This window comes from Citrus clementina, unplaced genomic scaffold (genome assembly GCF_000493195.1).
Source record: "Citrus clementina cultivar Clemenules unplaced genomic scaffold, Citrus_clementina_v1.0 scaffold_2, whole genome shotgun sequence".
Lineage (NCBI taxonomy): Eukaryota > Viridiplantae > Streptophyta > Magnoliopsida > Sapindales > Rutaceae > Citrus > Citrus x clementina.
The window spans coordinates 22,078,987-22,147,386 of record NW_006262688.1 but is presented as its reverse complement, the minus strand read 5'-3'; the positions used below and the strand labels follow the sequence as shown (position 1 = coordinate 22,147,386).

General features: G+C 35.3%; 5 protein-coding genes across 6 annotated transcripts; 4 read left to right on the top strand and 1 right to left on the bottom strand.

The window, feature by feature from the left end:
- The first annotated feature begins 7,696 nt into the window (after positions 1-7,696).
- LOC18050404 (aconitate hydratase, cytoplasmic) lies at positions 7,697-15,794 on the top strand. Its single transcript, XM_006447492.2, has 20 exons — positions 7,697-8,303; positions 8,955-9,059; positions 9,256-9,416; positions 9,494-9,586; positions 10,070-10,255; positions 10,533-10,694; positions 10,877-11,021; positions 11,111-11,253; positions 11,333-11,389; positions 11,494-11,573; positions 11,657-11,732; positions 12,424-12,609; positions 12,774-12,841; positions 12,944-13,062; positions 13,248-13,369; positions 13,615-13,713; positions 14,021-14,500; positions 14,868-14,966; positions 15,066-15,308; positions 15,511-15,794. Exons 1-20 carry the CDS (start codon positions 7,994-7,996, stop codon positions 15,577-15,579), a joined length of 3,003 nt encoding a protein of 1,000 aa, XP_006447555.1. The 5' UTR covers positions 7,697-7,993; the 3' UTR covers positions 15,580-15,794.
- Positions 15,795-24,078: 8,284 nt separating this feature from the next.
- Positions 24,079-24,884, bottom strand: LOC18050403. The gene has a single exon (XM_006447491.2). It carries the CDS (start codon positions 24,679-24,681, stop codon positions 24,334-24,336), a length of 348 nt encoding a protein of 115 aa, XP_006447554.1. The 5' UTR covers positions 24,682-24,884; the 3' UTR covers positions 24,079-24,333.
- A 5,606-nt stretch (positions 24,885-30,490) lies between these two features.
- On the top strand, positions 30,491-36,556 carry LOC18050402 (uncharacterized GPI-anchored protein At1g61900). 2 transcript variants are annotated; one of them, XM_024190514.1, is made up of 8 exons: positions 30,491-30,781; positions 31,412-31,591; positions 32,192-32,773; positions 32,976-33,221; positions 33,343-33,354; positions 34,236-34,379; positions 34,549-34,599; positions 34,954-35,152. In XM_024190514.1, the coding sequence occupies exons 1-8, from the start codon at positions 30,715-30,717 to the stop codon at positions 35,022-35,024; spliced, it is 1,353 nt and encodes a 450-aa protein (XP_024046282.1). In that variant the 5' UTR covers positions 30,491-30,714; the 3' UTR covers positions 35,025-35,152. The 2 variants fall into 2 exon arrangements, with proteins under 2 accessions (XP_024046282.1, XP_024046281.1); XM_024190513.1 differs by lacking the exons at positions 30,491-30,781; positions 31,412-31,591 and adding an exon at positions 36,295-36,556 and having other exon boundaries at positions 32,152-32,773; positions 34,954-35,042.
- A 5,540-nt stretch (positions 36,557-42,096) lies between these two features.
- Positions 42,097-45,761, top strand: LOC18050399 (protein DETOXIFICATION 40). Its single transcript, XM_006447486.2, has 7 exons — positions 42,097-42,769; positions 42,841-43,472; positions 44,533-44,589; positions 44,683-44,921; positions 45,028-45,146; positions 45,284-45,370; positions 45,477-45,761. Exons 1-7 carry the CDS (start codon positions 42,404-42,406, stop codon positions 45,537-45,539), a joined length of 1,563 nt encoding a protein of 520 aa, XP_006447549.1. The 5' UTR covers positions 42,097-42,403; the 3' UTR covers positions 45,540-45,761.
- Positions 45,762-63,490: 17,729 nt separating this feature from the next.
- Positions 63,491-65,993, top strand: LOC112101175 (high mobility group B protein 3-like). The gene is made up of 7 exons (XM_024191765.1): positions 63,491-63,610; positions 64,233-64,340; positions 64,455-64,512; positions 65,122-65,166; positions 65,304-65,384; positions 65,471-65,587; positions 65,725-65,993. The coding sequence occupies exons 1-7, from the start codon at positions 63,561-63,563 to the stop codon at positions 65,731-65,733; spliced, it is 468 nt and encodes a 155-aa protein (XP_024047533.1). The 5' UTR covers positions 63,491-63,560; the 3' UTR covers positions 65,734-65,993.
- Positions 65,994-68,400: the final 2,407 nt, after the last annotated feature.

The following is a 68,400-nucleotide window of genomic DNA, read 5'->3' as shown; positions in this document are numbered from 1 at the left end:
TCAACTGCAGTTCATGTTATACGTTTCGAATAAAATTTTATAAAATTATAATTTTTTAATAAATAAATTCATTTATTTTTATTAAATTTTTTAAAATTATAATTTTTAATAAAAATAATTATTAAAATTTTGTAAAATCTAAATTTATTAAAAATTAGTTGAGCACCTCTATTTGGGATTTATTTTTTTATTAAATTTAAGGATATTTTTATTATTATAATTTTTAATTTTAAAAGTTTTTATAAGATAAAATAATCTTTTAATTTATTTGGGGTAAAATTGTCATTTTATTAAAATTATTTAATAATGTTAATGCAAAAGTGGCTAGTTGATACAAATGTGAAAAGAAATGTGGTGCAAAGTACATGTTAAAATTTTGTAGTGGTTGGATGAACATAAGGTAAAATAAAGGTAGTGCAATAATAATTGCCCTATTTTTTATTTTAGGTATATTTTGGGATTAAACAGAAAATAATTCGGAACATTTAGAAAGAAATATGCTTGAAAGAATCAGAAACGGAAAATAATAAACAAATCTAATTAAAACAAATGAAGGAATATGCAATTTAATTATCCATCATGCATGCATTCATGTGGAGCACTAGGAAGCAATTAGGCATACATGCATGTGGAATTCAAGCCGATCAAACCAAAGCCAATAAAATTAATTCATGCACATGCAAAAGCTTATGGCCATCACATGGAGATTATTGAAGACTTTGGGAACAAGCATGCATAAAATAGAAATTTATCTAATGTGCATGGCTTGATAAGTTGCATGCAATATTTATATAACCAATTTAAAAGATTGCATGCATAAATCTTGTGTTGCTTGAGTTGGTTTTTGAAATCATTATATAAAGGCATGGTTAGTGGCATTTGGAGCAGTGGTAAACAACCAAAAGCTGCACACAACCAAAAGCAACACAAACCCAAGAGCCTCTATTTTATAGAAACATGAATAGGAAGAGGTGTTGGTTGAAGACAAATGAGCAAGAGCTATTTGGCCGAATATAGACAAAAGTAAAACCAGCTGCTTAGATTAATTTTTATGACTGGTTTTATCAACTCTTTTACTCCTTATTCAATTATGGTAAGCTAGATTTTCTATTTGGTTGAGGGTGAATTCAAAACCCTAAACATGCTATATAATTAATATTTAATTTCTATCATTCAATTTATTTAATTAAAATTGTTGTGTTATTTTATAATTAATGTTAATGATTTTATTCTTCTCTTATTTGAGTGGTCAATTAGATAGGACTTGAATAATTCTACCACTAAATTGAAATACTTGATTCATAATTGTCTTGATATTTTAATCATTAGTAGCAAATTGGAATTCGTGATTGCAATTGGAGAACATAACTTAGGTTAAATAATCCGAGCTTTGTGTTTATTGTGTTGATCAACCTAATATCTTTCTCTACTTGATGCTTCCATTATATTACATTTAGAGACCTAGTCTTAAATTATTTAATAGTTAGAGATTGTGTGAAGAACTTATTTTGCTTAACAACATATTAAGGAAAGATAGAGATTAACAGAGGTTATTGTTATCCACAGTTGATAGTTTCAATGAAAATTTATGATAGAATTGATATATTGTTTATGTACTTGTTTGCTAGTGACGAGTAATCATTTGACCAAAGTTGTCAGTATTATTATTTCTCTAATTAGAGTTTCTATTATATTATTATCTTTATAGTTTTGGTTTCTCTATTTCTTGCCATTTACTTAAAATTTCATAATACCCTTTCTATTTATAGTTGGCATTTTCTTTAGTTAGATTAATTTATATTTTTAGTCTTTATTATTTTTGTTACTGTTATTGTATTATTTTTATTTTAAGTCTTTTTTTTAGAGTTGATAATAAATAAAACTAGTGTAGCCTTTGTGGGATCGATCCTTACTTGCTTCATACTAGTTGTTTATATCATTAGTAAGTTTTTAATTTAGTGTATCTTAACGACTTTACTAGCTAGTTCAGTTGTGCCCACCCCTAATCATCACGATTTGAATAAATATTTTTGAAAGCTCATATGGTTTCTTGTTCTAAATCATAAAGAATATTGTATGATTCAAAATGCTCTTAAAATAGCAAACTGATTATCATGCCAATTAAAATTCAGGATATTGAAAATATAACATGAAAGTAACTTAGGAATCCTTGAAGTATTAAAGAATTGTTAAAATGGTCTACATGTATCTTGAAGGATGGAAAAAAAAAAGTTATGATTCTCTTCTACTATCATATCCCTGGTAGAGTAAAATCATTTAATATCCTTTAGGGGACTATTCATTCTTTTAGAACTTGAACATGAAGTTCAAATATATTATCGTACTCTGTGTATTGTTGATCAATTATTAGATGAATTTATCGATGTGTGAAAGAGAAAAATTACATGGAGATATGATTATGGGTTGATATGATGTCTATAAATGACGAAATTATGAGACAAATAAAGCATGTGGTAGATCAAATGGTGCAAAAATTTAATTCACAGAAAATTGAAATGAAATAATTTTGTGCTCCTAAAAAGACCATGTTTGCATGTATAGCTAAATATTTGGTCTATATTAAATTATTGAATATATTATCCATGGAGATGCATAATATATTAACTAGAAAATGAATCTCAAATAACCTCAAAGAGGTAAATGGCGAGAGATAAAAAGATTTAAATTGCCTTATAAAAGACATGCATGCACATTAAGAAAAAGAGATCTCCAGTCCCTGTAGAGGCAATATGTTAAAAGCTTCAAAAGATCTCAACTAGACATATACATTGAAAATGAGAAATATTTAATTAATGTTAGTACTTGGTGCAAGAGAAAGAATTGAAATTGACATAAGATTTTTGTCAATAAACATTTAGTTATTACGATAAAATTTTCAAGATATCGAACCAGAAAAATGTGAAAGAATATCATATTATATGATTGGTCAAAATTGTAAATATTTGGACTTGTAGTCCATATGCTAGAAGACGTAAAATTTGAAAAATTATAGAGTTGTAGTTCATACGACTGAAGTCTTAAAATTTATTAATAAAATGTGAATCTAAACTATAATGTGTTAAAATTAAATTAAAGAATCTATGTATTTATCCTTAAAGGATAAAATGCTTGAACAAGTACTTGAAGTACTAAATAAAAAAGTTTACACCTTATATGTTCTTGATAAAACTATAATCATAGTTGTGTATATTATAGCAATCCAAACTTATAAAAATATAATTATTTGAGTGAAATTGTTATAAGTGGAATATGTAATTATCCACTTTACTATGAGATTTTGTTAAAAATTGGAAATTATATTTTCAATCTTTGTAATATATGTTGATGATTTTATCATGAAAAAACTCATGAAGAGTGTATGAATTTATTTCTTTTAAGAAAAAAAAATTCAAGATGAAAGATCTTGACATGAAAGAATTTCTTTCAATTTATGAACTGAAATTTGTCAAGTGAAAAGTTGATATTATAAAAATACTATAAGTATTTCATATTAAAAAATGGTTCTATTTTGAAATATAATATACATGTCTTGGTCCTCAAGTACTATACTTTATTCCAATTTGTGCATATACATGCAATGGAAAAAACTATATCATTGCAAATTAAAATACTTTTTAGCATAAAGTTGAGATGTTAAAATAAAGTCTATCATATATTTTTTCCCCTTAAAATGGATACTAAAACTTGGTTTTATTTAAGAAGATCAACAAAATATGAAGATATATATATGGCGATATTCTTCAAATTTAAGATTATGGTATTTCTAATTTATTATATATTTAAGCTTTCAAAGGATGATCTTGATCCTGCAGAATATTTCACCAAAATATTGTTAGTTACAACAAATTATAATTGATCTTTAATGCATCCATATCATTTTGAGGGAAAGCGTATTCAATGAAGGGAGTTATTGATAGAGAGAACTGCATGCACTATACTCTTTTTTCATTCATTAGGCTTCATTCCATTGGATTTTTCCTAGTATGGTTTTTAATGAGGCAATTAGCACATTTAAAACATATAAATGAATAATATACTCTTTTTTTCTTAACTAATCTTTCTTCCAGTGGGATTTTATTAGTAAGGATTTTAACAAGACATATTCTTTATAAGATGAACATCTAAAGAGAAGTGTTATGAAATAATTATAATTATGTGGATGCTCATTAAGCATACTATTTATCTCCCCACTATTAACTTTTTATCTTTCCACAACTCTCATGATCTCCCTAAATTATGGATCGTTGTCTCTTACATTATGATCTATTTCATTACTTCACTATGATTGTATCACTATAAAAAAAGGACTTTTACTTCTTATTTAGATACACATGAGATTCAGTGAAATTTCTCTTTAAACATTGTATTTCTTATTTACTTTCTCTCTTTCTCTTACTATATTATTGTGCTTCTAATCGATAAATTTAACATTTCAAAAAATATTTTATAAGACACTAAAAAAATTAGGATATTGGGCATTTGAGATAGAGCTAATCGTGAATGTGAACAAGGGGAAGGGCTACCTAGGGTCAAATGTATTAATCTGTCCACAGCTTTCCATATGGTCGTCTGCCATATATTGCCCTTCAAGTAACTTGGGTTGGACTATTGGCGGCGGCATCCTCGTTAACCTTATAATATCCTTGTTTTATTACAATTATATTTGAGTACAAATATTAATAAAATTATTCCCTCTTTATTGCACATCACACATGTCTAATTTTTTTTTCTCTCTCTTCAATCTGGACAATTTATTTGCACAAACTTAAAATTTTAAGATTAGAGCACGCGCCCACACACACACATACATAAGAGTGAGAAAATCAATAGAAGGTATTAAGTGTATAATAATTGGAGGAGTTTTAATGGAGTTTTGAGGGCACCAATAGTCCAAATTTAGGAGTACAGACATAGCCTTCTCTTTATTTTATTATTTATCTTCAAATTAATAAAGGGCATAAAAATTATTTTATTTGTGTTTTATATTTCATCGGTTATATAGCCTGATAGAAACTATTGAATTGATTTAAATTACTCTATAACTTTGTTTTACCCCGTAATTTTTAATCTCAATTGGGCTAAGGTTACTACAAATATTTCTATTTGACCAAAAAGAGAACTAAACCCTCACCCACTTGAGAGGAGAAACTATCATGCTGTATTCATGATTGTAGTCTTTTGGACATAAAAAATAAATTGGGTTGTCACAAACGGAGAATGTGGTTATAAATGGTGGTTGATTTGAATGAATTCAAATTTTGACGTATATAACTCAAATTTGTTAGGAAATTGAGTTTTCATCTAAGATCACTTCAAGCAATTTGTCAAGCAACAAATTAACAGGAAAAAATTAAATGAAGAATACATCAATCACACAATACAAGATTTACGTGGATAACTCTAAATCTTGAGAAAAATCATGGCCGTTGTCAAAAAACAACCAAAGAAAAATATTCATTATGTAAAAAATTTTTACAACTAGTTTCTCATAAAATAATTTTCTCTCACCCAAGCTCCAAATTCATAATCTCCAGAAATATCCCTTAACAAAGCAAACCTATAGTACCCATATTGAGGAACCAAATACTCCTCTTAAGAACATTTCTCTCCCATGTTGGAAGCTCTTAATGCTTCTCTTGCTTCTCAAAATTGCGATGATGAAAACTTATGAAAAGCTCATATTTATAACCAAACGGATATTACTGTTCAAACTACGTTACTGTTCAAGCTGCGTGATCAAACTGTATTACTGTTCATTGCGTGGTCAAACCATATTACTGTTTATCGTGTGGTCAAACTGTGTTACTGTTCACAATCTTTTTTTTTTAATCAATTTTCAACAAAATTCCAATTAAAAGTTACAAAACACCAAATATTAAAGAAGCTTCTGTCAATTCTACATCCATTCTTCAAACTTCCTCAACAAAAGTTCGTATTGAAATTTTCTTGCCAGAGGATAACTTTCAATTGCCCAACTCCCGTTTTCCTATTCAAACTTGGTGATCTCGTTACATATTCAATCATAAGTTTTCGAGTCAATAATTAAATGCAAATATTATTAATATTAAGCAGCTAAAAAAGGCCTGGGAACCGTCAAACCTCTACTGGGCCCCGGCAGAACCAACAAAAAGGCTGAATTTTAGAAGCTCCATTTGGTGGCCCAGCTCGCTGATCTCTTTCTTGGCGAACCGTGACCGTTGATTTGACTCTCATCGTCCATTTTGACTTTTGATTTCAGAATTCAGATTACAGAAAGATGGCAATATTTCCTCGCTTCATGGTCCCCGCACTCTCTTAAATTAATATCTTAACCCAAAAAAAAAATATCATATCTGACGGGCCATTGTGAATGCTCGACGTGGGCCAGTAGCAGTGTAGATTATTGAACTCTGTAAATGATGTAAGAAAACATAATGATTTCCTCATCCCACTATTTTATGAAACGTAGTTGAGGCCCTCGAGGGAATATTAAGGATGCCACTTGCGAAACTTCCAAAATAAATTCTTTTGAATTGAGGTTATATTCCAGTGCGATGTTTCCAGATTATTTGTATTACTGAATCAGATAATTCAGACCATACGATCCCTTTATTTGTCCCCATCAAAATTGCTTAAATCAACTTACCATACGCTTAATAGAAATCTCAATCCTCTCTCGTTCCTTGGATCTCATCCAAATATTTGGGACTGATGAAGAAAAGGAAAAAAAAACCTTAACTTGTCTAAACTTATAACTGCAGTTAAAAGTAATTAACAATAAATAGATTTCGATAATTTTTATTGAACATATCGTGCTCATATAATTAAATAATCTAATTGTTAAATGATCTTATTAGTTCTTTATTAAATCCGATGGTTGAATCCAATACAATTGAATTATTGTAAAGAGAGATTGTCAATTTTTCTCCTAATAAAACTAGTATATACCACTTATTCTTCATTATTTTTACAATATCCAAAAACTTGGCACAAAAAATTTGAAGGAAAAGAGGGATAAATTGATCATTTAGATAATTTATCTTGAAAATGTAAATTTGTTATAAGAAAAAAATGTTATTTATTCACACCAAAAATTATAGTTATTATTTTAATATTTAAATTTTTTATTTTTATTTTAATTCATATGATTTAATTAATTTATAAGAAATATAAATAAAAGCATATTTAAAAAATAGAATAATAGAGTAAAATTATGGTGCCTAAAGAGTTATTGGCTATTGTGAAAACAACAAGAGAATAATTTGTATATATCAACTTTAGTAAGAGGAAATTAATGATTTCTTCTTATAAATTAAGCTTAAGTAATAATCTAGTGGCAATTTTATAGGCACTTAATATCTGTCACGTTAGATTATTACTTTCTTTTTTAATAGACATTGAATTAACTCTTGATAATATATAAATTAATAAAATATTTATTAATTGAATTTTCATTATGTTATTTCATGGAAACCATATCTCGCAATCTGGATATGTTTAAATAGTTTGATTTTGATGATTTTTATTGATATTAGGCTAACAATTAAAAAGACATTATTAATCATGATTTTACCAACCATTTATCAAGTGTTGTTTGAATTTATCAATTTCAACTTCTAAATTATTTTGAATTTTCAGTTAATTATTTCAAATTAATTGCATACACAGAAAGCTAAAACTGGAGATCACCACAGAGAAGCATATTCCCAGCCAGTTCAATTTCAGCCAGCCGAGCTCTGAACGAGTACATTTAGTCGTAGAAACGGCACGCAGCCCTAGGCCACTTTTGCGCACCACACGCCCTCTCACCCTCTCTCTTTCATCTTAACATAACAGAACAGAAGACGCCATGAATTGAAAGAGCATTATTGCCATCAACCGACCAATAATCAAATCCATCTGAGACTCTGTACCAAATCCTTATCTCTTGTTTTTTGCCTTTCCGTTTTGTGTGAATGCGTGATCCAAGACATATACGTACCTCACCATCGTCATGTATATAACAACCTCCACCTCAGCAGCTTCTTCACTCCTCAGAGCTTCTTCTAGGTCACGATTCGTCTCTTCGCTATCTTCATTTAAGTCCTTACCTGCACGTTCTCTTTCTCCTTCTCCTTCTCCTTCTCCTTCATCGTTGGTCTCTCAGCGATCTCTCGGCTTCGCCTCGGCCGTTCGATCCTTCCGCTGCTCCGTCCCTCGCTGGAGCCACCGCGTTGACTGGCGCTCTCCGCTTAGTCTTCGCGCTCAGATCAGAACCGTTGCTCCTGCCATCGAACGGCTCGAACGCGCCTTTGCTACTATGGGTACTGTTTTTCACTTCCGACTTTTCTGGAGTTGTTTTGATCAGCTTAGTTAGAATGAAGTAATTCAAAAACTTTGTTAAATTGAATAAAGTTGTTAGATTTAACTATAAGTTAAGTCCGCGCTTTAGCTTCTTCAGGTCGCAATCAACTGGAAACTTGAGATTTAAATCTCATTTATTAATTAATACGCTACTTCTTATGGTCAGTAACAAAATTTTATATTCAAAATTTAGGCTTTCTTGTTTTTTTTGTTTCTGGATCTAGGTGGATTTATTGATGAATAAATTACTTTCATGTGATAGGATGATGCATATCAAAAACTAGGATGATGTTTCGGTACTTTTTCTTTTTTCAAAAAATGGAAATTTATACTTTCTGTGCTCAAATAGGATGCTTTGGAAATGGCATTTTGATCGTAAAAATCACTTTCGTCTCTTTAAGATTAAACACTCGAACAATGAAGATAAGCACTTTTTAGCTATTTAAAAGTGCTTTTACTGATGCCAAAGCAACTTGTATACACTGATAGTTATCTCTGAGAGGCTTGTCTTATATTAACATATGCCCTTGGGTTTTTTTTTTTCGGTTGCTATCTGAGCCTAGACGGTTGGATTGACTTAATTCTGTGTTTGTTTCTCTGTGTGGATTCAGCTGCTGAACATCCATTCAAGGAGATCTTGACCGCTCTTCCAAAGCCAGGAGGTGGCGAGTTTGGAAAGTTCTATAGCCTTCCTGCACTCAATGATCCAAGAATTGGTATATTCTCTACCACTTGTTATTGGAATTTAGCATGTGTTTCATATATGGTTGCCTTATGCTTTAAAATTACTTTTTGTCTTATAACTTAGCCTGGGAGTTAAAACTTTAGGGCAATAATCCAGTTGCTGTTTCTTTTTTCTGCCAAGCTTGTATTGATACCATTTATTTCTTGTTTCTTGTGAATGCTTGATAGAGAAGCTGCCATACTCTATCAGAATCCTGCTTGAATCTGCTATTCGTAATTGTGACAACTTTCAAGTTAAGAAGGAAGATATCGAGAAAATTATTGACTGGGAAAATTCTGCACCAAAGCAAGTTGAAATTCCCTTCAAGCCTGCTCGTGTATTGTTGCAGGTATATCACCGATCGAGTTTACAGAGTAGCTCTGATAAAAAATTCATCATCTTTAATCCATTCTTTTCTCTTGGCAGGATTTTACTGGAGTACCAGCCGTGGTTGACCTTGCCTGCATGCGTGATGCTATGAACAAGCTTGGCAGTGATTCCAACAAGATCAATCCTCTTGTACGTCTCCTTTTAATCTTCTGCGTCCACATTCGACATTAGTGAAGCATTCATCACTTAGCTTATGATTATTGCTGATGCAATTCTTATCATAATATGTTAAAATATTCAGATTTTAACTCTTTGAGCAGATGCCGTGCACGCTTCCCTTGGTTTTATATTGGATAAGTTTACCTCATGTTTTAATAAGCTTATTTTTTAATTTTCCTTGTTTAATGTTTTATTAGTGGTACTGTTTCTAGTTTTCTTTTTCCCGCTTTCTTCTCAAGGTAACCCTATTGTGCAGGATTAATCGTCTTGGAGAATCCTATGATTGATATCTTAGGAAAAACATAATAGTACAGTGAACTAAAGTACTCACTCTATTTTTCAAAATTTTCCAAATTTAGTTTTAATTCCCTCTTCATATATACCAAGCCTTTTCCACCACCTGCTTTCATTGGCTTCTTGCAATGCATTTAGAAAACAATTTCTCCTGTGCAGGTTCCTGTAGATCTTGTCATTGATCATTCGGTTCAGGTTGATGTAACAAGATCGGAAAATGCAGTTAAGGCAAATATGGAATTTGAATTTCAGAGGAACAAGGAGAGATTCGCTTTCCTCAAATGGGGATCTAGTGCTTTCCATAACATGCTTGTTGTTCCTCCTGGTTCTGGTATTGTGCATCAGGTAAGATAGCTTTTAAACTTAGTTTAATATTCAAACTGGAGATTTGAATCTTTTCATAATAACCTGTATTGGTATTACACACTTTCAATGACTTCTAGATGGTTCCCTTGCCGTGTGTTCTTTTGCCTCTGTTATTGATGATTGAATGAAATATCTGTTTTCATTGGTCAAAATACTTAACCTTTATTTGAGTTTATGTTGAAATATGAATTCTCTCATAGACTTTTTTTCATTTAAAGATTTTGCATGAAGTGAGTTGACATGGACTAAATTTCAGGTCAATCTTGAATATCTGGGACGGGTTGTTTTCAATACCAACGGCATGCTATACCCCGACAGTGTGGTTGGTACTGATTCTCATACAACCATGATTGATGGGTTGGGAGTTGCTGGCTGGGGTGTTGGAGGTATAGAAGCAGAGGCTGCAATGCTTGGTCAGGTAATTTTTTTGATAAATTGGTGGTCAATTTTTGTCTATTTCCAGTATTGATTCTGGATGATTTTGTTGATTCTATGCTACCAGGGTCATGTTGGATTTGACTGATGTGTATACAGCCGTGGCATCAGTATGTTGTATGTGTTGTTTTTTCGGTTCTAATTTCATATTTTCTAATATGTCAGCCTATGAGCATGGTGTTGCCTGGTGTTGTTGGGTTCAAGCTTTCTGGAAAGTTGCACAACGGGGTCACAGCTACTGACCTTGTTTTAACTGTAACGCAAATGCTTAGGAAACATGGTGTTGTTGGAAAATTTGTTGAGTTCCATGGTAAATTGACTTCGTGGGATTGAATTATAGTTGTTCTTATTTGTGTTCCTTCTGTACCATTGTTAAATACTTTTTGTGTGCCCTTTTAGGGGATGGTATGGGTGAACTTTCACTTGCTGACAGAGCTACCATTGCTAATATGTCTCCCGAGTATGGAGCAACCATGGGGTTCTTCCCTGTGGATCATGTTACTTTACAATATCTCAAATTGACTGGAAGGAGTGATGAGACAGTGAGTATATTAATTTTTTTGCGGGTAGTGATTGCAATTCTTCCCTTTAAAGCAGTTGATGACTTTTCCATAAATTCAGGTGGCAATGGTAGAAGGCTATCTTCGAGCAAATAAAATGTTTGTCGACTACAATGAGGTAATATCTCCCTCTCTCCTCCTCTCCTCTTCTCTGTTATATTATAATTTTATATTCAACAAAGCCAAATTTTCTTTTGACCTTTTCCCCTGCTCAACTTTCAGCCCCAACAAGAAAGGGTGTACTCATCATACCTAGAATTGAACCTTGCTGATGTTGAGCCTTGTATTTCGGGACCAAAGAGGTGTGCTTTATGCCTTGTGCAAATTTTTAGGCATTGATGCAATTGCTACTGTTTCTGCAAGATTTAACTGTTATTATTTGCAGACCTCATGATCGGGTTCCCTTGAAGGAAATGAAGGCAGATTGGCATTCATGTCTTGACAATAAAGTCGGCTTCAAGGTGAATCTTATGCTGTAAAGTTCTTGTCAAGTTGCAGCCCAATTAACATACTCGATGTTTGGTTTAATTGGTTTAATTGATTTAGTAACGTAGTTTATATTCTCTGATGATTTGGTTATAATTAAATATAGTAATGCTGTGTACCATCCACTGGTCTGAACCTCTTTATGATGGCCTTTTCCGCACTTCAAGCACCATAAACAAGATCATTACAATTACCTAGACCTGTGACATTGACCAGCAACAGCACTGCCTATTGCTGACAATTACTTTTCCACCGGTTTCACCATTGAGATTTTTGCTTATAGCTATTAGTTACATTTACTATAACCCTTATTATTAGCTGCTAATCCTTTGCACTATATTGCACCATGATCGGTACCCACTAACAGTGCTACAGGCCTGCATTGAGCCACATGCTTTCATTATGAATTATTTATAAAATCTCTCTCTCGCTCACTCTCCTCTCCGTGTGTTTATGAGTTTATGTTCACATGGTTTTCTGCATATGCTACTTGAGGATAATATGAAGCTCTTAACTTACAACAATCTTGATGAAGTGTGAATCTGGTTTATGTTTATAGCCACGGCATCTTGTGCTTAGAAATTTACTGTAGATCCCTGGTCAAAAAGCATGTTGGAGAGAGCCCTGCCCTTCTCAGCACTTCCTAAATGTTTTGATATGTTGCAGGGCTTTGCTGTACCTAAAGAGACACAGGAAAAAGTGGTCAAGTTTTCATTCCATGGACAGCCAGCAGAGCTTAAGCACGGGAGTGTCGTGATTGCTGCAATCACAAGTTGCACCAATACATCAAACCCCAGTGTTATGCTTGGTGCTGGTCTTGTTGCCAAAAAGGCTTGTGAACTTGGTTTGCAGGTATGCATGGTTAGATGTATTAATTTTGAAATCAAAAAGCTCCAAAAAAACGAAAGTCCTCAATCTACCCCACTTCTTTTCAACCATCATCCGTAATGATGTAAAAGCTAGTTTACTGGTCCCTTGGATTTTTGTAATGATCACATAATTAACTGCTTTTTCAGGTCAAGCCATGGGTTAAAACAAGTCTTGCCCCAGGCTCAGGAGTTGTTACTAAATATTTACTCCAGAGGTATTTCATAAGATTCGTGAAATAGTGATATTGAAGATAATTTTATTGCTTATTGCCTATGTGAATATGAGAAAGCCTTAATTTTTGGTTTCTTTGGTATAGTGGACTGCAAAAATATTTAAATGAGCAAGGATTCCATATTGTTGGATATGGATGCACAACATGTATTGGAAATTCAGGGGATCTGGATGAATCTGTTGCATCTGCTATTACTGACAATGGTACTGTTTAAATTTTTTAATTGCAAACTTTTCCATGATTAAGGGTGTATAGTTTAAATAACATTAGATTTCACTACTGTGGATCTGTTATGTTAATTTTTTTAGCAATTATCTTGTTTTCCTTTGATAGTTATCGTGTTTATTTTCAACTTGTATATCTAATTCAGTGCTTTTCTTTCATGCAGACATTGTGGCAGCAGCTGTGCTTTCTGGAAACAGGAATTTTGAGGGTCGTGTTCATCCCTTGACAAGAGCTAATTACCTTGCTTCTCCTCCTTTAGTTGTGGCATATGCCCTTGCTGGCACGGTATGTAATTTTAATCGATCATGGAGTCTAAACTTTTTCGATATTGGGAACAGTTCATGCAGTTACTGCAAAAAATGTGAAAATGTACCATTTTAAAGAACTCAAAAAGATTGCTAAAGCTACAACTGTTTAAATTTTTAGACACGTGAGTACTAATAGTTGCAATAATCCTTCATGTATATACATTTATATGATATGAGTCATTTTCTCCTATAATTTCAATGAGTAACATGTATCTGTTTCAGGTTGACATAGATTTTGATAAGGAGCCGATTGGAACAACCAAGGATGGTAAGAGTGTTTATTTCAAGGATATCTGGCCGACTACAGAAGAAATTGCAGAGGTAAGCAATGTTGAGTTTGGAAACTTTATGACAAGGTCCAAAGTTTTGGCTTAAGCACAGCCGGATCTCTAAAGGTTTGACAGCTAGTCCTTTTTGTCACAGCAAAGTATTTTGTCACAGCAAAGTAGCAAGGTCCCATGATGTGACAAAAGCAAATAAAACCTTGGGGACTAAGTTTTATTAAAGTCAAATACAACACAAGGGTTCTTGAAATGAATTTCTCCTCAAATTGCATATTATGTGATAAAGTGATATAATTTTTAACTACCAGCTTGAAATTATTTAACTTTGGTTGCATAATTTTTAGGTTGTTCAATCCAGTGTGTTGCCAGACATGTTCAAAAGTACCTATGAGGCTATCACAAAGGGAAATCCCACTTGGAATCAGTTATCTGTACCAGCTAGTAAACTCTATTCTTGGGACCCTAACTCAACCTACATTCATGAACCTCCTTACTTCAAGGACATGACTATGGATCCTCCTGGAGCCCATGGAGTTAAGGATGCCTACTGCTTGCTGAACTTTGGTGACAGTATCACTACAGATCACATTTCTCCGGCAGGAAGTATCCACAAAGACAGTCCCACTGCAAAGTACCTGCTAGAGCGTGGTGTGGAACGCAGGGACTTCAATTCTTATGGTAGTCGTCGTGGCAATGATGAAGTGATGGCTAGAGGAACTTTTGCAAATATCCGTCTTGTTAACAAGCTCTTGAATGGGGAAGTGGGTCCAAAGACGGTCCATGTTCCAACAGGGGAGAAACTCTCTGTGTTTGATGCAGCAATGGTGAGTTCCTCAGTATTAAATCCTGGCATAGTATTTCTTCGTGACAATATTTTGTTTCTTGCTTCCTCATTTTAGGAACTTTTTGACTACTATGAATCCTGACTTGACTTGGTTACTCTCTGTGTGGCAACCATGCCCTTGAGATTTAGCAATGCCCATCATAAACAGCTTGACCCAGAATTCCTCGTATTATGCAACATCACATCCTTCTATAATACCAAACTCTATTATGTATGTCTTAGAGAAGTGTTATTATGCATCAGATGTTATTTTCCAGTATTTTTGGAGAATGTCTAATGTTCAACATCATTGTCTGTACCCACGTTTATAGTTAATTTCTAAATTTCTGAGTAATCTTCTATTTCAGAAATACAAGAGTGCTGGTCATGGTACAATTATCTTGGCTGGAGCTGAATATGGAAGTGGAAGTTCCCGTGATTGGGCTGCCAAGGGTCCAATGTTGTTGGTAAGTCTCTTTATTTGGCCATTTGAGTAAGCCCTTCATTTACCTTGCTGTGGTTGGCCACATTTTGTCCTCTTGAGAGTAAATTTTTGTATGTTACAGGGAGTTAAAGCAGTGATCGCCAAAAGTTTTGAAAGAATTCATCGCAGTAATTTGGTTGGAATGGGTATCATTCCTCTCTGTTTCAAGGCTGGTGAGGATGCAGACTCATTGGGTTTGACTGGTCATGAGAGATTTAGTATTGATCTCCCAAGTAAGATCAGTGAAATAAGACCTGGCCAAGATGTGACTGTCACCACTGACAGTGGAAAATCCTTTACCTGCACAGTCCGTTTCGACACAGAGGTACTTCCAATTAAGTTCCCTGTCTAAATTTGAAATATTTCATTTATTATTGCTTTTGAATATGGGGGCAAAGGGTAAATCAGGCTGTCAATGGCGTTAAGCAAGAAGATGTGTTGATATTGTATGACTGTGATTTTGGGTCCACGATGTTTGAAGTTTCCTAATGCTTTCCATTGTTTTTAATTTCAAATTGGATTTGCAGGTAGAATTGGCTTACTTTGATCATGGAGGCATCCTTCCGTTTGTCATTCGCAACCTGATTAAGCAGTAAATAACTGCATCATTTCTACTAGGCGGACTTGCTTCATCCAAAGAAACTTACGGTTGTAAAATGTGAGAGTTGAATAAAGTTCAAATAATGTAAGAAAGATCCCTTTGATGGGACTTGAGTCTTTTTTTCTGGGAACAATTCAAAAGGTCGAGATCTTTGTTCTGTGAACGAAGAATTATTTTCATTAATACAATTCTTTTCCTGTTTGATGATTACCTCCTAGCTTCTAAATGATTTTTCTTTTGGATGCGAAAGTAAAGCTTTCATTGATATAAATCAGAAAATAACATCAAAGTTTCAGTTGGGATTCTCCCCAGCCATACAACAGGAGTATCATAATCTAGAGCTATTTTCGCTAGAGCATGGACAGTAGTATTGCAACCTCTCGGAACTTGTTGGATTTGTGCCCCATTTAAGCTCTTTAAGCTAGCTTGAATTGTGGCTATCGTCCAAAATATTGCCGTCTTGATCCCCTTTTTATTGCAAGAGAGATTAACTATTTCTTTCGAATCTAATTCCATGATTATTGGCAGAAACTTAGCACTTTGAGCTACGTGAATGCTGAAACTTACTGCTTCAGCTTACATGCAAGCCAATTCCTTTGATAAGGAACCCTTTGAACTGCTGTTGCTACAACCTTGCCCCTAGAGTTTCAAATAACCACTCCCAGCACTGTTGTTAGATTTCAAGATCTGATGGCAGCATCAACATTCACCTTATACCACCCATTTGGAGGAGGTAACCATGCTTTTTGGTTGCTGCTCTGATGCTTAGAAATTGTTTGATCAGTTGAAATTTTAATTTTTTGATATAAATCCACAACTGCTACGACCCTTACCACTGATAATTGAGAATCTTCTTTTTAACCTTTGAAGATGAGAAAATTCCTTGAATACCAAATCGGCCAACACAAAGCAATTATCAATTCCATCTCTTTCTTGCTTCTATTTGTTGCCAACTCTTGAAGGGCACTTAACATATTCTGTCTGGCCAGCAACTTGATGTTCTAATGAAATTAAGTCAATTTCCAAACCTTTTGAGCATGCTTGCATCGCATTAAGGCATGCAAAATGCCTTCACTCTCACTTTGACATCTGCAACACATTGGTTCCTTAATGACCCTTCTTTTCCAAAGACTATGGGTTGTAGGCAGCAAGTTTTGAGCTACTCGCCACATAAACACTTTGATCCTTTCTAGGATCTCCTTAGACCAAATAACCTCCCAATGAGTTTTGAATTTGTTTGAGCTGCTAGCCATGTATGCAAATTTTAGCTTTAGAGCTATTTGGTACCCACTCTTTACTGAGCAGTTACCATGCTTGTCAAAATGCCATATTATTTTATCCATTTGTGGGGATCTTGGGAGAGGAATTCTTAGAAACCTTGTGACATCCTCTTCTATAAAATTATGAACAATCACATCCTCCTTCCATTGTTGATTGTTAATCAAGTCAGTTACAATAGAATTTGAGGGCAAAGTCTAAGGGGAAAATTAATTTAAAGTCTCATGTCTTAAAACCCAGTTACTTTTATAAACATACACCTGCTCTCCACTACCAATTCTCCATCTTGAACCTTTATGAAGAATTTGCCTATCTCATAAAATGCTTCTCCACACAAAATATGAATTTGAGCTTACTTTTGCTATGAATTTGAGCTTACTTTTGCTTCCATAAAGCTAGAATTCTTAAAATACATGGCTTTTAAATTTTATGTCATCAAAGTTGGTGGACTTTGCAATTAAGGCTTGTTTTAAGCTAGAAAAATCTCTAAAAACCAAGCCTCCTCTTGTTTTGGCATGGCACAATCTCTGCCATCTTTCCTAGTGAATGCTTCTGTGATTCTCTAAAGAACCCCACTAGAGTCTAGTTATAGCTTTTTGAATGTCTTCGCAGATGCTTTGAGCCACTTTGAAAACACTCATCGCATATGCAAGCACTGCTTGAGGTACAACTTTGATAAGCACTTTCTTTCCCCCATAAGAAAAGAATTTGCTTTGCCAGCTCGTCAACTTGTTGAGAACTCTTAGCTTGACATCATTAAAGAAATTGATATTCTTCCTTCCCACCATGGATGGCAAGCCAATATACTTCTCATGTCTTGAAACAACATTCGAATTAAATATGCTTTTAATCTCATCCATCTGTCTATGATTTTTGTTGTTGCTAAAGAGCATTGAAGACTTCTCGTAGTCGAAAATCTAACCTGAAGCAACAATATAAACATTGAAAGCCTTTTTTAAGTTTTTGCAATCTGCAGTGGAAGCTCTCGGGAAAACCAAGTTGTCGTCTACAAACAAAAGATGAGAAACAAAGCTTTGCTGAACTTCAATCCATGAATTAGCTTTTTCTTTTTTTCTTGTATGAGTAGGTTTGAGAAGACCTCTACACAAATGATAAAGAGATATGGTGATAATAGGTACCATTGTCTTAATCCTCTTTGTGGATAGATTAGACCTTTAGCCACTTCATTGATCAGCACTAAAAAACTTGTTGTGGATATGCATTTCATAATTAGGTTCTCCCAATTTGAAGAGAAACCTAGTTGCTGCATTGCATTTTTAAAAAGTTTTACTTAATTCTATCATAATCTTTGCTATTGTCTAGTTTGAGTACTACCAACCTATTTCATTTTTCCCTTCTTTGTCTCATTTTGTTAAAACATTCATATCCTATAATTACATAATCAATGATTAACCTATTTGGGATAAAGGCATTTTGGATTGGAGAGATAATATCAATCAAAATTTGTTTCAATTTGTTTGCCAATGTTTTTGCCACAACCCTATAGATACCATTACAAAGAATAATTGTTCTAAAGTCAATCACCTTTATAGGGTTATGCATTTTTTGAATCAAGGCAATATAAGTGTGATTTACGAGTGCTATACTATCTCCCTCATTAGAATATTCAAGCATGTGTTGATCACTCCTTCCTTGATCGGGCTCCAATGCTTCTAAAAAATGATTGCTGGAAGACCATCTGAACCTGGTGCTTCAGTGGAGGGCACATATGAGCAAGAGCTTCTGAAACATACTCTTCAGTAAACTTCTTATCTGAATAACTATTCATTTCCCTTGTTACTCGTTTTGGCAAGTCTACTAAGGCTGCATTCAAATAGGCTAGGGATGGATTGGTTGAAGTAAAGATGTTTGTAAAATATTCATTAAACAATCTTTCCACATTATTGTGCAAATTTTATTATACTCACAAGCACACGAATGTATTTTAGCATAGACTTATAGTGACGAATGTTGATCCCACGAGAAGATAAATTTATTTATCCTTAAGGTTAATTTTCTACGTGTGTTTGTGAATTGACTGGAGATGATTTTTGAGAAATACTAAGATTTAAAATAAAAATTGCGGGAATAAATTGATGATGAAAATAATAATAAAACACTTGAGTCTCTAAATTCACAATCAACACTTCACCATGGGTTTAATATTCATTTTTAGTTTCGATTAATTTATGAGGGGATATTTCCACTCTTCATAAACATTATTCTAATAAATATGATATCAAGCGCTCAGTATACCAAAGAGTAACAATCTTCCGCTTTGTGTCAGACGATAATAATCTTTCCATCGACATTGTAGCAAGACCATCTACTAAATAACTTAGATGTACTCTCTGTCAACATTGAATCAAGATGATCTACAAATACTAAAGGGGAGTCTCTTTCTAATAAATATAGTGTAGAGTGCTCATTGTGTCAAACAATAATAAATTTTCACTAAGAAGCTGGTGTACCATGTAAAATCTAGACAAGATATACTGTCTGTCAACAATGAGTCAAAACAACCACATAAATTAGAGAAGAAAATAAAATAAACTTACCAAATTAAGCTCATAGATCATGTTGAGGCTCTATTTTCAACCCAAGATAGAAATAAATTAGCCACTCATATTTAAATTTAGGGTAGAATGATAATTTTATTAAAATACATTGAAAGTACAAGATGGAGAGAGAATTACAGAAAATGTGGCTCAAATTTAGATTTAGAACTGTCAAATTAGAGGGACGAGCCCCTATTTATAGATGAGTTGGACTATTGGCACACCTCTAACATTCTTTTTAAACCCCTTTTCTCTACATATTCTTCTTAATTCCTAAAAACCCTCGTTTGTTGTACTTTCTTAATAAACCCTTGCATCGATACTTAAAAAAAAAATTTGTTAGGCGCTCTCTATCACCCTTCTCCCATTCCAAATCACTTTCAATCTCTTATTGATTATAACATTCATGAATTTATGATTTTTATCTCTATCTGTCTTTGTTTTTCTTAGTAGGTAATAACCTTAATATATACATAAAGACATATATGCGAATTAAAAAAAAAAAATTGGCCTAAGTAAACAAACTTCACAAAATTATTTTTCCTACAAAAATTTTGTTATATTTAGATCAAATTCTTATTCTATGACAATTCATTGTTTTTTCAAATTTTATAGATTTAATGAGTTTATAATAGAGAAAAAAAATAAGAAAACATAGGTGGGTTTAATTAGATAAATTTTATTTTTAATATAATTTAAATATAAAGGGTAAATTTGTAAATAAAAATAAGAGGGGTTTCATAAGAGATATAGAGGGGTGCCAATAGAGTCACTCTTTATAGATACAATAAGTAAAACATGCCATTGAATGAAAATAATTTGGACGCTCAGAATTGCACCATGTGGTAAGATCTGGTTGGTTAAAATATATCATTAGGTCTAATAACATGCTACCATATTATTGGTTAACGCTACATCAATATTTTTCGATCCAATAGAATACTACCAAATCATCGGTTAACGTCACATCATCAGTCAACACCACATTAACATTTTTCGGTCCAGTAAGATGCCGCCACATCATCTAGTCAATGTGACATCAGTTGGGCAATGCCACATCAGTTGGTCAATGTCACGTCAGTTGCGCTCCACCAAAACTCTAAACTTATGATTTTACCCTTTATGCCCTTTCTAAAGTTTTCAGCTGTTTTGAGCTAAAAAATACTATTTGTTTTGTTGTTTGACTTTTCGTTAATTGTGAAATGATTAAAATATCCCTAAAATACTCAAATTATAACAAAACGCACCCAATTAAAGTTTAAATGGCTTAAATACATAAAAGTAGAAATGTTAGTGAGGTTTGGAATGCAAAATGATGATTTTACTCTTTGTAAATATGCATTCTCCAGCATTCAGCACACATCCTCTACTTCTTCATTTCAGTTTCCATGTTCGTCTTCAAGCCTTGATATTCTGTTATTCCTCTTTCTCGTTGAAGCTTTTGCATGGAAGACTTTAGTGTTTTTATCCCCTTCTCTCAACTAATCAACCTTTGATCTTTCCTTCCAATAAATTTCTTTATCTAACAAAATGTTGTCAATATGCCTTTTTATTCTTTTGATTTCATCTCCACTTTCATAATGGTTGTATTCTTATTTGATTGTCTTCAACTTCTCCTTAAGCTGTTTCAATTTGTTTTGTCTACCTTTAAAGTCGTCATTGCTCCATAGCTTAAGCTTAGCTAAAGACTCTTTTGATTTTTTCTGAAACAGATCAATAGGATTTCCTCTATTCTAGCTACTAGTATTCTTCTCGTTTGACAATCTCTCTACATGTCTCAAATGGGCTCTACAAATCTTTATCGTGAGCTTTGTGAAAAGTTCTCCTTATATACCTTAAGGAGATATAACAAAAACCAAGCAGAACTCAGTTCTTCTTCTTATTTTCTTGTTTACTATTTATTTATGGGAATATATTTGATGGTTAAAACAATTTTATTACTGTTTTATTACAAATTATGAACTGAATTTGATTGTGGTTGAATGATAAACAATCTTAATGGATGTTTGACTAATATATGTGTGTTGTTCTGTATTTGCTATAGTATTTTGTCTTAATTTTTCTTCTTGCAGTTCCCTATTTCGGCTGACCACTCATTTAGTGGAAAGTAGCTAAGAAAGAGCCTAAAAAAAGTCGGACTTAGTGGATCAAATTAAGACAATACTTGATTTTTTATTAGGTTTCCCAAACTGAGTAAATCTCAATTTGAATAAGGTAATGTTTGATCTAAAACTAATGAAGAACTAGATATAAGGATTCACCTTGTAAGATAAGTGGAACCTAGAATGCATAATGATATATCTAATGTTAGTATAACAATTGGTCACAGTTAAGTTGCATTTAGGTATAAGATATCCAATAGGCAACAGCTGATGATGCATAAGGGATTCTGCCCAGTGCTGTAGTAGATTATATAGAAACAGAGTTTTAATTATAAATCAACATTATTAAGTGAGTTTAATCACTCAACTACTTTATTCCCATTGGTTACATCCTTGTATTTGACATGAGAATTTTCTTAATTGCATTTTAGTTATTGCATTTTTACTTTAATTAGTTCATTAGTTTTATAAATTGTCTTATTTTAATTAGAGCAAAATTACACTGTTAAGATTGTTGTAGCAAGTCTGATAACATCAATCTCTGTGGAGACGATTTGAATATTCATCAGTATATTTTTTATTGTGTACACTTGCATATTGACCCCTATAACAAGAGAAATTACAAAGAGTCTTCAACTACTCCTCGAGGGTAAAGAACTATTCATACCCGGGTCCATCTGGATCTAGTTTAATCCATCTTCTACCTCCCACTCCATTGGATCATGTCATTTCTCCCTTGTTGTGATTGGAATCAATTATGTGTTTGCTTAAGCTAGACCTTTTACATTTGGTTAACTAGACTCTATGCCCTACCTATCTTTCCCTCTACTTTGTTTTAGATGTTCAACCATGGTAGACCATAGGCTAATTTATCTTTTGACTGAGACTTGTAATGAACACACTCCCTATATTGATGACCAATGAGCCCACAATAGAAGCAAAAATTAGGGAGCTTTTCGTAATACACAAGCATTGGGATGTTTTCTTTTTTGGTACTTTCTTCGCCTGCCTCATTCTCTTTCTCCATCTATTCCAGAACTACAATCTACTTTAATGGCTTTGTGATATCTATTGAAATCCTTATCCTCAAAATTTGCCTATGCATTCCCTTGATGTATCAGTTTCAACTACTTCTACTTTTCTAATTGCTTCACCCAATTCTGCAATTGTCTCTTTTTCCATACACATAATGAGAACATCGTGTAATTGTACCCAAAAAGATACATGGCTGAAATTTTGCTTCTTGACATCTCAAATCCCATAAGGTTCAGTAAGCACTATAAGCGCTATATCAAAATGCAATGGTCCACCCACTAAAATTATTCTTTTATCATCATTTGACCCAAACTTAAACATGAAGACATTATCTTCAAGGTTTTCAATTTTGACTTCCCGACCTGTTCTGCACACTTGTTGCATTGTTGTCCTTAATCTTTTTATCTTGACTTCTGTTGAGAGAAGGATTTTCCCCACCTAGCAGCCTGTTAATATTTTTTTCCCCTTAGTTTTCATCCTACTCTTGAAAGTTACTTTTCCTCCTTCTTTACTTAGACGAATGGCTCTACACCGCTTAATTAGCTCATCTGTGTCCATTTGTTTACTTTAACCAGCAAAGCTCAATAAATGTGATTTAGTTGTTAGTTACCAACCACTATAAAGATCTTCTACCCGAGAGCTCCTACTAATGCAATGAAACTACAATACTAACATTGAGAGCATTAATACTTAGAATATCAATAAAACACTCACAAAAGAGTCTAAAGTAGAGTCATGACAACTCTATTCACCCTCTCATCCTTTTAGTTTTTAGAGAAAACCTCAGGAGAGAAGTAATCTCGTTATCTAGCTTCTAAATGCTTGAATATGCCTTTCACAAGCTTTATTGCTTCATTGCCTTTGTATGTTATTTTTACCCTTTCTTTTAATTTTTTAATTTTTTTTTCTTTTGAGGAAAATCAATGAAAGTAAATGAGAGACAAAGAGCATATCAAGACTTGCTCAATAGTTGATCTTTGATAAAAATGAAAATTAAAAAACGAAAAGTTCATAAGCCAGTCAAATTGTCCATCTCCATGGTGGTTTTGCAATATCACTAGGATATTAAGTTGAGTATTCCGTCAATGATTAATTAACCCATGCGAGTACAGGGGTCGACTACCATCAAACTAGCATCTCAAAATACAAACGAAATTCGATGTGGGATTTGTCCACTCTTTATTTAAATATTCTGTTCCAATAAAATACATTCTTTTTCGCTCCTGTTCTTTACATTGTTAACAACCAACACCTTAATTTAATTCTAGCGCTCAAGATATCAAGTTTTCAACGGTACCTTTTTCTTTTTCTTTTTCTTTTTTTACTAATGTCTCTCCTCTTTCGAGCTTTAATTTCTTTCTATGGTTGCTTGGATTATTAATTAAACTTCCTAGCTATTTGTGAAGAAAAAAAAAATCTAGAAATGCGCTATTTCATTAGCTTTGAGATTTCCTTTTCCTTTTTTTTCCCCAAAAAAAAAGTTAATACGAACAAATTTGTAGTTGAAGTTAGGTTGTTATGGTCCTGTGGAGACCAGCCACCACAAACAAGATAACATTAACATCAAAACAAAACATGCTTTGAGAAACTATTAAAGGGATTAGGCAATAAAATCAAAATATCTACAGAAAATGAGAAAAAAAAAAAAACCATATCCAAACTCACACTGCTACCCAGTTGATGATATAAGGACATGCATCGTTCCACATAATTCACTAACAAGATTTTTTTTTTCTCTCTCTTTTTTAAGGGTTGTAAGAAATTATTACATTTTCATCAATGATCCTCAGGAATGCTTTCCAAAGCTGGCCTCCAACTGCTACTGCTGCGCCCGTAGTTATTATCATTTGTTCCAACTTCATAGATCCTTGTGCCCCTCAACTTCATGGCAGCCACCAATTTCTCCACAGAAGATTCCTTCAAATAATTGTCACCCTTATTACTGTTCATAATTTGCTCCAATTCTTCTCGCGTCATCACAACTTTAATCCTCACAACCCTTCTCTTCTCCTCTTCATTTGGCGGCGTAAATGTTCCCATTCTTTTCAACCCATCAACTCCTCTACCTCGCCCTTGTTCTTCATTTTTCCCTGCGGCTGTATCCCTTCTCAAGCAATTTCCCATGTTGGATTCAAGATTGAAAGTGGACAAAATAAATGTATAAAGAGAGTGGGAGCTGGGAGAAAGAAAATGGAGCAAGCATCGGTTATGGTATAAAGAGAATCATCATTTGTAGAGATCACATTCACATGAACACAACCGACTATTACGCCGTGTATATATGAACATAAGGAAAATGATTCTTTTGCCATAGACTAATTAATTAGTAACAGCTAATGCTCATATATTATACTTTTGAGTTTTGACTGTACCCTTTTGTTTTTTCAGCCTTTAGCGTTATTCTAGAGTGTGACAAAAGCATTTGTTAGAAACTTAGGTCCACTATTAGCATAATTATAATATGAAATGACGTGACTTCGGATAACATGTCTAATTATGACAATTAGTTATTCAAAATATTGATTGCTTCAGATTCTTTGTTATCTGCTCAACTTACTGATAAAATACGGCTTTGTTTTCAAATTTTACTTACGAGCTACAGTCTGTGATTTGCACCAAAATGTTCGGTTTAGTTTCAACATTTAGCATGAAGTGGCATGCTATGATTGGAGCCATGTGCTTGATTTAGACTCTTTTGTGATCACCATTAATTCTGGATTAAGCTTTGATCAAGTTCCTCTAATTGCGGTCAATCAGAGCGGCTGCTGCAAAAGCTTTTAGAAAAATTAATTTAAATAAACTACACATTCTCCATTCCCAAAAACACACACAAAAGCAAATTTCGCATTTTCCACAGCATTTTTTGTTAATTTTCCAACAAGTATTCATAGATCTCGATAATTACAACTTTAAGCGGCTCCAATGATTTGGTGAATCTGGCTTGAATCATAACAATTTTTATCTTTTATTTTCTATATTTTATAACAACGTAGTTGCAACTAATTCTTCTACTGATCAAATGTACTGACTGTACATTATACGTTATAAATAATTGTAACGTTACATATATTTACATCTACCATACCAAAATTAGATTGATTAAAAAATCAGTTTTATAACATAAACCACTAGACATTATAAGTTACTCTAACTACTTATAAATTAGGACAATCTGCTCTTACTCTAAACTTCAATTACCCAATTTTTACCATAAACTTGGTCGTTGCAGTTAACTCATATAACATGATATATACAATAATTGTAATAAATTTTTACATAATTAATTTTTCTCTTGTCACCTTTGGCTACCGTAATTTTTTTTCGGTATTGAAATTTTTCACATAAATTTTTATATTGTGCGATTGATTTTATTCTCTATTAATTTTTTATTTATTATCTATGTGATATTTTTACCTGCAAGATTTAGAGTGGAATTAAAAATCTCTAACATGCCGTAAACTCGGTCGTCGCAGCTAACCCATATGGCAAGATAAATACAACTTATCATGATCAGGATACGACCAAATTGCTAGGATGCTTCAACAAGCGGCGAGATTGCTTGAAAATGAAACTTAGCCATTTAAATGAAGAAGTCAAATGAATCTGTGAGGTGATTACGGTGGTGGGGTTCAGCGCATGTGAGATGTCCTTTAAATATAGGGCACCGTTTTTTTAAAAAAAATTTATTTGTTACGTACTATTTTCGTCGTATGTTTGAAATATGGAGGCCATATACGCGTAGAAACAGTCACTTCATGGTTTCTTGCACATGAGGTTAGGCCAGTGTCTATTGTTTCTTAGGAAATAACGTTCCATGAGGAGGTGGCCCATTAATATTATTTGTGGTGGCATCTTAATTTTCTATTATTTGTTGTTGTATGGTTTTATTAATTTATAATAGGACACAACGACACAGTGCCCTCATATGATTGTTTTACGTATGACAATGTGACAAGGACGTGTTTACATTTATAAGAAACGCAATGGTCCAAAAGTTCCCAGGAAGAGGCAAAAATCACCACCTCATAATGAGCAGTAATTTGGAGTCATCCGTATGATGTGATGGTGAATTGGCTTAATTCGTAAATTAATTCTGCAATTCTCCAGATCCCTCCATTGCTCTCGATCGTACACATATGCATTATGAGAGATGTCATAAATTTCTAAACGGACAAATTAAATCATGGCTATTTATACTATAGCGATCATTGGCAGAATATATAGGTTCTGTTTAGAATTTAGAATTGAGGTGATGTAACTACAGTTGTTGTGGAAAATAAATTGTAATTATTAAATAAAAATTAATAAAATGTAGTAAATATAAATTTTAAATAATAATTTTGATAAAATTATTAAAAATATAATAGATTTTTCATTATACACAAGTAAAAAATTATACTAACATATTTTAAAAGTTACAACAGTTAATGTTTACCAAATACTTTAGTGCTGTAACCTTTAAGCTACAACTAACCAACCTCAATTTCAAACCCACCCATAATTGTATACATGTCTTAAATGTTTAGTTTTATTATTAACTTTTCCTTCATTACGTCATAAACGATTAAATTTAATAAACTTCGGAAATGTGGCCCATAATTTAAGATGTGTACGTAGCAAAACATATAAGATCCTAATAAAAATAATTGGTGCAATATAGTGATAAAATTAAAGCAGTGGTGGAGCCATGATTTGGTTCAATGGAGACTAGAAGAAGAAACCACAAACTCGATGAGTTCAGAATGAAAAAATTTGTCAGCAAGAAGATTCGAAACATAAAAACTTTTGCCAAAAAACAAACAAACAAATAAATAAATAATTTAAACATGAATTCTTATCTTCTTTAAATATCTTTTTCAAACTTTTATTATTAAGCAAAATAAACACATATGGTCAAGGCAAAAAACAAAAGCTTATCACTCTAGCGAATTACAATGGAATACAGAAAATTCACTAACCAATGAGTCTTATAAGAGATGTAGGACTTTGTAATTCACCACTCTAAGGAATTCACCAAGAGATACAAAGTTTAAAAAAGAAAATCTAACATTATACTATTTTAAGCTACACTCGCAAATCACACTTATCTAAAATTATTATTTGTTACCTTCATATAGACAACTTGGAGCATCCCTCCAAACTTAGGATAAGATCTCTATCATTAGAACTCAAATCAAACTTGAATGAAGGTCTTATCTGCAATGAGGTGAAGAGAAGAAAGCAAAACACAATTTGATTTCAAAGTCAGTTTTAACAACAAATCTGAGCAGTTAACATTTATTTAATCATATCTTAATGTAGGAACTCCAAACTCATAGAGCTTTCCAGTGATATGGAGTTTGTTAATTAATTATTAAATGCATTGGTGCTAGTAAATTTAGAACTTTTGGCCTTGTGCAGAATTCTTGACAGTTTTAATCTTTATTCTTTATTGTCAAAATCCTGAATATCTTTAAGAAGACAAGTGCGAATTTCATTCCACAAATTCTTTAAAGTTAGACTGATATATCTTTCTAATAATATATAATACATAATTTAATTACCCTTAAAAAAAAGTCAATTCGAACAAGTGGAGTTACAATCTTAGGTTGTGCTTGTCTTTTTTACTAAATCTAAAAACACTCATGTGTCATGCCCCTCAATAAAAATATCATAATCTCAACCTATCTCTAATACCATAAGCTTAATTTTATTTATTATACTATATGACTTCGGGACGGCAATTGTGCCCACAAACCCACCCAAATCCGCCTGCCAAAATCCGCCCGCTGCAAATAATTTTGTGGGTTCCAAGCGGGATTGGTATTACAAATTGAAACCTGTACTTGGATGCAGGTGGGTTTGGTATTAGCCTAATATCCGGCGGATACTCGCATGGATATCCACCAGATCCGCAATGTTTATTTAAATATTTTTAATTTAAATATTTAAATCTAAAAATATATAAAGAAAATAATGTAATTATACAAAGTGTCAAATAATATCGTAGTAGACTTCATCCAAAGACATTGGAGACTTTAATGTGTGCTCAAAATGAGTTGTGTGCTGAATTTAATGGTGTGAAAATGCATTTTTACTTTAATAGAATATAATATCTATTATATATTACAAAAGTATAATCATCTATCTTTTTTCTTGATATACTTGTTACTTGTAGATGCAAAATCGTCTAATAAAGTAGGAAATAGCAAATTCTCCGAAGATGAATATATTGTTGATGAGATAAGGAACTAAGTTTATTTAACTTTATTCATGGATTATTATATACTTATTATAATTTTTTATGGACTATTTTTCTTTAACTTAATGCATGAATTATTTCATTATTATAATTTTTTCTTCAGATTAATATTTTAAAAGTATTATTCTTTGGAAAATATTAATCTTAATCATTATTGTAGGCATCATGTTGGATGGGTGCCAATGGTGGTGAATAAAATGAAGATCTTTTTTTGGAGCTTGTGTTGAATGATGATATGAAATGTAATTGTTATTTTTATATACTAATTTGTGATTTTTTTTAATGGATTTGTGTATTTTACACTTAAATTTGAGAATTTGTGTTGGATTAATATTGAAATTTTAATTTTTCATTTACATTGGTTAAATTTAAAATTGATTATGTTATGTTGAATTTGAGGTTATTATTGTAAATTTATATATTGAACATTTATGATTTTAAATATACAAACCCGCAAAAATCGGTTGGATACTATTGCGAGTTCGGTAATTGTCAAAACCCGCAGTAGGTGGGTTTCCTTAAAAAAATTAAAAACCCGTTACGGGTTGCGGGTGGATTTGATAATTTAAATTTTGTGTGGGTTTGGATTTGACAATAGCAAATCTGCTGTGGGTGGTGCCCATTGCCATCCCTAATATGACTCTAATATGTTTACATTTATATGTCTAGTTGTAACTTTCAAATATTGTTTGTGCATATATAACTTAATCATTATAAAGGACTAATGGGGCTGGGTGGCTTTTCCAAGTTCATTTTTAGGGAAATATAAGGGACATGCCTAAGCTTTTACTTATTCTTTTTAATTTTTTTTTAAAATTGTTATAAACTTGAATGAGTTAATAATCAACAAGTTGTTACAATCAACAACGAATTATAGAAATGCATATTTAAAAAATAAATAAAGAAAATGAAGGAAATAAAAGTTTAAAGATTTAATTTTTTAATAATGAACTTTTTAATTCAAGCACTCTTTTAATTAATTAATATATAAAAGAGAGTTTAGTATCATAATTTTAGGTTTTTTGAAACATTATTGATTTGTGAATCAGGAATTTAAGTTTGTTAAATTATTTTTAAAATTTTAATTTATAAATTTATTTTTTTAAAAAAAATAAAATACCGCACTTGGTCCGAAATTTTTTTTTTCTTAAATAATTATTTAGGCCCTTATAGGGAGAATCGAGTTGACGCACATAAGATTCAATCGGCCGATCTGAGCCTTTTTTACTCACCCTATACAAAAATATAATATAATCGAATATAATATGATACGCGTGCTCAAGGTTTCGGAATTTAAATGGAGTCAATCTCAAATGATAAAGTTGGAGCTAGCGAGCAAAACATAACTCCAAAGATTATAACTTTGTATGATCTTAGTGCTTGCCAAATAGTTTAATTATTTACTTACGCACCCCAATCTTTTGCAATTTAAGAGGGAAAAAAATTGATAAATTAACTCGTAATTTCCTGTCATCGGACGGTTCTGCTTAATCCACCCACATCAAACGGGTGAATCCACCCCCGATCACCCCCAAGAGGGGAACACAAATTAATCAAAAGAAGCAACCCCTCACGTGCCTAGTTTCTGTCACGTGATCATCTCTGACATAAGACATAACACGTGATTGATTTTTCCCTCACACGTGTGAACTCTGAACTCTGAAATTGAAACTGTAACCGAAGCTAGTTAGTACTCAGTAGTTGGTTGTTATAAGGCAAGTCAAAATTGCATTGAAACTGGTAGCTGCAGTTTGTAAACATTCACAGCGACAACTGTCCTGTGCTTGAAGCCAAGATATTTAAACTTCCAATGGTTAGAGCAAAAATTGTCAGTCAAGAACCCACATTGCTCTCACTCTCTTCTTCAACTTTTTTTTACAACAAATTCTTTTTTTGTTGCTAAAAAGAGTGTAAATATGAGAGTTCAACAAGGGGTCTCTTTCAGTCTCATTCTTCAGCTTATTTCATTACTATTTTTCCTCTGTAAGTAATCATAATTTTATCTCAATATGTCAACTTCTGTATCATGTATGTTAAGTAATTCATTTTATATTTACTACAAGTTTTCACCTGTTTGAAGAAGAAAAATTAATTAAAAAAAAAATACTCAGTCCGTTCAACATGAAATTTTATGAAATCTCCGGGTTTTGTTTGGTGCATTGCTACATTGTAAGTATTGCGTGTCAAATTTTGGAGCTGGGTAGTTCTACACTGTTATATTAATAACAACATGTGCTGTACGTTGCCTGTGTAAACTGGGTTTGATTGTTTGAATATTTCGAAGAAACAACGCTTTAGATTTTTTGATTGGCAATTAGTTAGGATTTTCTTGAACTTGAAGGCATTAAACAGAAATGTATTCCTGCAGTTATAGTTCAAGAATTCATGTTGAGTGAAATTAGCTATGAAAAATTTGCTGTATCCATCATGTAGCTTCAGACAGTACAAATTAGGGAAACCCTAGTGCAAAGGCGAATTGTCATTCTTAGGCGTTCACCTTCTTTCTTGATTGATGAGGGAAAGCCTGTAATTTTAATTATACTTGAACAACTGTAACAAGATATAAAGTTGTGTCTGCTTATTTCTCAATGCATTACATTGTTCTGTATGCAGGTCCTTATGGATCTCAATGCATCCCACATAATGATGTAAAAGTTTTCATATTCGAGAAAATAAATAATAATACAATGGCTCCTAAAATTTCCCCAAGTGCAGAACCTCAACCCTTTCTACCTCTTTTAGCTCCTTCTCCATCGACACCAATTTCAAACAGCAGTCTTCCAAAATTATCAGGTATAATGTACTTGCCCTTCTTTCATGATGCTTGTCATTGCAGTTTGATCGGTCAATTAAAGACTGGGTAGACTATGCAGCGATTTTGGAGACATCCTACTAAATTGATGATTTTGAGAGAGCGCTAACCCAGACTTGTCTGAGTTGGAACATACTGAACCTTTTCAAAGTATCCAACAGAGCCTTTAGGGTGCATATTGACACACCCTAAAGTTTAACATTCCATTTGAGACAATGGTGCCGTTGCATGACATCTAAAACCTAAAAGTAATTCTGTAGAGTTGATTTGAATAACATCATGAGCACCTGAAGCTCTATATAGTATCAGCTTTGGCAGTGCTCCCTTTCCATTGCATTTAGATTATAAGAAATTATTGTATGCAGTAGACACAGTAGAGATAGCTTTGATATATGAACCAAAATGGTATTAACTTCAAACCAGTTCTAATGTACAAAAGCTACTCCCCAAGCACACTCTGCTCCCAGAAAAATCCGATTTCATTTAAAATGCTTTAGCTTTGCTTTCTTGTAATTGGCTGTTGACTGCTCCCCTGTACTGATAAATGGTCCAAGAGGGACTTATTTTGTTATATCTTTCAGGTTTATGTACATTAAATTTTTCTGCTGCTGAAAGTTTTGTGAGCACAACAGCAACTGACTGCTGGGCTTCTTTTGCACCATATTTAGCCAATGTAGTATGTTGTCCTCAATTTGATGCCACCATGGTGATTCTTATGGGGCAGTATAGTAAATATTCTGGAATGCTTAGTTTGAACACAACAAATGCTCAACACTGCCTCTCAGATTTTGAGAAGATTTTAGAAACTCAAGGCGCAAATCGGAATCTTAAAAAGATATGTTCGATTCATCCAGCAAACCTTACTGAAGCTTCTTGCCCGGTTGTGGATGCTAACAAGTTTGAGAGCATAGTTGATTCTTCAAAAATTTTGACTGCTTGTGGAAAAGTTGATCCAGTCAAGGAGTGTTGTCAACAAGTTTGCCAAAATGCTATTCTAGATGCTGCTAGAAAAATTGCCATGGACGGTATGGTAAGTATGCCTGAGAACTCAACCAGGATTGATGATTGTAAGAGTATTGTCTTCCGGTGGCTGGCCAGTAAACTAGATCCTTCTTCAGCAAACGGTGTTCTCAGAGCACTTTCCAATTGCAAAGTAAATAAAGGTGACCTTGGAAAAATAACTATCTGTGTTTCTCTGAAAATTCAACATGATACGCAGAGAAGGAATGCATTTTGATTGTTGTGTTCACAATGTTCCATGATGCATGTTGTTTTGAATTAATTTTTTAGCATTACTGTATACCTGAGTTGAGACATTGGTGCTTAATGAAGTTCTTCTCTTTCCATTGTTTCGATCTGTTTCAGTCTGTCCCTTGGTTTTTCCAGACATGGCAAATGTTACCAAAGAATGTGGATATACAATTAGCAATAAAACAGCTTGTTGTAAAGCCATGGAGAGTTATGTGTCCCACCTACAAGAGCAAAGCTTCATCACCAACTTGCAAGCATTGAATTGTGCTGCTTCACTTGGGATGAAGTTGCAGAAAGCTAATGTCTCCCAAAACGTTTATGATCTTTGTCATATTAATCTGAAGGACTTCTCTCTTCAAGGTCAGTATTTCTGTATGCCCTCTGAATCAGCAATGCTTAATCCTATTTCATTTTTATTAAAATAATTGGTACTGATCACGGCTCTTTTTGATTTGTAACTTGTGATGGTGGGACTTGCCAGTTGGATTACAAGGTAATTCTCATCTAAATGGACTCACCCTTTTGATCAACTCTCCCTTTCATTTTTAAGTGGTCATCCTTAATCCTTTCATGCCAAGTCTTCTAATTATCAACTTTTTTTTTTATTTTTCTAATTGTCAACTTTCTATTTAACTTGTTATATTTCTTCATTTCCCTCAAGAAATGATTTCGCGGTTTCTAATTTCCTTTTGACTTTTGTACTAAATTCACTTACCTTCTGATATCCTAAAACATGAATCTTGTGGTTGCTCTGATAACCTTTAGCTCTTTACTGATCATGTATAATCTAAAATATCGAAGCTGCAGAAGTCATCTTAGCTAATTAATTACAACCTGCTACCGCAGCCGTGGTTGCTTGTAATTAGTTTTGCTTGTAAAAACTTTTATAAATCTTATTTCTTTCAAGTATTTCAGAAATCTCACATGCTGTGTAAACCATTGCACTGTTGCATAAATTTAACCAGTGGCAGTGATAGACCTTTTGAAAAGTCAATACTAATTACACATTCTATATCTATGCACTAGACTTCACTTACTGATGTAATATCATGCATTAGGAAATTTTTGTTTTTTTACATTTCATCTGGCCTTCTTTCATTGGGTTTAATCTGATTTTCGAACGTTGCCCCCAAGGGGGCAGCCTAGTTGGTTGAGGAATTGGGATTTGGTGCTTGGCTGTATTGATGTCTTAGTTCGATCCTTCTGGTGGCTTAAAAGCTTCACCCTTTGTTGTCTCATGGGTCATGGGGTTGGGATGCCCAACTGACCTCTCAATTTAGAGCCTACCCGGGGCGGATCCATGGTCCAAGTCAGTGTGGGAGTTTGTTTTTTTCTAAAAAAAAGAAATCTAATTTTTGAATGTCTTTACACTAGAATCTGGTTGCCTTTTGCCGAGCCTGCCTTTGGATGTGAACTATGATAAAACTTCAGGAATTGGCTTCATCTGTGATCTTAATGACAACATTGAAGCCCCTTGGCCCTCTGCTTCTTTCGTACCAGCTGGATCCTGCAATGAAAGTATGATGAAAACTTTAAATACCATTTATCAAATGCATACAGTCTGAATGAGTTATTTTTTCTTCATATTTTGAATTTTTATTTCATTCATTTTCCTTTTTTAAAAAAAAATTTCCCTTCTTTACATATACCTTTATGCTAACTACTTGACATATTTGTTGGATTGCAGCTTCCAAACTTCCAGCGCGTCCAACAGCTAAGCCATCACAAGCCACTGCAGGTAAGACAACTTTATGAAGATCTCTAGTATGGGTTAATATGAACATTTCACTTGACACCAACACTCAAGCTGGGAAACCATTTATTGACTTTCTTAGCTGTTGCGAGAGACTTTTTGGTGGACAGAGATTGAATTGGCAATATACATTGCAAATGTCATCAGAAAACATACATATGCTTGTTCATTTTGTATTGTCACTTAGAAAATTAATAACTTCAATTTCGTCAATTTTGAGAGCGAAAAAGTGACTTGACTCGAGCATATTTATTACATTTTGCCTATATTGATGATTGATCTATATAATCCTTGCCGCCTACTCTCTTCAGACCTTAACATTTGGTGCATTAATTGCAGGCTTCCAAGTGAAGGAATTGATTGTCCCTTTGCTGCTTAGCTCCTCATTGGTACTCACTGCACTTATTTGAACCAGTACTGATTACCTGGTATGCGTAAATTCTTCAAGCCTAAACAGAAATAGTTCCTCCATCTAGATAGTTTTAGCAATCCTCTCAATTGCTTGTTGAGTTTGGTACTTTAATTATTTTGTTTCAAAGCTAGCTACACTTTTTTATTCTTTGGGTAGCATTGTTCAGTGATTGCACTGCAATTAAATGTAATAAATTTCGCATTAAAGGAATCAAACATCATAGAAATGTCTTGTTGCTAGTGTTTAGCTTGTCCACTATCCTAATCCCTAACTGCTACTTGTTTTCCAAAATTAATGCCATGAATGTGTTCGAGAAGATAAGCCAAAACGAGCCAGAGTTGATTAGACGTGGCATTCGAGTTTGGATGGATGCCATTGCTTTCCGTCTAAATAGAGTAATTTACAATAAACTCCTCCTGCTCCTTAGGCCATCTCCAATGTGACATTAAAACTAACACCAAACCACCTTTTACACAATTTTGGTATAAAATGCTTCCCCAATGTAACACTAAAATAGTGTTATGAATAATATTGCACCAAATATAGTGTAATACTATTCATTTGGTGCTAGGAAAAAAAAATCTCAAATATCTTTATTATTTTTTCTTATTTACATATATGTCATATTTTATGTCATATTTTATATAATATTTTATGTTATTATTATTATTTTTGTTATTATTTTTATTTCATTTTTTAATTTTTGAATATTATACTAATATTTTAAATAAAAAAATTCAACACAAAAATTAATAATAAAAATAAAATGCTAATAACATTAATTACTAGATTACATATTACAAAATTAAAAATACAAAATTAAATTAACACAAATTAAAAAAAACTACTACTACTAGCATAAATTAGAACAATTATTTAATAATCTAGGAGATCATTATTAGATCCTCTAATATCATCAAAATATTGGTCAATATTATTGGAAGTATTTTGAGATGCTTGGCCTTACTAAAATCTTCTTTGCAAAATCTTAATTTGTTCATTTTGAAAATATTGACGTAAGCTCGGATCACTTATCGAATTTAAATCTTTAAGTAAAATTTTATTTTCTTCACGATATGTGACCATCTCCAATTTATTTTTCTCATTTTGTGCTCGTATCATTTGAATTTGATAATTTTGTTGTCTATCTTCATTGCCTTTTTTAAAAATTTCATAAAGTCGTCGATTGTCTTCTTTAATAGTATCAATAACTAGTGAATTTTGACCTTCAACTTTCTTTTTTTCTTTTGCCTTTTTTACTCCGATAGGTTGTTGAGTAGAACAATCGTCAACATGCTCATCATTTATATTTAGTGAAAATGATGATAGATCAGGAGATGCTGATGTTGGAGACTCTGGAGCGGGAGAATCTGATTGTGATGACACAAATTCGCTACTCTGCCTTCGAAAGTATGGTGTTGCAATGCTATGATCATCTCCAAATTTTTCAATATCTTTAAGGATAGGCCATACATAATCAAATTTGAACCCTTTATTGTATTTCTTATCTTGTGCCAGTAACACATTCACTCGATTTAGCTACAAAATAATGTAATTAGAATGTTATATATAAAATAAGTGTAAGATACAAACAATAAAGATGTAATTTAAACTTACAATATCTTGTTCGGAAGCACCGCTTGGATTTTTATTTTTAGTTTGTTGAACGCATCCCCTCAGTTTGTCAATTGCAGGTAGAATACTTTGCATTCGTTTTGCAAAGATCTTCTTGGTCGAACTTGAGTGGTGAACTACAGTTTAGAATATTGTATTCAATTTCAACTCGAGACCAAAATGCATCTCAAGATTGATTTATACCAACAACGAGGTTTTGAGAAATATCAAGATATATATGACATAAGAGTATATCTTCTTCATGGGTGTATGAAGTACTTCTTGGAGTTGGAGCCATTTTATAGAATAAATGGTTAAAGAGATATGTTTGAGTGAAGTGAAGTTTACAATGGTATTTATAAATGAAAAAGAAACATATCTAATGGATGAAAATAAGTGAAATCCATCCAACGATTGGCATTGAATATGAGAGAATCCTTATCTTTAAATTTCGAATAATGTGTAGATATGATAAGATTGGGTAAAAGTAAATCTAATGGATGAAAATAAGTGAAATCCATCCAACGGTTGGTATTGAATATGAGAGAATCATTATCTTTAAATTTTGAATTATTTGTAGATATGATAAGATTGGGTAAACGTAAATCTAATGGATGAAAATAAGTAAAATACATTCAATGGTTGGTATTGAATATGAGAGAATTCTTATCTTTAAATTTTGATTTATGTGTAGATATGATAAGATTAAGTAAAAATAAATCTATTATAAAAAGGATATACGTATGTGTACTAAAGCTCATTCAATTTACATATCTTTGAAATGAATTTCAATATTGGAAGTTCATCTCAGCACTTATCATATTCTTCATCTTCTTCAAACTCTGATGGTTAAAATGATGATGATGTAAACTTAATAAATGATATTGAGGCGATCAATGCACATGAAGAAGCGATAATTAGCATGACTGCGAACAACAATATTTACATGGTTCACTATCTCAATCAACTAAACGACAAAGTGATCCATGATGGCTTAGTTATTGGTCATAAAACAATCAACTGCGATCGTGAAATGGCTTATCGTAGTCTGTTCAACGACTACTTCTCAGAGAACCCACATTTTAATGATTCAATGTTTCGCCGTCGATTTAGAATATCTCGAAGTTTATTCAGTCGTATTACTAATGTCGTACAAGGTCATGACAACTACTTTATGCAGTGAAGGGATGGCAGCAGCAGACTTAGGTTATCTGGTCTTCAAAAAATCACTGCTGTATTTTAGATGCTGGCAGATGGCATGCTAGTAGATGCTACTGATGAGTATATTAAAATTGGAGAGTCTACAATAATTGAAAGTTTGAAGAGATTCTGTCGATTGTGGAAGTTGTTGCAGAGCAATATCTTAGATCACCGAACGCTACTGACGTCGCCGGGCTACTCCATGTTGGTAAAGAGCATGGTTTTCCAGGAATGTTAGGCAGCTTAGATTGCATGCACTGGAAGTGGAAAAATTATCCAACAGCTTGGGCCGGACAATATCTTAGTCGTAGTGGAACCCCAACTATTATTCTGGAGGCTATAGCTGATTATGATCTTCGGATATGACATGCACATTTTGGTTTGCCTGGTTCAAATAATGACATTAATGTGTTGGAGGCATCTCATCTTTTTGCCAACCTCGCTTTAGGTATTGCTCCTCCTGCTCATTATGTATTAAAGGGAACGAATATAATATGGGTTATTATTTAGCTGATGGTATCTACCCAAAATGGTCTACTCTTGTATAAACTATCCATAATCCACATGGTCTTAAAAAGAAATTATTTGCCATGAAACAAGAAGCATGTCGGAAAGATGTAGAACGTGCATTGGAGTCCTTCAATCACATTTTGCAATTGTTGCTGGACCATCACGTTTTTGGAACAAATATGTGTTACATGATATAATGACTGTTTGCATTATTATGCACAGTATGATAATCAAAGATGAACGTGATGTTAATGCAACAATTAATGATTGGATGCAAGCGTTAATACCAACCATTGATATGAGGGTAGATGAGAATACTAGATTTCAAGAATTTCTTACTCGACACAAACAAATCAAGGATAAAGAGGCTCACATTGCACTATGAAATGCACTAATTGATAATTTATGAGATGAATTTAGTAATTCGAATAACTAGAGTATTATTATTGTTATTGTATTTTTCTATATTAATGTAATGTTTAATTTTCATAATGTACTAATTTAGTTAATTAAATCCAAATTTAATAATTTTCTATATTTTTTTTGTTAATCGATATAAAATTACTTATTACTTAATTATCTATATTAATAGTAATATTTATTGTGTTAATTGAATTAATTCTTGAGAATTAAAAGAATAAAAAGAAGAATATTTTTTTGGGTGTAAAATTTAGTGTAAATAAATTAGAGATAAAATAATTATTTAGTGTGAAAAAAATATATTTTTTGTGTTGGTGTTACATCAAAATAGTGTTAAGCATTAGAGATGCCCTTATTCCTTCTACGAGTCTTCTTTCAATGTCATTTGTTCAGGACCTGTGGTGTCACCAACTTTTGCAGAGTTTTTGATGAACTGAAGAATTGTCTCTAGGCTCTAGCTTCCTTTTGTCTTTTTTTCCTTGAACTTCGCTGCAGAGTGAGAGTCTACCACAAAGTTCCACGAGAATTGGAATTGAAAGGTTTAATTGATTGGTTATGAAAATTACTAATTTATTTTATTTTGGAAAAAAAACTTCACTACTTCTGTTAAATAATTTTTTCTTTCTTTTTCTTTTTAGAGATATATACACAAAAAGTATCACAAAAAATAATAAACCATCATCGGAAGGCAAAATAAATAAATAAATAAATAACTGCACCATAAAAAAAAAGTTTACTGTAAAATAAGTTTTTTTTTTCTTTTGTAACTTTGGACTAAATTTTGTCCAACTTTCCATGCATATAGCCTCATTCTCACTCTCTCTTTTTTTTTTTAATAAGAGTCATTTAAGGATACAATATTAAGGGTCAATTTAGAAATGTTGTAACTTATAAAATAATTGATGTTAGTTACGCTGTAGAAATAATCAGTTGTGAAAAAAATCAGTTAAGTGTTGGGTAAATTTTATTTTCAGAAGTACTGTAAGCTTTGAAAACAGTTATGAATGTTTGGTAAATTTTATTGTTAAACTGCTGAGAGAAAATAAATAATTAAAATGTATATAATGTAGGATAAAATTTAGTTATGCATATAAAAACATGTACATATAATATTTTTAACTGTATATTATAATAATTTTTACTAAAAATAAAATTTATAATATATTGATTTTATTTTTTATCTTAAAATAATTAATAATTAAATTTATAATATAGTGAAACAAATTTAATAATAATCGACCAACAAATTGATATTAATAAATTTATATTGATGAATTTTAATAAAAATTTATTAAAATATTGATTTTGTTTCCAATTTGAATAAGGATAATTTTGTATTTAGGTAATAATTTTAAGGATATTTATAGAATTGTATTAAAGGATAAAATTGATTCTCAAAATTAGAATTTAAAAGTTACTCATTCCCTACTTTTCAAAATCAACTGTAGGAGAGGTTGATTTTGACAAAATTAATTTTGATTTTTTTATACCAAATACTAAAATTAACTTTTAGATTTTCAAAATCACTTTTAAACCTCCCAAAAATAATTTCAAACGGTCCCTAAATCAAACTTGAGTTTCAATTAATATAGTATTTATCTACCGAATGGTAACAGTTATAAAATATATTCTTTAAATAATAAATGAATGACACATAACAATTGATAGTCAAATTAAAATCCTGGGATCTCAACTATTATTGTTGTGAATATTCATAAAAATAATTACTCCACAAATCACATGGCAATAATATAATAAAACTTTATTTATTTATTTATTCTATTTGCATGTGTTTGTTAAATCACAGAGAAACAATTACGTGACAAATCACATGGCAATACTTTATTTATTTATTCATTGCATTATTTGCATATTATAAAGTACATTCATGGTTATTTCCAACGTTATATTCTTATCTTTTACTAATAAATACTTTTAATTAAGTTAAATTTATATAAGGTTGAAGAGTAATGTTTCACAAGGACCCATATTTTATTAAAGTAAGAATTCTTTTAAAAAATAATAAAAATATATATTTTAATATAATAAAAAATAAAATATATTACATTACAATGTGTGTTTTTCTTATTTTTTAATTTATTTCAGTATCTCTGATTAATTGATGACTTCAGCTCAAAATTATCATATATCTTGAGGAGGTGTAAATGAATTTGGATTGAGGCTTGAATTATTATTTTTTTTTTCACTCGCAATAATTAGCTGTCTTAATCAAAGATTTCTCCACCAAGTGATCGCAGAGATCCATTAGAACTCGCAACGTCGGTCTAAGAACGTGTAAGAAGGCAAATTGGATTCGGCTTTTAGTTCATTACTATGAAATTATGGGCTACGTACATGAAATATAGCAACCTTCACGTGATTAGGCAGCTACGTATTAAAATCGCATACTATAATTAAACTAAAATTATAGGCACTTCAAAGTGTATAACAGGTTGACTTAGAAAAGTCATAAGACCTAAACAAATTATTATTGGTGTGTTTATTTCTTAAATTAGGGAATCAGCATAACTTTCATTTTTGATAGACAGTATTTATTTGTTAAAAATATAAAGAAATGAGAATAGATTTTGTATTGGGGCATTGGGCTCAAAATTTGAAAATAAAGAATGAGAATTCAATTCCCATAAAAGAGGTGAGAGCAAAAATAAAATAATGAGAATGAGTGAATTTACATTTTTACTCTTAAACAAAATAAAAAAATTTCATTTTTACTCTATTTAAGTATTAGATAATAGTAATGGCGGTAATATGTATAGTAAAAATATTTACTCTATTTTTATTAATGACAAATGCATAATTATAATTAAGGGCATTTTAATAATTTAAAGTAATTCATTATAATTTAAAAAAAAACACGAATACAATTCATTCTTATTTTAATTCCAATTCTTGCAGCTGCAATAACTCATTTTAATTTTAGTTCATATGGATTCATCTTCATTCTGATTTCGGAGAAGTAAATGCACTGGTTGGAACGTTCAATTATTGCATGAATTAATTAATTAATGCACCCTGTATTTAAACGGAAGGAGATTCCTGATCTGTCGCAATATTAATTAGATTGCAAATTTTCAGTGCATCGCTAAGACACTAACCGTGATTCCATTTTCCACGTGTTAGTACTTGAACATGTAATTTACGGAGATTCCCCATGGTTTTAAACTTATAAAAAAAAGATATTTATTTGCGTCTGTGTTCTTCCTGGCTCGACATCATATTCACATGTGTAACAATCATCACCAGAAATAAGAAGCCAACAGCAAGACTGCTTTTAATAATGTAACATAATTTTATTTTGCACAAGTCTTTCAGTTTATTATTGCATATAATTTTCGTATTATTCTTGTTGTCTTATGATATTAGAATAATAGAGTATAATCAATTGGCAGCCGCCAATAAGAGAATAAAATTACATTTGAGTCTTTGACCACTAAATACACTGATACCGCCTTACATTTTCACAATCAAAAAAAGCTTGCAGGCTGAGAGCCACCATCCATTCCTTTCTTCTTATCAGAACCTGTAAATTAAGTCCGACCAGAACTGTTGATAAGGGCCGCCTGCAAAAAATTGCAAAAACATAATATCCTCAGCAACAAATTGAAAACCCTAATGGAATCATCACAAAACGATGGTGATCATATTCATCATATTCATCAACCCCTGCTTCAATCACACCCTCCTGCTCCTCCTGCAGTTCTATCCCCACGGCCGTCGGAGCACAAACATGGATCAAACGGAGAGCTTGAAGCCGTTTTATCCGACACTGAGCTCTCACTCTGGCAACGTCTCCGGCGGGCTACTTGGATTGAATCAAAGCTACTCTTTCACCTAGCAGCTCCAGCCGTTATAGTTTACATGATTAACTACCTCATGTCTATGTCCACCCAAATCTTCTCCGGCCACCTCGGCAACCTTGAGCTCGCCGCCGCCTCCCTCGGCAACACCGGCATCCAAGTCTTCGCCTACGGCCTCATGGTACGTAAGTACATACGCACACGCACACAGGGTACTTTAATATTCTTATAATTAAATTCTTTTGTTAACAGTTGGGAATGGGAAGTGCCGTGGAGACATTATGTGGGCAAGCATACGGTGCAAACAAATATGAAATGCTAGGGATATATTTGCAAAGATCAGCGGTTCTGCTGACGCTCACGGGGATTTTAATGACAGTTCTATACGTCTTTTCGAGACCAATTTTGATTTTTCTAGGGGAGTCGCCAGATATTGCCTCATCAGCGGCAGTTTTTGTCTACGGCCTGATACCCCAAATCTTTGCATACGCCTTGAACTTCCCAATCCAAAAATTTTTGCAAGCACAAAGCATAGTGGCTCCAAGTGCATACATTTCAACGGCCACGTTAGTGGTGCATCTGCTGCTAAGTTGGGTTGCAGTCTACGAAATCGGGCTTGGCTTGATTGGCGCCTCACTGATCTTGAGCTTATCCTGGTGGATTGTTGTGATTGCTCAGTTTGTTTATATTGTTAAAAGTGATAGGTGTAAGCACACGTGGCGTGGGTTTACTGTTCAGGCCTTCTCTGGTCTCCCTTCCTTCTTCAAACTATCGGCTGCCTCCGCTGTGATGCTGTGCTTGGAGACGTGGTACTTTCAGATTCTTGTTCTATTGGCTGGTTTGTTACCAAATCCGGAGTTGGCTTTGGACTCTCTTTCCATTTGGTAAGCAGAAAACTATTTTCCTTCCCTTTTTGGTCACGCCCTTTTCTGATAATTGCATCTAAGCTCTCCCCCCTTAACTTTCAGTAAATTAGTTTCACAAATCACTCATGATTTCATTTGGTTGCCAAAGCCATCATTTGCTACATTTGATTGTTCAAATGGGTAATTTTCCCATTAGTAACTAGGATAGACATAAAACATGACTTGACCCATATGTATTGTTAATTTTTTTTTTTGAAATTGTTAAATGTTATTTTTTTTTAACACAACAAAATTTACCTTCTTGATTAATCTCATGAGTAAAAGTCTTAAATATGCTTACTACCTTCATTAAAATTACTTTTTTTGCACTCAAAATTTAATGTCCAATACTAAAAGAAGTGAAGACATAATATGTGTGTACCTTTGAAATTACGAGGAATTCATAATGCATACAAGCTGTAGGGACGAAAGGCAAAATGAAGTTGTTTCCAACTTGAAACGAAAGTGATTGAAAGAAAAGCCCTTTTCAAGTTTTTTATTTTTTATGAAGTAGTGACTGCATGGGCCGCGGCCCACGGATTTGCATGGGTCATTTCTCCACTACATAGTATTTTCTGACAATAACGAAAGAAACATTTGAGTAGGACAAATTCGTCATCGGCTGTCTAATGTCATCTGGTAGAAATTTTTGTTTTCTTATTGTACGCAACTTTAGAATGCATCACATCATAAGTGAATTCGGGCCACACGTCTCGATTATTGTCTGTATAAATTCAAGTTGAGTGGATTGAATTATTAATGAATAGAGAAGTGAAAAGACCAGATGGTGAAATCTGAATCTTGGTCCATCGCGACAGTGGCTCAAGATGTTCGTTGGATTGCGTAAGCTCTTACCGCATCCCCCATTTACGTGGGATTATGCCATATTTTGCTTCGCTTTCACACAAACGCCTATTAAATTTAATTAATTACTTAAAAGACAATATATTATTATATTATTATTAAGTGGAGTTATGAATGTTGCTTTTAGCAAGTCATGATCAACTAATCAATTATTTGTGTTTAATTCGTTTTGCAGCATGACGATATCCGGATGGGTGTTTATGATATCGGTCGGGTTTAATGCAGCTGCTAGGTCATTAATTTTATTACTTAATATTTATCGAGTTACACTATTACATGTCTTTCCGATGTTTTGATTGAAATGATGCAAAAATTTCACAAGCAGTGTTAGAGTCAGCAATGAGCTAGGAGCGGCGAATCCAAAATCGGCGTCGTTTTCAGTGGTAATGGTGACGTTAGTTTCCTTCGTGATCTCCGTGATGGCGGCGATAATCATTCTAGCCCTACGTGATGTCATCAGCTACGCCTTCACTGGAGGCGAAGCGGTTGCCGCAGCCGTCTCCGACCTCTGTCCGCTTCTTGCTTTGACCCTGATTCTTAACGGCATCCAGCCTGTCTTGTCCGGTAACATTCTACGAATTAAACACTAACTAATTTAATTAATTAGTTGAATGTAGCTTATGTCTATTAAAAAATTGATTATGCGGTGGATCAATTATCAATTAATTAGGTGTGGCTGTTGGGTGCGGATGGCAAACATTTGTGGCGTATGTGAACGTGGGATGCTATTACGTCGTTGGGGTTCCAGTAGGTTCACTTCTCGGTTTCTACTTCAATCTTGGTGCTAAGGTAACACAAATTTTGCTGCCCAATTAATAATAATCACTTTTTAATCATGTTTTTATGCGGTTAATTTTACATACGTAAGTATCTTATGAGATTAATTAATGTTATTTTATACATTGTGTGCATGTTTTAATTTGTAGGGAATATGGTCTGGGATGATTGGCGGCACGGTGATGCAAACTTTAATTCTGATATGGGTGACATTTCGAACAGACTGGAATAAAGAGGTAGAATTTTTTTTTTTTTAAATATACATTATATTAATTACTTTTTTATTGTTATTATTATTATTATTTAGCTTATGAATTATGAAAATTTTATTTTAAATTGCAGGTACAAGAAGCCCTGAAGAGATTGGATAGGTGGGAGGACAAGAAAAAGCCTCTTCTAGAATGAGGAAATTAGAGGCAAGGATTTACAAATAGGTCGATGAACTTGGTTCGAAACTCGCAAAATAAAAAGTGCAAGCGACCTTAATTTCTGATCTTGCTCGATTGGAGACAAAAATTCCTCATGTCATATGGCCTACTCAGTCCATGGCCGAGAATGTAAAGGCTGCCTGCCTGTATGGCAAATAAAATCTTCTATTTTTTTGGGTCTTCCAAATTAATGAAAATCCATTAGATATGTAACTCATATTTTGTGGACAGAAAAATTATATTCCTAAGTTTTTATGCGAACCATGAAATTGGAACTTACATGAAAATGGTACCTATACAAATATATTATTGGTTTCGAACGATAGAGTAGTTATTATATAATATATATTTGAGGAGTGAGTAAAATTATAAAAGATTAAAATCAGAATCAAAGCCAAACCGTAACAATGAATCCCTTTCTTTTTTTTTTTTTTTTTTCAAAATTCAACCTAAGTGTAATTTTTAATCCCCTCCTCGTTCATGTAACTGGAATTCAGACTCCAAGCCTATTTTTAAATAAATAAAAAAATTATCATCTTAATTAAATGACACTCACGTAATAATGAATCACATTTAATTGAAAAAAAATAAAACAGCACAACAGTTTCCCCATTCTAGGAATAATATGTCTAGTTTCCTTTCTCTATATTTAAGTAAAAAAAAAAATCAAGTCTCTAAAGTTACTCCCAAACAGCACAACAGTTATAAGTTATAATAGTTATGTTACGACTCCCACCTTATTTGATACTCGCTTTCTCTTTTACTTTGTGTGTTCAAATTCTTAGCTCAAACCCATTTCTTGAAAGCTATATCCTTTTATATCATCAATATAAATCACAACATGATCAACTCTTAGCCTTCCAAGAATTCTACAGAATATTGAGATGCCTAAAGAAGATGCAGTAATTAAAATGTCTTTTTTATGTATTAATAAAATATTACCATGTATAACGAATGAGGAGTGTTTGGGAAGGAAATATGAGGCCAATGATGAAGCGCCACATGTCGATATTGAAGAGATTAATTTACCTCGGGTATCTTGGGTATCTCGGGTACCCTAAGCACTCCGGGGGTACCTCGGGTACACCATGAAAGGATACAAAAGTCTTCGTAAATATGTGAAGGGATATGTGGGCCCCGAATCTCAAAAAGATCGGTTTGATACGTGTTAAAAAATAAGGAAATATCGTGCCGCAAAAGAGAAGACAGCCGCCTGTCACGCCAGCGAATCCGCCAAAAGTGTGATATTGTGACAGTTGGGACCACCAGCTTTTCCTGCTACGCCTGCAAAATTACAACGGAATTGCAGAGGTACGCGGGACCACTCCACTACGCCCAGCACGTGAATACGGCACAAACTTGCTCTCCACTCATATTTTTGAAACGTCTAAGCCTCCATACGCATGAAAATAAGAATATTCCTGACATGACAGTAGGGAACGCCACTAAAATAGCGCCAGGTGGCACGGCGACTGGGGTACACCATATAAATACTCAGGTTTGATTATTATCAAGGGAGGTGAACACACTCACCACAAAAAACTAGGGATTCTTCAACCTCAAAAATCTCAATTACTGAGAGCTTGCAAGCTCTCTAACCTGAGATAACCCAACTCTGACTTGAGCGTCGGAGTGTGGTCGCCGGCCACCCCCGGCTCCACCTCTGACCTCTTTTTTGGTTGTTTCGCAGGTTCAAGGCTAGTTTCACCAGCCCTCCGCACCTGAAGTCAGACCCCCTCCATAACCACCGTCATCTCAATCCTCCTCCACTCCACAAAAAGCCCAAACAGCCTGCACGTGCCGAACAAGCGAGGTACCCCGCTCCTCGACAAAAATATAAATTTATTGCTCTTGGGTTGGTTTTGTGGTTTTTTATTCATTAACCCAAAATCAGCCGCAAACATTTGGCGCCGTCTGTGGGGAAGCGGGCAAAAAGCCTCCACACGGTGCTAAGCTTGTCGGTACGTGTGCTTGCACAACCATGGCACCCGACGTACCCGCTGATAACCAAATGCTAGGTCATGATGGAGCAGAGGACCACGACAGTGATGAGAGGGGTGACTCGACAAGGAGGGCATCCCGCCTAGGGAAAGTAAAATCAGTTAAGCAATCAGCTGGTATTCAACCCAACGAGGAGCCCGTTACTCATAAACACTTTGAGGATTTTGCTCATGTGATTCTCAGAGCAGTAGGATCTCGGGTACCCGAAGCAGCCACTTCTCCAGTAACTTAAGATGTCCCGCCTCCACGTGGTGAGAAACATATCATACCAAAATCTGAAATACCGGAGGGAAGTAGACCAAAGCATGGGCCATCGGGCACCCATTCAAAGTTTCAAGCCGCTGGCTCCCGAGAAGAATGCTCCACTGCCTCTTGTTATTCCCGTAGTAGCCAGGGTACCAAACACAAACAAAAAGGCCATAAAGATCTCTGGTACAAGTTGAATGCCAAAAAAGCTTCCCAGACAACAGCGGCATCCTCAGGTGCACCTGGGGTACCCCGCAAGTTCCTGGAAAAAATGGAGTACCTCGAAGCTCAAGTGAAGCTCCTTTCTGAAAAACAAAACCCCACCAATGCTCTAGCGCCAGCAGTGCATAACTCGCCATTCACCATGAAGATTCGGACAGCGGTTCTCCCGGAAGCGTTCACCATGCCTCAAATACAACAATACTTGAATACCTCAGATCCCGTGGAACATGCTGAGTTGTATCGTGACCAGATGATGATTAAAGGAGTGGGCGACAATGCCATGTGCCGGATGTTCCTGCATACCCTCACCGGACCAGCCAAGTCATGGTTCCGATCGTTGAAGGCAGGTAGTGTATTCTCCTTAGAACAGCTCCTAAAAGATTTTGTTCATGAGTTTGGTTATGTATCCGCCCAAGATATAACATCCTCCAAGCTTGCTTTTATCAAGCAAGGGGATTCAGAGTCTTTAGCCGAGTACGTAACCCGCTTCCACCAAGAGGTTTTACGTACCGGTACGTTTGGTCACCAACATACTCTCACTCATTTTGAAAAGAATTTGTGTTTGGGGAAGTTATGGAGGTCATTTCAAAAACACCGCCCCCTTTCATATGGGGAAGCTCGTTCTCGAGCCCTGCAACAAATAGAAATGGATGAGAAGTGTAACCTAAAGCGGGAGGAAGACAGAGTCGAAGTTGTGAGAAACAAGGAGAAACCCAAGAGAGCCGAGGTACCTCAGGTACTCTCTCGAGCACCCCGGGTATACAGCCCACCTCGTTCAACCCCACATGGGAGAGGACTGAATATCCCTGGTGTACCTCGGGTACCTCAGGTACCCTTTCGAGCACCCCAAGTACATAGCCCACCGCTACCGCCAGAACAACGAGAAGCACCACAAAAACCCAGATATGACTCTTTCCACCATTTGAATCAATCTCTGGAATAAATTTTTTACCATATTAGGGATACGGGGATGCTTCGCCCACTTAAGCCAATTTGAAAATACCCCAATGTGAAGCGTAGCTTGAAGTATTGTGAGTTTCATGAAGATTTCAGCCATAGCACCGCTGAATGCTTTCACTTGAAAGAAGAAATTGAGTCATTGATTATGAGTGGGTATCTCAAGGAATTTATGGCTGATATGCATGAGGCAAGGAAGTTCTCAGAGCAAGATAAGGGTAAACAAGTTGCTAACCCTAATCCCGAAACCGAGATACCCCAGGGGTCTAAGAAAGGCGTGTATGTTCGAATGATAGCAGGGGGTCCTACCATCGCTGGGGAATCTAGACGAGCCATCAAACGTTACACCAAGCCACCAATTTTGGATCGCCCTAAAAAAGAAGTGAACTTCGCTTGTCAAAATCAACTTAGGGTACCTGGGGTACCCCACCATCCCCCGCCTATCCTTTTCACGGAGCAAGATACTGAAGATGTCTCGTACCCCCATGACGACGCCTTAGTAATTACGTTGAAGGTTGCTACTGGTAAGGTAACAAAAACTCTTGTAGACACCGACAGCTCTGTTGATATCATTTTCAAAAGCGCCTTGGATTAACTATTGATTGAATCGCCAAAGATCACCCCATGTGCTACATCTCTTATTGGGTTCACCGGCGAAATGGTTATCCCAAAGGGCATCATTACGCTGCCCGTTACACTTGGTAAGGTACCTCATCGTGTTGTTTATATGATTGCTTTTCTTATTGTGGATCACCCAGGTGCCTATAATATCATCTTGGGAAGACCATTCTTAGCAACAACTAAAACGACAATCTCCATGCATTACCTCGCTATGAAGATTCCAACCGCTGGGGAAATTATCACAATTAAAGGGGATCAGCAATTGGCTCGAGGGTGTTACTCGGTCGCATCGAAAGTGAGCTATCAAATCGCCACCAATATGTTCCTGGAGGGGTACCCCATCGGCACAAGGCCATTTACCAGTCTATCCAAGCGGGCACTGGCTAGATGCCGGAGAGTTGCATGTAAGAAAGCTCAACGATCAGCGAACTCCCAGGTACCCCAAGCGCCGTATGAAGCTGGGCCAATGGAAGTGGATGTGGTAGCTCCTGGGGCACCATTGGTACCCCAAAGTCCCAATTCAGCATCAATGAGAGAAGTTGAGGTACCCCTGGATCCCCGGGTACTGAAGGATGAAAAGCGAGGAACACCGGTTGAGGATCTTGTGTTTGTTTTGATCTGCAATAAGGACCCAACCAAGATGGTCAAGGTAGGCTCCAACCTCCCTGACCAACACCGAGAGCAGCTTATTGAGTTCTTAAAGGAAAATTTAGATGTGTTCGCTTGGTCTCACGCGGACATGCCGGGTATCCCGCCTTCTATCGCCTGTCACAAGCTCAATGTCCATCCACATCATAGGCCCGTCAAGCAAAAACGTCGAGCTTTCAACCAGGAACGCTATGACGCCATTGAACAAGAAGTAGACCGATTGCTAGCAGCGGGGTTTATTAGGGAGGCGGTGTACCCCGATTGGGTCTCAAATGTTGTATTGGTTAAGAAGTCTAACGGGAAATGGCGCATGTGTGTAGATTTCACGGATTTAAACAAGTCTTACCTTAAGGATAGCTTCCCGCTTCCCCGGGTAAACCAGCTGGTCGATGCTACGGCTGGGCACGAGATGCTTAATTTCATGGATGCTTTCTCCGGGTACAACCAAATTCCAATGTACGAGCCTGATCAAGATAAAACGGCATTCATCACCAACCGTGGGTTATACTACTACAAGGTTATGCCTTTTGGTTTGAAAAATACGGGCGCCACCTATCAGCGTTTGGTGAACAAGGTCTTCAAACAGCAAATCGGTCGTACCATAGAGGTGTACATCGATGATATGATAACAAAGTCGGTGTACGCCAGTGATCACGCGGGGCACCTTAGAGACACCTTCAATATTTTTAGAAAGTATCAGATGCGCCTAAATCCTGAGAAATGTGCATTCGGGGTGACTTCGAGTAAATTCCTTGGATTTATGGTACAACAACGGGGAATTGAGGCTAATCCCGACAAAATCCGGGTGGTTCTTGGGATGAAGTCACCAAGTACCATTAAGGAAGTCCAGAGCTTAGCTGGCTGGATAGCCGCCTTGAGTCGTTTCATCTCCAAGGCCACCAATAGGTGCAAGCCATTTTTTAAAGCTTTGAAAGCGGAAAAGAAGCTTCAATGGACCGTCGAGTGCGAAGAGGGTTTTCAGAAGCTGAAGAAGTACCTCGTTAATTCGCCGTTGCTCGCCAAGCCTAAGCATGGAGAAGTGCTTCTGTTGTACCTTGCTGTTTCCGAGCACGCCACTAGCTCGGTGTTGCTTAGAAAAGATGAAGATGGGGTGCAACGACCTATTTACTACACTAGTAGGGCAATGGTGGATGCGGAAAAGAGGTACCCCGCCAAAGAGAAGCTGGTTTTGGTTTTGGTAATCTCTGCAAGGAAACTCCGGCCGTATTTTCAGGCCCACACCATTGCCGTTGTAACAAACCTTCCCCTTCGACAAATCCTCCAGAAGTTAGACATGTTTGGAAGACTTCTTCGCTGGTCTCTTGAATTGAGTGAGTTCGACATCATCTTCAAGCCATGCTCAGCTATTAAAGCCCAAGCCATTGCCGATTTCATTGCAGAAATCGCCAATGACTCCGGGGGTGAGGAGATCCCAGGGTACCCGGGCGAAATTACATCAGTTATTGAAGAAGAGCATGCCTGGGAAATTTATGTGGATAGTTCCTCCAACTCGCACGGAAGCGGTGTGGGAGTAATAATCATCGATCCGGATGAGGTGAAGCTATATTATGCCTTGCAATTTGGGTTCAAGGCCTCAAACAATGAAGCCGAGTATGAAGCTATGATAGCGGGGCTAAGGATGTCGAAGGCCTTGGGCGCAAAAAGAGTCCACATCAAGAGTGACTCTCAATTGGTGGTCGGTCAGATCAACTCAGAATATCAGGCTAAGGAAGAAAATATGAAGGGGTACCTCGGGAGAACAAGAGAATTAATATCTTAATTTACTGAGGTCAAGGTGGAAAGAGTTCCACGATTAGAAAATTGTGAAGCTGACAACCTCGCCAAAATGGCTTCCTTTGGTGCAATTCAATCGGTTGGTCCAATCACTACTGAATACGTACCTACACCCAGTGTTAATATACTTGACCCAAAAGAAATAGGGTCGATAACTGCTGGGGTACTCTGGATGCAACCAATCATGATACCTCAGAAGTGGGGATCTGCCCTCAAACAAGAATGAAGCAAGGAAGCTAAAGTACAAAACTGCACGATATTGTCTCATCGAGGATACCTTATTCAGAAGAGGGTTTACCCTCCCTTACTTAAAGTGCTTGGGAAATGAACATGCCGAATATGTCATGAGAGAGATACACGAAGGGATTTACGGTAACCACTATGGAGCACAATCCAAGGATTTTATTGGCTTACGATGCGGGAGGATGCCAAAAACATAGTCAAGAGTTGTGACAAATGCCAGAGATTTGCCAAGGTACCCCACCTTCCACCAGAAAAGTTAAATGTCATGTCTTCTCCGTGGCCATTTGCTGTTGGGGGTATAGATCTCATTGGCCCACTGCCAACTAGTAGAGGACAAGCTAAGTATGCAATTGTAGCCGTTGACTATTTCACAAAGTGGGGGGAAGCGGAGCCGTTGGAAAGCATTACCGAGAGAAAAACCACTGATTTTGTTTAGAGGAACCTCATATACAGATATGGTATCCCTAATGCAATTGTCAGCGACAACGAGAAGCAATTCGATAACGAAAAATCTCAAAATTTCTGCTCGGAGCTTGGGATAGCCAACCGATTTGCTTCTCCGGCTCACCCGCAATTTAATAGATAAGTGGAAGCCATCAACAAAATCATTAAGGGTATCCTAAAGAAGAGGCTGGAGGAAAGGAAGAGAGCATGGGTAGACGAGTTACCTGACGTTCTTTGGGCCTATCGGACAACTCAGAATATTTCAACTGGAAAAACCCCATTTTCTCTGGCTTTCAGGACTGATGCAGTCATTCCAGCTAAAATCAGGATACCCTCTCACAGAACCACATACTTCGATAAAGCCGAGAATGCCTATTTGATTGCATCCAATCTTGATTTTGTTGAAGAAAAAAGGGCTAAAGCAGAATTGAAGGTTGCAATATACCAGCACTGCATTTCAGATTTATATGACAAGAGGGTACGCCCCAAATCATTCAAGAAAGGGGATTTAGTCCTACGAAAGGTAACTCAAAATACCTGGGTACCCTCGAAGGGCTCTTTCGGAGCTAATTGGGAAGGCCCATATCGCATAGACAAGTTGGTAGGTTCGGGGGCATACAGACTACCCCACATGGATGGAACAATCGTCAAGCATCCCTAGAATGCCGCAATGCTGAGGAAGTACTACTAACATGATGACAGTGTCTTAAACCTTATCGTTCAATTTATCTATCTCTTATTTTCTTTACTATGTGTGCAATATGGTAAAGCCATGAAAGGTACTTAGGGTAGCCCACATGTGTAAGTGAAATTTTTAATTCCCTAAGTCCTAGAGAGTGGATATCTATACGGTTTCCTATTCTCATTGGGATAATGAGTCAGTCTTATGTAATGTTCTCCTTTTGATTACCGAATGTGATTATGGTTAATTTTTCGCCATTAATGTGACTCTCTCTTATTACGCCATGTCTTATTCAGCTATAATTGCTCCATTTCAAGATAATTAGGGGAACCTGAGGTATCTGACTCGATTCGATTGTGAAGATCTGTTCGAGGTCAACGCCAATGAGAAATAATACAACAAATTTAAAGAGGGAGGGTCAGAGAAGGCCCGAGGGCGAGGTAAACCAGCATACCCTAGCGCCATGAGGTTCCGTTAAGGTATGTACACGCCCACACCTCCATTCTTTTACTTGAGCCAAGTAAAGAATAGATAAACGAAACGAGGTAGGCAAGCATTCCCCTCTATTCGCATTATTTTATTAAATATTGACTAGAAACGGATGGCAAAACAAGCATGTTTTTTACCATTTCTGCAAGAAAGGAGGCCAAGAAGGTCCCCGAAAAAAAAGAGGGTACCTGGGGTACTTGAGAAACTCCACAAGTCTATTTGAGATACGTCATAATCTTTATTTTATCCTAGTTGCGCCAAATATGAATTTCATTTTATCTTATGATGATGTGCGAATTATTAAATTATTTTGAGATACGCCATAATCTTTATTAAAACGAGTAGTAAGCACATCTACGGAAATCACCACGCAAGCGCCAAAAATACATCAGGGGGGGTACCTGGGTACCCGAGAGACCCCCGCGAGGCTACACAAATCAATCATAAGTAAGGAATTCAATGGCACGTCAAATAAAGTATATTGTAGAAGTTAATGCGAACGAGTAGGCAAGATTGCCGAGGCAACCTTCCAAAAGTCAAGTATCCCAACACATCAAAAGGATAATACCATACTACAAAAGGTACAGAAGCAAAGAAAGAAAGTTGCTAAGACATCTCGAGATAAAATTCTGAATAACAAGTAAGATCAAGCAGAAGGGGGGACATCCTCTCCACCGTTCCCCTCAACGGGGGCATCAACAGGAACACTCATAGCCAAAGAGCTGCTACCCACATGAACAGCGCTAACCGAAGGGAGATCCGCCTGGGGTACCTGGGGTACCCCCGAAGATTGTTGTGGGCTGTGAGATGGGGGAGCCTGGGTAGCCCTCTTGTCCTCTATCGCTTTAAGGATGGCCAACTTTTCCACCCATTTCTCCACCCGGGGTACCACCAGCTCAGGCTCGACGCTCCAGACTTCAGTCATGATAAGAGTAAAGGCCTTGTCCATCATCTCCGATTGGCGAGATAGTAGCTCACTGTGCTTACACTCCGCCTCTTCCAACTTCCTAGACAATCGGCTGTTCTCCTGGGCGTGGTCGTCCAAGGGCCTTTGCAAAGCCCTGAAATCCTCTCCTAGCTTCTTTTCCCGAGACTAGCCGAGCCTAACCTCACCTTGCAGCCTCTCTACCTCGGTTTATGCAGCCGAGATGCCACTAAGGTCTCGGAGACCGTGGCTAAGGTAGAAAGCCGCCTACACAAATAATAATAAAAAAAAGGAAAAGAAAAGAGTGAGAGGCGCTCACGTCATGACAAGCTTTGAGCGCTCGGCTAGCGCTCATTTAAATCTAATTTATTCGCCTCCATTGCCATGTCTGTGGAAATACTCTCAGAGGAATGAATGAAGCAATCAGTCAGGTGCGATATCTGCTTGTTAGCCACCAGATCCAGCTTGCCCTCCATAAGGTCTCTAGGAGCTGTGAAAAGGGAGCCAAACTTCCTCTTGTGGGTAGCCGGGGTACCCCGAGAACCCCCAAGAGAGGAGACGGGCAATTTACCTTTGCCGCCTGGAACGACGGGAGATCGGTCACCTTTTACGGAGATACCCAGGGTACCGGAGGAGTTGCCGCTCATGCAACTGAAGAAGGCGTCAAACTCTCCTCAATCAGACCAGCTCTCGCCAACCAGGCAGTGCTCAGAACATGACCCTCACTTTGTAAAAATTAGAACTTCTCTATAACACCACTCACTTTCCTCCCCACGTCATGAACTGGGCATGTTCCTTTGGTCCAAGTGATGTCTGCAAAAATCCCAAGAAATAATGAATAAGAAGAAAATTCATGCGAGAAATGTATATATAAATAGAAAGGGAGAGAGGAGGAAATAAACACACACTATCTTCATTGAAGAAGTTCCGAACTTGCACAACTTCATTCCCCGATGAAATGCTCCTCCCCCACTTGACTTCAGCTACAAACTACCCATATCTGTAGCCCTTTTTCAGTAAGGGATCCGGTCTCACTAAATTACCATGAACCCCCCAAGTAGCAAAATAAGCTACGGATAAACCAGCGGGCTTCTTCAACTGATAAAACCCCCTTAGATCTCCATAAGAAATAACCTCCCTAAAAATATCTAGCCACAAAACCTCCAGACCCGTGAGCAATCTCCAACCAGGTAGGGATAACTGTCCGGGAGCAATTTTCATCTTAGTGAACATTTTTCTAAAAAATGGCTGAAGAGGTAAACTGAGACTTAAGTCAAAAATGTCGATATGAAGGGCAACACCATCAGAGTCAGGGTGCTCGGGGCGCTCGCCCTTGCGAGATACCCTAAGGTGGACAGAATTAGGTATGTTGTATTTGGCTCTAACCCTTTCTAAATCTCTTGGAGTAGCCGGCCTACCCCCTAGTGCATAGAGCTTAGGAGCTACAGAGACAGAGGGAGAGATCAAGGGAGGTTCTGGAATGCTGACAGGAACAGGAGATTTTACTAGGTTTGGTTCAAGATAACTTGGGACTAGCTGAAGGGGATCCATCGTCATCACTAAGGGATATATAAGGGGTTGAATCAGAAAGGGGAGCCTCCTCACTTGTCTCCCCCGGCTCCCTGACCACATTACGACCCTTTTTCCCAACAGTTTTTCTCCCCATCTTGTTCTCCTAAAAACACAAGACACAAGTTGAAAAAGAAAACCTCTACATCAAAACATACCCCCGCAACTTCAGACCTCATCCATCACAAGCCAAACACCAACATCCACCAATAAAAGCATAAACAAAAAAGAAAAATGCCAACACTTTGCATGAAAACCAGAAACAAATCCAAAAACAAAACCACAACATTATTTTTCAAAATAAAGAAGCCAAAAATAGGTATAAAAAATTGTATACCTAGATCTCACCGAGAGCAGCAAATTTCAGTCGCCAATAAGTAAGTTTTAGACTATAAATCGCCAAGCGAAGTCACAGATCGCCAAAAATTGCTCAAAAAATGGAGCTGTGTAGATGCTGTCATAGACACAATGAAATTCGTTAGAAAAAAAAAATGGGGGAAGTCTGGAGATATATAAAAAAAAGAAGAAGTCAAAAAAAAAAAAAGAGGAAGCCTGGAGATATAAAAAAAAAAGGGAGTCAGAATTAAAAAAAAAAGGAGCTTGGATGATATAAAAAAAATAGGGGGAGCCTGGAGATATATAAAAAAAAAAAGAGGAAGTCAAAAAAAAAAAAGGAGCTTGGATGATATAAAAAAAATGGGGGGAGCCTGGAGATAAAAAAAAAGAAAAAGAAAAAAGAAAAGAGGAAGCCAGAATAAGAAAAAAAAAAGAAGAAACTGTCAGGGTGATTTAAAAGGAAAAAGAGGAGGAGCATGGATTAAAAAAAAAAGGGCCACTGGAAGAAACGAAGTAGAAGCAAAATGGGGGGGGGGGGGGGGAGAAGATGGCTTACCACAAGGAGATCACTGCACCACCAGCCGAACGCCGTCGTCACGCCACCACTGGAAATCACGGGAGCCAAGGCTGGCCGAGAAGGAAGAAGAAAAAAAAAAGGAAAAAGAAAGAAGATGAAAAGAAAAAAGGGAGTGAAAGTTGCCTGGAAAAAGATAAAGAAAAGAGAAAAAGAAGGAATGCAAAAAGAGAAAGAAAATGTGATGGTGGGCCGAGAGCAAGCAAAGAGGAAAAAAAAAAAAGGAAGAAAGCAGATGGAATCCAAAAGGGCAAGAAGCAAAAGGCAGAAAAAAAAAAAATGGAGATGGGGCGGCGTTGGAAATTGGAGAAGAAGAGAAAAAGTTTTTGGGGATTGCAAAATGAAATAGAATAAAGTGGGAGTAAAAACGTGCAGAAGGTGGTTTGTTTAAAAAAAAAAACAACAAACTATGTGAAGCTTGTGGTTGAAATGATTTGACTAGTTTTGAAATTTGAAAGCCAGGGCAAGCAAGAAGTTACTGGAAGCAATTAAATTTGATGGGAGATTTTTTGGGAGTTTCAAAATAAAGTGATAACATAAAAGGAGTGGAACAAGTTTAATTAAACTTGACAAATCGTCCTTCATGAAGTGAGAGGTCAAATAATTTTTGCAGAAGGGTGTTTTTAAATTCAAATCATGTGTCAGGCGGTTACCACTTTCCCAAGGAAAGCTGGAGAGACGTGAGGACATGCATCAGTTCAAAGTTTAAAAAAAAGGTAAATATCGTCACGTGTCACACACAGTTCCTTCAAGAGTTTCTTGCGCCTCAATTACATTCGCCACAAAGAAACTAGGGGGATGTTGTTTGGGAAGGAAATATGAGGCCAATGATAAAGCGCCACGTGTCGATATTTAAGAGATTAATTTACCTCAGGTATCTTGGGTACCTCGGGTACCCTAAGCACTCCGGGGGTACCTCGGGTACACCATGAAAGGATACAAAAGTCTTCGTAAATATGTGAAGGGATATGTGGGCCCCGAATCTCAAAAAGATCGGTTTGATACGTGTTAAAAAATAAGGAAATACCGTGCCGCAAAAGAGAAGACAGCCGCCTGTCACGCCAGCGAATCCGCAAAAAGTGTGATATTGTGATAGTTGGGACCACCAGCTTTTTCTGCTACGCCTGCAAAATTACAACGGAATTGCAGAGGTACGCGGGACCACTCCACTTCACCCAGCACGTGAATACGCCACAAACTTGCTCTCCACTCATATTTTTGAAACGTCTAAGCCGCCATACGCATGAAAATAAGAATATTCCTGACATGACAGCAGGGAACGCCACTAAAATAGCGCCAGGTGGCACGACGACTGGGGTACACCATATAAATACTCAGGTTTGATTATTATCAAGGGAGGTGAACACACTCACCACAAAAAATTAGGGTTTCTTCAACCTCAAAATCTCCATTACCAAGAGCTTGCAAGCTCTCTAACCTGAGATAACCCAACTCTAACTTGAGCGTCGGAGTGTGGTCGCCGGCCACCCCCGGCTCCACTTCTGACCTCTTTTTTGGTTGTTTCGCAGGTTTAAGGCGAGTTTCACCAGTCCTCCGCACCTGAAGTCAAACCCCCTCCATAACCACCGTCATCTCAATCCTCCTCCACTCCACAAAAAGCCCAAACAGCCTGCACGTGCCGAACAAGCGAGGTACCCCGCTCCCCGACAAAAATATAAATTTATTGCTCTTGGGTTGGTTTTGTGGTTTTTTATTCATAAACTCAAAATCAGCCGCAAACAAGGAGAAAATATAAGGTACACCTTAATATCAAACTATAATTATCATTTTATTTCAGTGGCACAGAAAAGATCAGTCAAATCTATAAAAGAAGTTATACAACTACTTAATTGCTTATAACAGAAACACAATAGAAAGAACATATTGAGCCAAAAAAAAAATTCTTAGATTCTTCCGCCAACCCATTTATTATCATTAACTTATTATTTTATCTTTAACAAATTATCTAATCAACTTCAAAAAAAAAAAAAGCACAAACACAAAATAACATAGTTGAATATTAACTTTCAAGTCTCATATATAAAACATAAATTTAGCTGTTGATAATTAGGAATAATTATAAATCAAGTGTAATACCGCAACTTAAAATTAACACAAGTTAGTCATGAATTATTACTTCAAGAAGACATGTAGCCGCAACATTATCTTTATTGTAATCAGTTAATGAGAAATTAGTATGAAAGAATAAGGTCACTTACCATAAAGGCCATTATTCATGAATCATGACAGCGACGAGAATTGTTTCAATTGAAAACCACTACCTTCGATCAACACTAGCTTTGTTTCAATCGCTCGGCTTCAACGAGGTTTCACGAGTTTCAGCCATGGGTTTCAGTTGAAGACATCGCCTATTCCCCAAGCAAAGGTGACAAATGCCCAAAAAATGTTATCGCAGCACTTGCGCATAGGAAGCCTACTTGCTTCGCTATGATCGTAGTCTTTTGCTCACAGGACTTTCTTCAAACAGTTGCAGCGGACTTTGAATCAGCTACAAGATTTAATTTTTTTTGTTTAGTGGTTTGGGGAGGGGAACGGCTTTGAGTGAATGAGGGATTTTGGCTAGGAAGGCGAACGATTTAAGGGTAGCAAGCATGGAGGATTGTAGAAAAAATACATTAAAAACGAAAAAGATAACGTTACATCCTAAAATTTGACCAAAAATTAAGCAAAATATTTTTTAAGAATTTGAAAAATGAACGGTATATCCTCTTTTGACTATCGAACAAGATCCATCAGCCCTCTATTGACTATCGAACAAGATCCATCAGCCCTCTTTTGACTATCGAACAAGATCCATCAGCCCTCTATTGACTATCGAACAAGATCCATCAACTTCATCATTAACCTTTAATTTTAAAAAAATTATTTATGAAATTATGAAAATAGAGGTACATAAATGCGTGAAAATTGAACACACTATTGATCTAGAAAGAGAACCCAAAAAAAAAAAAAAATGTAGCAAGCGAGTTCTTGAATAAATGAGATGTGGCTACTTTTTCGGTGATGATTCCGATGATGATCGTGGATTGCAAGAATTTGATGAACGACTTTCATGAATCTTTGGCTATCCATATAAATGGCAGCGGAGGTTGAACATCGACTAAGGTCCCTTTTGGAATTAAAGTGTTGTAACTTTTAAACTATAACTGCTGTGGAAAAAGAAACTGTAGTTATTAAATAAAAATTAATAATATATAGTAAATATAAATTTTAAATAATAAATTTGACAAAATTATTGAAAATATAATAAATTTTTTATTATATAAGTGAAAAATTATGTCAATATAACTTATAAGGTACAGTAGTTAGTATTTATCAAATACTTTAGTACTGTACCTTTTAAGCTACAGTTGCCCAACCTCAATCTCAAACGCACCCTAATTTTCTGGTAGAGCTTCGCGAATGGGGGTGGTTCATGTAATGCCTTCCATCGATGGAAGTGATTGAAGGTCGGATTTGATCACTGGCTTCTGTGAAATTGATTGACGACAACAGAGAAGTATGAAACATGGTTATTGGCGATGGATTAGATCAGTGAAGGTGCGCGATTGAGGGATGGTGATTTTGAAGTTCAGGTGAAAAGCAATATGTGAAAGGGTAAAAAAAATTTAGGATATGTTGTCACGCAAGATTAGATTAGACTAATTATTAGTAGGGATGGGCAAAATCGGGTTCGGGTCAATCCGATCGGATTTCAGATTGTTTGGGTTGGGTAAAAATTAATCCAAATACAACCCGAACTTACAACCTGGCCCGATCCGATCTGAATTTAAATCGGATCGGATCGGATCAAGTCGTAAGTTCGGGTTGAATTCAGGTGGGATCGGGTTTGGGTTATATAGGATCTGATTGGTTGCAATATAGTTATCATATATATATATATAGTTGTATATCATTAAAACTTCAAAATTCAATGGGTCTTTTGCCGCTGGGTCTGCAATTCCCATGGACGCCATCCATTGTCTCCCTACCGCACCGTCCTGGGTAAACATAACATAAGTTGAAGCTGGTATTCTTCCTCAATCTCAAAGTCTTAAATGGGAGGAACTCGGGTCGGGTTGGAGACTTGAAGCAGCAGAATGCAGATCGGGTTTGGGTCGGCAGCAAATTGGTTGCACTTGGCAGCAATTCGGTGGCCATGGACGTGCAACAGCAAACGGGTGGATGCGCAACAACAGATCGAGGACCAGTTTGTGGACTGGCAGATGCGCAGCAGTAGATCGTGGACTGGAGATGCGCAGCAGCAGATCGTGGACTGGAGACACGTGGCAAATCGAACGCTTGTTGAGGGTGAGGGTGAGGCTGTGGCTTTTGTGGCCTCCGTTGGTGAATTAGCGTTGGGTGTGAGTGACTGTGTATGGATTTTGTGTAATAGGGAGGGTTGTGAGTTCACTGAGTTATGTTTGTGTCTTGTGTGTGTATTGTGAAATGTGAATAAGTAATTTATGTGTGGCGTGCATGTGTTTAGGTTTAGTTTTTTTTTTTTAAGAAACCCGATCGGGTTTTATCATTTTCATATGATCGAGTTTTCTTTGCAACCCGATCTGATTTGAACCTGAAATTTTTCGGGTCGGATCAGGTAATTTGCCCACCCCTAATTATTAGGATTGAATAAAATTAAGTTGGATTGAATTAAGTTGAATTGTATTATATATTGTACTATGTTTGGTACAATATTAGATTGGACAATATTAAATTATATTTAAATACAAAAAAATTTATGAATATTTAAGAGTAATAATTAAAATTAATTTAAAGGTAATTAACAAGAGCATTAAATATGTAGTAAATTAGTTATTGGGTAGTTATAATTATAATAAATAAATATAAATTAATAAAACTACTTAATTATTTAATTAAAGTTTATTAGATGTTTTAGATATATTTTATTTTATCAAAAAGTAATTTTAGATGTATTATTAATTTCCATGATTTTTTTTAATATTACATTGGTTATTATTAAATTTAATACAATCAATTATTGTAACAAATTATTAAATAGTTAATTTTATTGGAGTAAAATTGCCAATTAATTAGACTATACAAACAAAATAAAAAATAAATTCAAGTAAATCATGAATAAAATAATTAATTAAGTAATTAAATTTTAGGTTACAAATAAAAAATAGTGTTATTTATGAAAGAAATATAAACAAACTTTTTTCTCTTATTTTAATCCCATCTAAATTCACTTATAAATTAGAATTGTTAATCTTATGATTTAAGGACTAAATTTAAATTTAGTCCTCCCTAATCCAATCCAAGCAAAGTAGTCAAACATGGGATAAAATATTTAATCCCAAAGTTAATCTAATCTTATACTTAATCCTAACTCCCAAACATGTACTTAGAGCATCTAAAAAAATGCTATTCAAATAAGATTTTATTACTTATTTGAAAAGCCACATCAACATTTAAGACTCCAAAAGACACTTCAAATAACAAATTATTATCTCTCTTCACTTTTATAGACTTGCTTTCTCCCTTTTCAATTTGTATTTTATTACTTTTTGTTGGAGGGAGAGAAGTATTTTAATTACCATTTATTTTTTTTGAAAAAATATTTATTTAATTAAAATAATATTAACTTATTTATATTTGAAAATATTTTTAAAGAATAACATATTTTTTCACTCTTCTTTTTATCACATAAGAAAGTAAATAAATATTTAAACAGTAAAATTAATAGAGTCTTTTGAAAATGCCTTAGAGATTTGAAACCCAAAAGTTGTGAATAACCTATCCATCCGGTTACCCACTTTTTACAATTATTTTTAAGTATTCAATCTCAACCGTTGGATTCATTTCACTTGAATCCAACGGTTAGAGTTAAAATGAGGCATGGTGCCGGACGCCGGGGCTCAAACCCTGGCATTGTAGCTTTGGCTTTGTGGGTTGTTGAAAGACAATTAATTGTTGTATACTTATACTTAAATGTTTATAATTCTTTGTTTTTTTTTTTAAACAGCGAGTTTGTTAGAAATTAAACTCGCGAGAGTATTGCCAATCCCTAGCTTCGTTAACAGCAAATTGCACGTCCTGAGACACGCGTTTCTCATTGCCCGCCAAAATAACTAAATTCGAATCTCAACATTCTATTAATTCTTCATTTGAAATCCGTGAAACTGACTATATATATACATCGCTCACTGAAAAGTTCATTTTCCGTTTCAATTCTACTCTCTCTCTCTCTGAATCTCTCTCTGTTCCGAAACATAGAAAAGCCATGAAAGGACCAAGAGTTGTTGCTGTTGCTCAAAAGAAACCTCACGCCGAGTGAGCCTCACATTTTCTTTGCTTCTGTTTTCTGTGTTTCTGCTTCGTTTTTATCTACTTGCCTCTTTTGCTTTTGTACTTTTTAGATTATGTGCTCTGATTTTGAATTTGACTCGCTTTAATTTAACTCTGTGACTATGCTCTTTGATTTTTGTTCAGAAACTACTTCGATTAACGTTTTATAAATAATTTTGCTTCAGCGACATGCTTTCGCTTTCATTTTCCATTTCTTTTTGTGATTGTATTGTTTTCTTAAATTGCCTTCGTTTCTTTCACTTCCGTTTTCTTTCACTTCGCGCGTTTGTTTACTTGTTCGATTTTAATTCTGTTATACTATAAACTAGTGATACGAAGTACGAACGATAGATTTGCAGATCCGCCGCTTTAACGATTGTTTGTGCTTCGTATCACTATCTCGATTTTGCTTCTTGTTGTTCATATTATCGCCTTAAGTCGCGATCCTGTCGTTTCATTTACTTTCTGCGCATGCTTCTGTTTAGTCATTCGTTTTTGCTTTCCGCCCACGCTTCTGTTTAGTTGTTCGTTTTTGCTTCACAAATCTGTTGTTTTTTTTATTTGGTTTTGTCCGTTTGGTTACGTGTGCGTGCTTTGAAATCTGAAGCATGCTGAAGGCACGCAAGGCTGAGAACAAACCGAAAAAGGAGAAAGCGGGCAAGAAAAAGGACTCTAATGCTCCTAAGCGTCCTCTAAGCGCTTACTTCATTTTCATGTAAATTTTTCTATTTCCATTTCTTTTTAGTTGTTGTAACTTTGATTGATTTCGCATCTCATTCAACTGTTTTTTAATGTTTCTGATTTTAATTCTTTGTATGATGAATGACAGGGAGGACTTTCGCAAGTCGTTCAAAGAAAGCTTTCCTGACAATAAATCTGTTGCAGCTGTAAGATTCTCAACTTAATTAATTGTTACCCTTGTTTGGATGCTGAGAAAATGAAGGAAAGTAGAAGAAAATATGAATCCGATATTAAAACGTGTTGCTGCTTGTTTTGTACTTGTGAAGTTTGTTTGAGAAACTCGAGTTAAATTGACGAGGAGTTGGAATTTGGGAAAATAGTACTTAATCTATTTAAGTAGCATTTCAAAATACGATAAGTAGAAACAAATATGCATCAATTTTTATGTTTTGAAGTTTTGAGAAACTCGAATTTAACTGACGATTTGAAATTCGGTATTCAAATTTCCCTTAGTTACTTTCTGTTTGGCTGTAGAGAAAATGAAAATACTGACATTCAGTTTCGTTGTTTTTAGACCTTTGCATTTCAAAATATGAGAAACTTGAGGTCAATGATTTGACGAGAAGCTGAAATTCAGAATTAGCATATTTTCTTAACCTCTGTACTTTATAATAAAAGAAACTCAAGAAAAATAAATGAGCAGCTTAATTTTAGTTTCGAATTTCTCGTAATTTCCTCGGTGTTTTCTCTGAAACCAAACAGAAATTTATAGTTTCATGGCAGAGAATTATCTGCTGATATGTATGAACTTGCAGATGGGGAAAGCTGGTGGGCAGAAATGGAAATCAATGTCTGAGGCTGTAAGATATAAATGATTCCTTTTTTTGTTCGTTCGCCACATTCATTACTCTAATTTAACTAATAATACTGTTCATGCTTTCTTTTTACTGCGAATTTATGGTCAAATTGTGATGAGATTTCGTAATTTTTATATTAGGAGAAAGCTCCGTATGTTCAGAAGGCCTTGAACAAGAAGGCAGAGTATGAGCTAGCTCTTGAAGCTTACAAGAAACAACTTGTAATGTCCTTTTAATTTTTTTTTTCCCACATTCATTCTACTTCTAGTGATTAATCCTACCATTTTTTTTTTTCGTTTGGAATTAGAATGACAACGGAGCTGGTGTGTCCGAGGACTCTTGGAAATCGACTTCTGAGGTTCAATCTGGGAAATCCAGCTCTTCTGAGATTAATGATGAGGCTGAGCAAGAATTCAGCTCTCAGGTATCGTCTTATTTTATGGGGTTTTATTGCTTTTCTAGTCGAAATTAGTGTTTTATAATGCATCTGTATTTTCTTTTTCCCCTTTAAAGTGCTGTCATATGTGACTAATGGCTTCGGTTTTACGTTAATTTCTGCAGAGAAATTGAAGTATTGCAGTGCACAGAGGAGCCAGTAAATAATCTTAGACTGTTTTGAGGAGGCTTGATGTTTCTTTTTTGTTATCAGTCTCCCGGTCATTTTCATTAATAAGCTGCTAAAACTTATTCAATGCAAGCTTTTTTTACTGTTCATTGTCTGAAAATTCTGTTATGTGTTTGTTAAGGTGAATTTGGAAACAACAGTTTTTTAATGGTTGTTTGAAATTCTGCTATTAGCTCTGCGTTGCATGCTTATAGCACCATATTAATGCGACATTGTTTGTTGAACTTTTTGCGATTACTTTGTCCAAGTGTTCAACTTTGGTACACGAGAATTATTTTGGACGATTCAGTTCTTAAAAGCTGATTTGTTTGTAATCTGACCTTGGTGAATGTAACTTCTGAGGTTGTGTTATCTTGAGGTCAAGATCCTTTTCCAGTACAATTGCACTTGAGTTTCTTCTCTGGTGCAGTGGTGCTAGTGAATCTTTAAGTTTGTCAATGTAACTTATGTTTTAGGTACAACTGTGATAGGCCAATTCTAGAATTATGCACAATATATACACGCACATGCATTTATGAATAAAAAATTGTGGATACCGAATGAATTTGGTCAGACTTTTGGGTGTGTATGTATATATATTCCCAATGTTGGATTAGAGTTAGAATTATTAACGGTTTTACTCATTCTTTTGATGTTTCTTCATTTTTATCCTTAATTCAGCAGTTTTTGAAATTTCTTTGTTTTCATAGAATCAATAATTCTGTAGGCGAAGAGTTAATATGTACGTCCGTCTCATTTGAATGGGCTCAGGACTCGTCTCGTTCTTGTCCATCTTAAATAGGTCTAAAGCCCATAAAAAGCCCATTTATATAGAAAATTCGAATCCTAAATTCCTAAATTTCCTAGTCCATATAGGATTTGGAAACCGCCTTTACTTTGTGCCTTATTTAAGGAGCGACTTCGGTGGAGTCTTTTTCACTTGTTTATCGTTGGCTTCATTACAACAACTTGGGTTCTTCTCTTTTCCTAGGTTGGTTTTACATGGCTTTCCTTGAAGCTATAATTCTCAGGGTTAGCGACGAACAACAAATGATTGATTTCCTAAACAAGTATAAAGACTCGTTTCCTCCTGAATCGGAAGTGGTGCGTCTCTCCGGTAGCGGCCTTGCCATTCCTCATGAAAACGACGACCGTCATTGCATTAGATTTTATCCGATTTATGTTGCTTTAGGGTTGAACTTCCCCATACCTTCTTTCATTAGATTGTTTTTGTGGCATTATGATTTGAATCTTACTCATCTCAGCCCCAGTGCCTGCATAGTACTGTTAGGGTTTCTTGCCCTAAGACATGTCTCTGGTTTAAATTTGGGTTTCAAAGAATCCGGGGAATTATACATCGTCAAGCAAAGAACGAATCTTGATGTTTATGACATAATCCCGCGTAATCCCGACAAAGTTTTGATCACTGATATCCCCGACACTACTACCGGCGGCGATCAAGGATGGGACTGTGACGTTTTGGAGTTTAAACTGAAATCCGAAGACTTGTACTGGGCGGTTCCCGAGTTTCAAAGAGCACCATCGCCCTACTCAGTTGATAATGCTAACGCGGCTCCTAAGGCTCGAACTTTTGATCGGAGGGTGATCAGCAAGGCATTAGAGTTAAAAGAGAGAAGCTGGTTTCTTTTATTGGATGTCGCAAGGAATTCCATTATTCATCATAGTGCCGCCTCTCCATCAAGATCAAGGGTTACATCTCCAGCTTGCTCTCCTTCATCTCCGTCTTATTCTCCGTCATCACCTCCACTTGATTACTCTCCTTCATCTCCGGCTTGTTCTACGTCATCTCCTAATACTTACTCTCCAGCATCTCCGTCTTATTCTTCGTCGTCTCCAATTACTAATTACTGCCCGTCATCTCCGTGTTGTAACTCCACGTCAGCGGAAGAAGAGTTGATCTACACTCCTACTGGGTCGTTTCTGGAAAGACAACATCAAAGTTATGAGGGTGAGGAAGATGATGATCGTAGGCAGAAGAGAAGGAGTTCATCTGAAGAGTGGAATGGTGAGCCAGATCACGAGCATCACAAGGCCTCATCCATCTCATACATAAAGGAGCATAATCATCCTGAGTTGAAAGATGCCTTCGTCCAACTGTCAGATTCCCTTTTGTGTGAAGAAATAGCCCATGGGATTCTCAGTATTGCTTCCGGTTTTTCTGCACTGCAGTCGAGATTCGATTTGTGCATTAGTAATGAGCAATCCTTGCTGAACGAGGTGAAGAGTCTTAGAGACTCTGAGAGTTTAGTGAAACAGGAGCTGGAGGAGACAAAGAAGAGACTTGAGGAAACTGAAGAAGAATTGACGAGGGCAGTCAGGAAGGCAGAGCACGAAAAGGAAAGAAGAAAGGCGGTGGAGATGAATAAGCACTTGGTTGCTATGATTGAGGACGATAAAAAATCTTTACACTTGCGTCTGACACAGAGAGAAAATGAGATATTGATACGGGAGAATAAGAGACTTGTAACTGAGCTTGAGGCACTGAAAGGGAAGAAGAAAATGGATACAAAACGAAAGACGCGCGAGTAATTAACAACGGCGACACTCTGTCCGTTCTCTTTGTGGACAAGGCCGATTCTGTAAAGCTGGGAGTTAGCGGATGGAAGAGTTTC

Coding starts and splice junctions, on each gene's coding strand:
- LOC18050404 (XM_006447492.2), top strand. CDS start 7,994: ATGTATATAACAACCTCCACCTCAGCAGCTTCTTCACTCCTCAGAGCT. Junction 11,574..11,656: donor TGTATTTCGGGACCAAAGAG/GTGTGCTTTATG, acceptor TATTATTTGCAG/ACCTCATGATCGGGTTCCCT. Junction 13,714..14,020: donor CTACAGAAGAAATTGCAGAG/GTAAGCAATGTT, acceptor CATAATTTTTAG/GTTGTTCAATCCAGTGTGTT.
- LOC112101175 (XM_024191765.1), top strand. CDS start 63,561: ATGAAAGGACCAAGAGTTGTTGCTGTTGCTCAAAAGAAACCTCACGCC. Junction 64,341..64,454: donor AGCGCTTACTTCATTTTCAT/GTAAATTTTTCT, acceptor GATGAATGACAG/GGAGGACTTTCGCAAGTCGT. Junction 65,167..65,303: donor GGAAATCAATGTCTGAGGCT/GTAAGATATAAA, acceptor TTTTTATATTAG/GAGAAAGCTCCGTATGTTCA.
- LOC18050403 (XM_006447491.2), bottom strand. CDS start 24,681: ATGGGAAATTGCTTGAGAAGGGATACAGCCGCAGGGAAAAATGAAGAA.
- LOC18050399 (XM_006447486.2), top strand. CDS start 42,404: ATGGAATCATCACAAAACGATGGTGATCATATTCATCATATTCATCAA. Junction 42,770..42,840: donor TCTTCGCCTACGGCCTCATG/GTACGTAAGTAC, acceptor TTTTGTTAACAG/TTGGGAATGGGAAGTGCCGT. Junction 43,473..44,532: donor TTGGACTCTCTTTCCATTTG/GTAAGCAGAAAA, acceptor TTCGTTTTGCAG/CATGACGATATCCGGATGGG.
- LOC18050402 (XM_024190514.1), top strand. CDS start 30,715: ATGAGAGTTCAACAAGGGGTCTCTTTCAGTCTCATTCTTCAGCTTATT. Junction 31,592..32,191: donor CAGTCTTCCAAAATTATCAG/GTATAATGTACT, acceptor TATATCTTTCAG/GTTTATGTACATTAAATTTT. Junction 34,600..34,953: donor GCCATCACAAGCCACTGCAG/GTAAGACAACTT, acceptor CATTAATTGCAG/GCTTCCAAGTGAAGGAATTG.